Source organism: Falco punctatus (genome assembly GCF_963210335.1).
Source record: "Falco punctatus genome assembly, chromosome: 3".
Classification (NCBI taxonomy): Eukaryota; Metazoa; Chordata; class Aves; order Falconiformes; family Falconidae; genus Falco; species Falco punctatus.
Genome location: NC_137582.1, coordinates 94,875,423 through 94,947,511, shown reverse-complemented (window position 1 = coordinate 94,947,511; position 72,089 = coordinate 94,875,423). Strand labels below are relative to the sequence as shown.

Below are 72,089 nucleotides of genomic sequence, written 5' to 3'. Positions count from 1 at the left end.
TTCAAATTTTGTATTACTTTCACTCTTCTTTCCCTTTGTCCAAAAAATAAAATAAAACCATATCATGAGGCACAGAAATATTGACACTATATTGACTGATTGCTAGGTTTTCATATATATCGTGATCAAGTGACCCTGTTACCAGCTGTTACTACTGCTATTAGCACATGCACATCTGGGTGTGATATATCACAGCATTCTCAGAGACAGTGATGTATCAGTCAGTCTGGGTAAGGTACAATCCGCTATAAGTGAGAACTTCCACCCAGGTACACCTGCATCGCAGGGAAGGCACCTAGCCCTTACAAATTCAGAAGGTCTGATGTTCAGGAAAAAAATTCCAAAATCTAATTTCTGAGTGTTTTAAGCAATTAAGAAAGGTTCATTTACATTTCTAAAAGTACACCCAAGGTGTTGCCAAAAATCTAATTTCTGAGTATCTGAAGCCATTATTAAGAAGGGTCCACTTACATTTCTAAAAGTACGCCCAAGATGTTGTGTTGCCTGTCACTGCTGAGTACCTGACTGGGAAACACCACGGCTCACCGGCCATGTTTTAAACCTCACTCATTACAGGACTCAGAAACAGATCTCAACATATGTCTGTTTTCTGTAAACTAATTCTTTCTCTATATTTTTATTATTTTTTTCTTGGCAGATATTTTCTCTACCAGTTATAATTATTTTTTGTGAATGTACGTGGCCAAAACGTTATCTGGATATTCACAGACATTGTATATTTCATTTATTTAGCAAATATTGTTATGCTATTGATTAATTTTTGTTGCTATTACATTAGAACTTCTGAAGTAATGGGATCCCATTATTGTGCTGGAACTTGGAAAACACAGAGCAGACTAATTCATGTCCTACTAGTTTCGACACAGTTGCACGCTAAACTTCCCAAAGTCAGCACCAGAACTGCAGCAACCAACCTAGCAGTTGCTTACTCGGTTTGAACACTTAAATGGATTTAAAGGTTACAAGTAATTTGTTCCAAAATTTTTTATCCAGATCCTTGTTTTGTACATACATTCACAAAACTTTCCATAGTGACTAGTGACACTCAGTGGCTCATTAAAATCACTTTCAGTGACCCTGATAATCAGGTTATAAAACCCAGGTGATTTATAAGTGTGTCTGGCACTGGAACACCAAAACCTAAAGCACTTAAAATCGGCACTGTAAGCAAGAGAACTACTACACTGCATGTTTCACTTGCTTTGTTAGCACGTTAGGTAGATACATAAATCGACAAGGTTCCCAGATAAAGTGTCATGCACGTTTTCTGGCAGAAACAGGGTAACAGTGATGAGTCTTAAGGATATTATTTGTTATGCAGTATCTTGCGCACGTCTTGGGCATCCCGCTTTCCTCAGCCCCACCGTACTGCTTTGTAACCTGAGATGTGTCATTTCACCCTCAGCTTCATGTCTTGATCTCTGTCAGCCTACCTGCCCAGGTAACAAGCTGGTTGGGCAAGATCTGTCACTTCCCATAGGTATCCAGGGAGAAGCCACCTGCTCAGTTGATATCCTTGACTCTGACATGGCAAACAGGTAATAAACTGGAAGGCATAATTGATCTTCCACTGAAATCACCAGTAAACCTCTCCCTTGCTCCAGAGGGTTTTGGATGAGGTCCATCCTCAGCTGCTCTTCTTAAGAATCTGACAGGAGACCTGTCAGAGAAAGAAAACCAGTATATGAGCCAAAACCAGAAGGGAAAGGTTCCTCCCCACACAACTCTCCTTCTCTGCACTTGAGCATCCATCTTCCACTATAAACTCTGCAGCCCATCTTTTCAGCCATTATTTTCAGGAAATACATAATTTAAAAGAAGGGGAATAAGCAAGGCAAAGAAAAAATTACCAAATATGTTTATTCTATGACAGACATATAAGTCTTAATCATCAGATACCATGTGCTGCCTGAACAGCCATTTTCCAGATCCTCAGAAGAGGACTTCATGAGCTGGACCATGCACCATACTGCATGAACGATTCAGCACCTCCTCAAGAGTTTTGCTTTCATTTCTGCTTGATGGTCAGATTTCATGTTTAAACGAAAGGAATGTTGATTTATATATCAAAGACACATTTCTATAACCTCAACACTATGCAGCCTTTGATCACACACCATTCACTTTAGCTTTTAAATATAAAAACTTTGCAAATATCAACTCTTCTCTTACTTCTGAGCTAACAGAGGCATTTTGAACTGTGGCTGAAGCACTTCCTCCCACTTTGATCCCAACGATTTTGCCCATAAATTCAAAGTCTGAAATAACAAAGTGCCACTGGGTGCTCGGGGTGTAAGTCTGAGGTTTAGAAGGTACCTGAGCTTAGTAGCTGAACGTCATAGGGCTGATGGCTGGCAGAGCACAGCGTCCAAAAGCCCACTGGACACTGATTTTGTTGCTATGCAGTAAAATTACTTGCTTTTGGTTTATTTGCTTATTGCCATGAAGCCTAAGGGAAGTTAGACATCTAACATTTATAATTAGTGCAACTTGTATAGTGGGAAGAAACCCAGCTCTCTCTTCATGACCACAGAAACCATGGTAAAACAGAAGATGGCACCTTTTGCGGTGGCCTCCCAGAGCACAAACGAGGGCCACCACTCAAGTCCACACTGCAAACACCGTCTCTTCTTTTCCCAGCTTTAGCAAGGAACACATCTACAAGTTGCTGCACTTGCTCAGCTGAGGAATGGAAGGACTGTGGTTGGCAGACTAGTAAAAAGCCGGTGGTATCTACCAGAAGAATCTTCGGGATTAAAGGATCAACAAATATCAAAAGGATCAAAGCAGGTTAGTTTAGGAATACGTATGAATAGCAATGATCCTTGCTGCTGTAGATGAATGCAAAAGAGGGTGGAATTTATGCTGAGATTTCAGACAGGCTCAGAAATTTGGCTTCTTATATACACGTGTCATTCACTTCAGCAAGTCCTATTTACATTAATTGTTTAAGGAACTACCCTTTTCCTTAGAGGAAATACTACATCATCAGACAGTAAGAACTTGATTTTAATTGTACTGTCTTTGCAAAAGTATACTCCCAATTAGAACTTAACATTTTTCCTAACAATACTTGCATAAATAGCAGTTTGACAAATCAAGTGTAAATAAAGAGCTGTTGGGCCTACCAAGATACTAAGTGCTATATGCCTGGGTTCATCTACACGCCTATAACCACAAATAAAACAGAGACAAGAGTACATTCCAATAAAAATTGATGCTATCAGCTCTGAATATCAATTCTATATACGTATTTTTAATTTACAGTCAGTGGTAAACCACAAGCTACCTCCAGCTACCATCCATAAAGTATAGTTTTCTATGCTAGGTATGCAACAAATTCATTTTGAAGCATGTCTGAACTTTTTTGTCATGAGCATCAGACTGAATGCCTGTAATAAAAATGACAGCTAAATAAGAATAAATGGTTTAACGTTAGCAAGAAATAGGGCTTTGCTGTTTCACCTTTGATGACAGAATCACAAGTTTAGCTCTCCCCTGAAGTTAAATGCAATGTTCTCCCACATCAAACCTTTAGCACCTCTTTTTTCCAGGATTGCAGCAGCCCAAATGTAATTTGAGTGAATTCACGAAACACACTTTGTAAACAGATATTTATTGCCTGCAAGATAAATAGTCAAAATGCATCAGATTTATTGATGTCCTGGGAATATGGTATTATGGCAGTTTAGAATGGAACTCTGAGCAAAATCACTGCAGAAACAGACTGTGGATCGGTCTGTGCATAGAGCAAAACAATACAAAAAATATAAGGGAGACATAACTAAGCATTTGGGGTAACATAACTGGACCAGATGCACTGCAGTTCTGGTAGCAAACGTATTCAAACAGAAACATGCACACCAAGTGCCTGGAATTTTATTTTTTTTTAAAAAAAAAAAGGTATTTTATACCCCTGAGGAAGAAAGAGAGAGAGACTTTTGCAAAGAGGAGGGGAATAATCTATTCTACTAATGCACTTTGGCAGGATAAGTAGTCAGACACGTTTCAGCGAGTGAGATTTAGAGAACAGTGAAAACTTTCTAAGAGTAGGAACAGTTAGCCTTAAAAGAGGTTGCCTAGAGAAAATGTGGATTCTCCAGTTGAAGGTTTTCATTAGGATATTAAACAAGTATCCGTTGAGAACAATACAGATAAAGTTGATTCTACTTCTTGATACTTCTCAGCCTTATTTTCCATTATTCTATGAAACGTCCATGAACTGCTTTTTAAAATCATCAGTAGAATTGTATTTTACATTTTAAAATCATATATGAAAACCTTAATGCTGCAGAGTGGAAACCATTTGGATTTCACTAATTTCCTTTTACATATTTTTCACTGCCTCTAAAACCAGGCAATTCAGCAGTCTAGAAGTGGTCATCCTAACAATTATACTACATAACTCTCTTATGCAGAAGACTTTAATCTGTCAGTTGTGGACCAGGTAATTTACGGTATCCTAATACCACAGGGCTGATACAGACAGATATTTTTAGTATTAAGAGGATCAGACAATGACTGCTTCTCAAGAAGTACCTTTTACGGTGCCTTCAGATAAGGTATTAGCTCACATATATCAATCCAGAACCATTGATAAATCTGACTATCTATATCTTCTAGTGATTTGATTAGTTACAAATGCTGAAATCTAGAATAGCTCCACTGTTAGGAGTTAAAACATGATCGCAGAAGAGATTCTAATCCAATAGTTTTAGTTGGAGTATTTGTTAGCACAAAGATCACAACTACACCATAACACTTTCCTTTCAAAAAGCACGGAGGAATAACAGAGAAAAGGCACATGGAAAAGAAGATTCTTGAAAGCTGAATGGGGGTGTACAAGAGAACATCACACCCAGCAATAGATCACTCCTTCAGCGCTAGTGGTATCACAGACCTCTTGCTGGGCATGGGCAGAAGCATACGTTGATGCACACACACTAAAAATATGTTTCTATATTTTTTAAACCTGCCAAACAGCCTCCTAGTTGTAATAGTCTGAGTTTACTGGGAGTTTGATCTTGTCACTGATGCAATATTTTTAGAAGCCCACGTGAGCTATATGGTGTGCATATAGATGTATCTCGCTGCATTGTACACACATGCAGAAAGCAGCCTGCAACAACACTAGAAACTCCTATCCAACCCCCTCTCCCCACCTGAAACATTCCTAACAGCAGGAATCCTGTCCTCTCCAGTCCATATAAAAGCTTGCCTCAGATTTGGTGTTGATTTTCTTGACTCTTCCAGTCTACCATGCTGCATTCAGCATTTAAGTATGCACTTACTTCTTGTCCATTTGTTTACTATTTTATCTTTTTGTCCATTTGCCTACTATTTTATCTTTTAAAATATGCTTTAAATACTGATCCATGTGAGGTAATGTCCTTAAGGATATTACGTACAGATGCTCATTTCTAACTGTCCTCATTATTCCCAGGTTGCAAAGGCCTCTTATTTTAACAAGCACCTTGATAAACATTTAGCCAGGTCCCACAGGAGTTTATTACAGAGCAGTTAAGTTGCCTGTGCTTCTGAAAATGCCTGAGGTTTGTCAATAAGTATTTAGAATATTCAGTAACCTATTTTATTTTTTTCCCCTGTGTTTCCTGGATCATGGTGTCTCCTTTTGTAAATTTTACAGGGATTAGGTACATTTTGTATCTGATGGAGCATCGGCTATAACATCAATGCTTAACAAAAAATCTTTACCATTTATATTCAACCCCCTTCATGCGGGTCAACAAACACCCCGTGGAAGATGGCACCTTACAGGTGTGACTGAGCCAGACTGAATTTGAACGGGGTTGGCATCATTATCATAATGGCTGTCCCTACCCTTTTCATCCTCAAGCTATACATTTTCTTATCGATTATTCATTGATCTGTAATTGTTATGTGACAGCAAGACTTGGAAAACTGATATGTTGCATTTTATAACTATGGTCTGGCCACAAATGAAATTTCGTGATGAAGAGTCAATTCAGTACAGACGAGTTTGGACTGTCACTTACTGCATACGGCAGGGAGACATGAGAGGAGTACACACTGTCCGACTTCAGACGGCACAGTTAGCCAGCCGGGCCAGCCGTCAGCAGAGAGAAATCATTCCCTTCACAGGGCCATGAAGCAGGATCCTGCCTAAGGTACTCCAATACAGGTCCTCCAGGATAATGTATCTTTTGCTACCAGTTAGAGAAGAACCCAGGGGTAAGTAACTAACAGTGCACTACCCTCGGTATGCTGCACAACAGGTCTGAATTTCAGTCAGATCTTTAAAACAGGTTAGAGATTAAAAGCTGTCAACAGCCATGGCTTCCTAGAAGACATTTCTCTCTCTTTCTTCTTCTGCTGACCCTGAAAATCATTTCCACTCTTGTAACACCTGACGTGCATGCAGACTCCTCAGGACAGCTCAAGCTCAACCAGTGTGTAAGCAGACTGTTTGTTTTGAATTAAAGAAAAACTTCCTTGAGTCATTCCTCATAAACCAAACAGATGAGATTAAAGGAAACAATGAATAATCTCCTTTGGCTTAAAAAGGGCAATGAACAAGTGCCAAATAGATTTTCACTGATACTGCAAACTGATTTGAAACAGGCTGGCCTGTCGTGGCAGACTGGTGTTCACTGTTGTGGAATTACATCAGGGATCATCCCCTATTGCCTAGAAACTGCCCTTCATAGGAAAAGTGTCTATGCTAGCACTGATTGCTTTAATGAGAAGCAATTCAGAGAGGTTTGTACGCACAGGGGTAGTTTACAGAACGGCTCCAAAGATTTCCCCAGGTAGGGACTTTTGACCTGCCCCATAAGGTGCTCACCCTGCTTAAGCAAGCTCCATAATCCTTCAGGATGCCTTAGCCAACAATCCTTCCTGTACACCTGGAAGGTGCTTTCCACCTGTAAGCAAAGGTGACGTACATCAGCCAGCTTTTTGCAGCCAGCTCAGCTCCCTGAACAGAGCACTTCCGAGATTCCGAGCAAGGGTACAGCTTTTGAGGAGTCAGGTGGCGTAAAGATCCTCCTACAGTATTCTGCAGTTTAGATCAACCCAACCCACGAGGAAGCAGGGGGATTTATAAAGAATTTTTTGACAGAGTTTTTATTTAACTTAAAACAAGCAAACAGAAGCAGGATTCAGCAAACCACCTGGGGTAAAACAAAAATCTTCCAACTATCCCATCCAGTTCGAAAGGGACAGCTCAATGTTTTTTTAAAAGACTCAAAATCCCCTTTATCTTTAAAGATATTGGTGAAAACAGAACTGAGCAAAAGTCAGAATATAGCCACATTGTGCTAACAGAAAAGAAAAGAAAGAAAAAAAAAAAGATACTTAAAGCCGCTGAAGTCCTGACCTGGCTCACTTGTCCCCTGTGCCAGTGCCTGGCCACTTACTCCAAGATGGGGAAAATCCACTTGTGTATAAAGAGTCCCTTGATAGACATTATTTTGAAGAAGGACCTTGTGATTGAAGGGAAGGAGAAACACAAATTTAATACATATATTTCTAGTTTCTCTCTTCACAGTGTCACTTTAAGACCCTTTCCTTTTGTTTCAGTGTCATACACCTTGATGTGGGACCAGAATGGGAACTGAAATGCCAACTGACTGGAAGAAAGGCTGTGCTTCTGCTGCTCCTGACCACACCAAATGCAGAAGTACAAAGGGCTCATTCTCTGAGCCTCCCAAACCCATTTCCACCCCAAAGGGCTATAGAAAAGCCTCAGATAAACATCCCGATCTCTGATTGTTTATTCAAACTGAACACTTCACAGGTTTTTGGAGACTAGCCCATCACTAGAGGGAATAAGAAAAACTTTCCATACCCGGAATTTGAGAGCTTTTGTCTCCTTCACGGCCATGATCAAATACCTTTTTTTCCCTTTCTTATTTTCAGATTTCATCCAGCAGACAGAAAAGCAGACAAGTACACTGTTTGATTCAGGTGACTTTTCCTTTTAGAATTTACACAGATGAACATAAACAAAACCAAACAATTTATAAGAGCAGCCCAAACAAATCACACAAAGAGGCTAACGCTCTAGGTCACATTCCATTCCTGCAACAATTTTACCCAAAACAGATGTATAACTAAACTTAGAAAAACATGTGAGCCCATATTTTAGCTGCTGGTTAAGAACCTCCTGTGCAATCTATTCCTGTCAAGGGCAGAAGTAAGATCCTCCAAACAACAACAACAAAAAAGCGAGTTTCAGAAGCATACATGCAAAAGTTATTAACTTCCTCTGATTCCTCGGACATGTGGATAGTGATGGCTATTGATTTTAAGGATATCCAGCATTTGAAAGTTGGTGGGTTTTTTTTTTTCTTCTACCACTCTTCCCCATCCCCAAGAGCCTTACATGGACCATGATGCTAAGATTCAAGCCTAGGACTATTTTATCACAATCCACTAGACTTTCTGGGCTGCTCTCGCTGACTCCCAGATCATAGATGTGATGCTGAATCTAGCCAAAGACACTTTAAAATTCTGATTCCTGCAATAGCTGCTCAATGAAAACTTGACTTTTCAAGAACTACAAGCTAGGAAGCTTTTATTTCTTTTTAATTTTTTTTATTTTTTTTAAAGGGGGGGGGAGGGGCGGGGGAGAGAGAGAAAGAAAGAATTTATTATGGACCTGTCTGGAAAGTACCACAGGATAAATTCTGGCCCACCCTCCCCTCATTACCAGCTCACTGACAGGTAAGCTTCAAGGACAGGCTTCACAAAAAACAATCTACAACATAGACATGGGAGAGAGAATTCTCCCTCAAGGAGCAAATTCCTTCCTCTGGGCAGGAGCTGATAAAAGTGTCAAGAGGCCCAAGAAACACAGTTGTGTGCTGCGAACAGTTTTGGTATATGATCCTGGGCTTGGCCAGAAGAAAGGTCTAGATGATCTCTGAAGGACTGTTCGTGGTTTTATACCTCCACAAACTCTTTCCCCATGGAAAGAGAGGACAGCAATTGACGGGGGCCAGAGGGAGTGCGAAGTCTCACATGGATGCCTGTGAGCAAAGGTGCAAGGTATGGTCTCTCAGAAATATATAAGGATAAAATCTTGTATCACAGCAAATTAAATAAACCTACGTTTTATCCCAAGATTAGACAATCTGGAGATAAGGACTAGCGTGGCTTTTAGGCAAATCAAGTTGAAAGGCAGCTGTCCCAGCTCAATATGTATTGAACTGGAGAATAAAGATCACTGAAGCACGAAAGGCATAGCATAAGAGTGGCTATGAATCTAATTACTTAAGTAATTGCATGAAAACATACCCCACCCTAGAAATAAGCAATGGCATTTTTAAAGTAAACTAACATATAAGGTGTCAATATATGATAATCAGAAATATGTAGCATTGCCCATGGATTTTGTAGGATCAATACATCTCTCTCTTCCAGTGGCATTCTAAATTGCTTCCTTTGTATGGGTCTCTATATCATCCCTTAACAACTTTCGCTCTGCTCCCCTACAACAAGCACGCTGAGCTGCCTGGCGGTGGTGATTCCCTGCGCCACAGCTCTGTCCTCCCAAGGTGGAGATCCCGCTGCAAATCCAAGTGCCCGCTGGCGTCTCATGGCACAGGTCTCGCTCTCTTCTGGGAGGGTGGGAAGGAAGATCTCGCATCCCTGTCTGTTACTGCTGACGATGTAATTTCTGTTACAGCCAAGCTTTTCTTAGTTAAAAGAAGAAAAAAAATTTATGTTTTTCCTGTTCCGATTTTGTTGAAGGCACGTTACACATACAGCATCTCTGCAGCCAGACAGCGTAACCACACAGTTGAGAAATAGCCCTTCTCCAGTGCCTGAGCTGTCATTTCAGGCTTCTTTCCTTTCCTTCCTCTTGATTTTATTTTATTTTAATTTATTTATGAGCGGAAGAGTGAGGAAGTAAGGGGAGAGTTTAGCTTGGATCGGTTTGAATCTGCAAGGGTCAGAGGTTTCCTATCTTCTCCTAACTGATTTATGCACGCTGAGTTTCGTCAGGGAAAAAACATTCCATGCTTTCTCCAAGCGGCACAAAAGCACAAGCCTGGTTCTCTTGAGTAACAAAGATTGTTTCTGAGCAGCTTTTCCCGAGGCATCGAGTGATGTAAAGGATGACTGGCAGATTGCGTGGCCCTGAATAAATGAATAGCACACATATGTTCTTTTTTTTTTTTTTTTTTCCTTCCCCTTTTTCTTTTTTTCCCCCTCTCCTCCGAGAGGGTTTCGCTCTTGTTTCGGAGACTGCACTTGCAGAACAACACCTGTGTTTTTTGCTGGATCTTCCAGGAGACCTGGCGGCCTGACAATCCCACGGCGAAGGGTTCGCTTAATAAACGCTTCCAAGGGGAAAAGCCATTTGTACGTGGCTCGTTGCGGCTCGGCGGGGGCGAGGGCTCGATCCGCACGCGCACACTGCCACCTACCGGCTGCGCCCGCCGCCCCGCGGCTGCGCCCGCCCGCCCCGCTCCGGGCAGCGGCAGGGGCTGCCCGCAGGAGCCCACCAGCCCGGACACGCTTTTTCCGCGACCTTACAGGCAATGCAAAAAGAACTAAAGCGTGTTGTTTGACCTCGTGTGGAAAAGAAAAAAAAAAAAGGGCGGGGGGGGGGGGGGGCGGACGACGACGACGACACACGACACGGGCCGACAAAGTTACCGTTGTTGTTTTAAAAGGAGTAAAAACTCCTAGGATCATCCAGAAAAAGAGACAAGTCCCTCTGCGCAGCTGGCCAGGGGGGATTCTGCTGGATGGTGTTCTTCATGGAGACTACAGCAAAAACTTGCTGACCGTATCTCGCTGAGATAGCATCCTGCCCTGCCTGGTATCTAGCCCTAATAAGTTCTGACAGTTCACATTGGGTTTAGCAAATAGATGGTTGCCAAAGAGTCTTTTCCAGTTATTGTCAAACATGGTTGCAGACCGTATTTATTTTTTAAAGACAATTATTGATCTGCTGTTGCACAGTGGCCATCCATTTCGTTTATCCTCTATGCCCCTAAGAACATCGTCACAAGTTCCCAGTTTAATGGAATTAGATCGTTTGGGCAATTGCCAGTTCCACGTGAGTTATTTTAACTCTGCTGCCACATTGCCCTTCCCTCACCATGAGTTACAGATACTTCTGCCAAACCTGCTTGATCCCAGCACTCTTCCATCAGCGGTGTGTTCTCAGACATCAGAACTTCAGAGGTACCCTAGCTCCTAGTCTCAGAACAATAATACATGAATCAAACCACTAGGCATAAAAAAAAAAAAAGAAAATAAGAATCAGAGTATCTTTCACGGTGTCATTGCCACTGCCACATTCAAGACCTTCGCCAGCTGAAGAACCGTAATTTAAACAGAGCATTTGAATTAGCACTGAAGAAATAGCCATGACTTCTGAACAGAATTTGGTTTTAAATATGCTAACTGACCTTGCTTTCTGCAAGCATTTCTGTGAGGAAAGTTTCCTTCATGTAAGTGTTTACAGAAAACTGGGGCCCACCGCTTTATTTGGCTGATCATGAAACGGAAATATATTCCACAGTGTAAATTCTTTTTGTAGGGAAAAAGCAGCTTTAACATTCTACCTTCCTTTTGGGGTGAATACCATGGAATACTACTATATTTCTAGTAAAAAACAAACAAACAAAAACCACACCAACAAAAACCAACAACACCACAAAAAAACAACAACAAAAAACAGCACAACAAACCAAACCCCCTAAAAAAGCATGTATCAAATTATTCTAACAGGTCCAGTAGAACTTCAAGGCTCACAGTATATATAACTCGTTTAATTTAAGCTCTCAAATGCAAAAATAGCACTAATACCATGTAATTCATTTGGCCTAATTACCTTAGCATTTCGGAGAATGACAACAGGGAAGAATTGGACAATGGTTCACAGGCTAAAAAGGTGTCCTATCTAGGCTTCAGGAGGCACATAGAAAGGAAAAAAAAAAAAAAAACAAAAAACAACCAAAACCAAAAAAAACAAACCAAAACAAAAACCAGAAAGAAAAAAAGACAATTGCAGGGAAACCATTCTTCAACCAGCTTTAACTATGATCTCCGTGGCTGTTCCTATGACAGAAAGCAATGCCAGTGGTTCTTCAACTAATTTGTATTAAGTTAAAAAAGCTCCCTTGGTAAAACTGGTATCAGTCTATCCTTGTAGTCGCAGGGACACCAGAACTACCTGTGCACAGAGATTGCCCTTTCCTTATCAAATCCGGATGTCTTTACACTGTCTTCTGAACTCAGAACTTCCAGAACTGGACTAAGGATATTAAGCTAGAGGAATTTCAGCTCCAACCCAGTCTGGAACCCCTTCTGTTATTCTATTAAACTCACTGCAGCCTAGTTTTAACACGTTTCTGAGTGAGGTCAGTACTTGTCCTGGTTGCTGAGTGGTGATGTATTTACCTAGGGTGGTCCTCTGCATCCTCCCAAGCAGCATGGCTATTAAGGTAGCATTTACTGCCCTCACAGCCACTGCACAACCTCTAGAGCCAAGCAGCAGACCAGATTGTCTCCTTACTCTGATCATGGGAACTTACATTCCTTCAAAGTCACTAGAAAAATGCTAAAACGCAACTCAAAGTTATCGCCACCATAAATGTCCAAACCTAAATTCTCACTTCAAAAATTACCACCATGAGTTCCACTGGTTAAGTCCATAGGGGGTAATCAATAATAAGCTCTTAACATGCTGCTCCTCAATTTCAGTGGCTATCACCTGTGATTTTGAACCACTGAAAGGAAAAGAAATAACCAGGGTAGAGAAGGTAAGCAATTTCTCATATATATAAGAGCAATGTTCTGGGAGTTTCACCATCTCAAAAATGAGTGGGTGTGCTAACAGAACGTAATTAATACAGAGGTCTTACATAGAGCATTACATAAGAAAGTTCCTAATAAACAGTAGGCAAATATTTTGCTCTAGTCCTGTGCACACTCTGAATGTCAAATCAATTTTGGTTACACAGTATTACAAATTATTCCTTTCTTGAGCTGGCTTAACAACAACAACAATAAAACTACATGGATTTTTTTTTTTCCATATGAGATTTTAACAAACTGTTTCTAGCATTGCCATTTTTTTTGTTGTTTTCTACAAAACTGTATTTGAAACTAAAAGTTTCATCTGCATGCTGTATGTTTTAGGGGAAGAAAAGGTTAGCAACATTTTAAATTTACCAGAGCTATACTGCCCATTCCAAGACTGTAATGTTTTGGAAAATGGACTATTTAGCAACTAATCTACATTAATTCTTAATTAAATTTTAAGTGAAAATGATCACTGAACATTTTAATGAAAAAAGAATATGGGTCGTTTTTGAAACCTGGAGAACAAGAATAACTTTATTCAGGAAAAGAACAGGGAACAAATGAATTTATAAACTAAAATTATGAATTACATTTTCTTCTTCTGACAGCTTCAGTAGAGGGAAAAGTATACATCAGAAAATGCAAGTACTATTTTGCCAACATTTAACTGGATACCCCTATATACTGTTAATTTTCCTGATCATCTGAAATGACCCTGTATTTCAGTTTGCTAAACAACATCTTTGTACTTAAGGTTCCATAAAACGTTTGGGCAATATACATTACTACACCTTCACTTAGAATTTCACCAACTTCTTTGCACTGCAGAAATCAGCAAGCAAACATTTTCAAGTTGCAGAATAGTAAAGTGTTATATGGGCAGTGCTGATTCTGGCATTGGAAACAGGGATCCTCAGAAGTAACCCTTAATTCCTGTAGACAACAGGCTCAAAATGAGTGGTATAAAGGGAATATTGCACATCAGCTACTTTTCAAGGCCCAAACTTGCTGTAACTTTACCCAGACAACATCGTTGCAATACATGCTTCATCAGCGGATGATGCGGTCTGCCTGGGGCTAAGCTCCTGCTCTGGCTGCTCGGCACCACTGCAGGCGAAGGGCTGCTTCTTCTTCCTGGCTTCTTCTTCAGCTCACCTCCCCTGGGTGCCAGAGCTGCAGAGGTGAAGGAAACAAGAATATGGGGCTCTCCAGTGTCGCCACTAAGTGTTCCAAGAAAAGGCTCCTGACTACTAAAAGAAAGGTGTTCACGTAATTTGCACCCCTACTTGTGTCAGAACTCGATTTGGCTCAGGTGCTTGCTTTGGTCACTATTAGGTCAAGCTGGACCCCGCATCTGAAATCTTTGCTTCTCCTATAAAAAGGGCATTGTAAAAATTAGCAGTGATTATTTTAATCTCAGAATTATGAACAACTCTGCTTGTTTAACTGATCCTTAACAAAATTAAATATAGAAAATAATCCAAACCACAACTTGCATCAAAAGGGATCAGCCAGGAAACAGGCAGACAGCACACATGGCCTCACTAAACCTGGTGTTTCTTTGCTGAGATACAGTACTGTAACCATTCCTACAACGTACTCCTGAAAGCTTGCTAGAAGAAAGGTCTGCATGAAAGTATACACCAGTTCTAAAATTTAGAGGGGTATGATTTATCCACAGTGTTGTTTTCAGTAGTATGTAAAAAAAAAATCCAGTCCACAGCTTGTAGAAATACAGTTAGGAAAAAAAAAAAGGAGTGAGTTTCACTCAATCTTAGAAGAACAATATTTCTGAAGATGCAATTAGGCACCAAATTGACAGTATGCAGACACTAACAGCATTCACAGATAAATGAAAGCATGGCACCCCTTGGAAATGGCCAAGATTTTGGCTTACAAACAAAATGCAAAGTCAGGCCTCTAAATAGTTGCAACCAATCTGATTTACTCATTTACACTAGTGAAAGATCTGAAATCAATAAAGTTATCTGTGCTTCCAAATATTACAATGTTATCTGGAACACCCCAAGACCAGGTACTTTTTTTACACATTTCTTAGAGATTCAGCCCTGAAGTCATGAATGCACCAGACTCAATTATTTTAAAAGATAGTTAAAATATTGATAACCCCTTGGTTGCAGATAGACCAAAACCATGAACTCTGAAGACTGCCCTGAAAGCTAGAGGGAAATGAAAATAATTGATTTTAATCACAAATTTATAATTGTTACTGTTACTTATAGACTGTGGCTGCTGGTACAACTGGGCTACCGCACACCTAAGGAAGAAGGCATCCTCTCCCTCCTTCATGAAATATTGATGCCCTGTGGCTGTGTCTAAACTGGAGATCCTCTCCCTTTGCTCCCCATGGCCTGGTTCCCAGGTATGCATCCTTGGCATACTCTAACTGGACCTCGAAGCGTGAGATATCCTTGCACGGATTTCCTTTAGCAGATAAGCCAAGTGATAGCTGAAGACAGATTGTTGCATGCAAATCTGCTGGTCTGCATAATGTATCAAGATTAAAGCCACACCACCACCTATCTCTGCTGCAAATTTAGACTTTTTCTGTAACTGAGTAAAACTAAGAGGGCCTGGATGCCTATGAACTTGCACTTGTTGTTGGATTCCTCTAATGCCTAATGAAACCCAAAAGAACTCTGTAGCGTGTTCATGACACCTCTCTCTTCCACAGATTCCCAAAAGTAATGCATGAGCTCAGCTTGCCGCCACCTCATCAGCACAGCTACCAGTAACAGCTCTCTCTTCTTCCATACTTTTCTGAAGCTTGTGGACACTTCATTCCTTCAGAACTGCTATTCCACTGACAAATCTGGCTGAAGTTTTCCAAGAGTTTGGACTTCATGAGGATGTCCAGAAAAACAGATAAACATGGTCAGAGACAGACATCATGACCGCATTAGCATCCCCCCTAGGAAATCAAGCTAAAAGAGGTAACGCATTTGCAGAACTGTGTCCTGAATTTGTTTCTGTCAAGTGGATGTCTCTTAGTTTTCACATAAAACACCAACTGAATTAAATCTACTTTGATAAAATACGACTGAACTTGAAATGTGCGTCTGAGTACTGCAGTGCTTCTGCGCTCAGAGTTTTTAAGACACTGACAAGAATGTACTGTATTTTTTTTCCCATCCATTTCAATTACACTTTTATAATGGCAGAATAATGGCAAGCTTAGTCTATTTTATCATGATTAAAACTTGATTAACATATTAAATAACCATTGTACACTAATTAACTCTGTTAAATGCAATGTCCAATACAATGTTCTACTTCTGTAGACTTCTAATGAAAAAATCTACTATCATGAGTATGGTAACATCGTATACAGTGCTTTTAGGATTTAACACAGAGTTTCACTATGGACTGAATACCTAAAGGTATGACTTTGATAGGCTATTTGGGAAGACTATTTCAAAAGAAATTTGCAGATAAGTTACAATATAAACAGAAAAAAACCAACATGATTTAGGAGAGAAATTCCAAACACGCCCTATGCAATCTGAACACTGTGAGGATACCAAAATTATATCTATATTGTTTAGTAAGAGCAGTGTGAAGATGAATTTGAGATAACATTCCAGTTCAATTATGTAAAGTGGCATTACAGCATTTTACAGGATGCACAGATGCAAAGCTATTAATAACGATTTGTCACTTTCACAACTATGGACAACTCTAGGCAAAGCTTTTGATCAGTGGGTAAAACCCCTGTTGCATCTACATCTTGCAGTGACTTTTTATTCCACTGGAAACACTTCAAACATCTAGTTTCCTCTGTCATGTGCACTCACAGGAACTCAGACATCTGTAGCCTGATTTTTCTGTGCTGCAAGCATCCACCCAAAATACAAAATGGGAGCAGCAGTCACTGTAAGCCAACCCATTTATGCCAGGTTTTCAGCCAACTCTTAAATACAGCTGGGTGGTTTGTGCACAAAAACATGTGGACAGAACTGAAATTATTTAAAAAATGGATTTTTAGAATCTGCCTATCCATTTCATGTGATGTTTCAAATATGCAGTGGCTGATGACACACAGTGCTTAAAACCAGACTCACTTAGCTGAGGCACCTCCACCTTCTCAAAGGTCACTGAAGGGACTCATGGACCTCCACATGCCAATTTAGAGACTACATATAAAAATAAAATGGGAGAAGCTCTTGCTATGATAGAAATGAGTAACAGCTGTGTATGTTGCATTCACCAAAGGACGCACCTGTACTTCAAGAAGAGGTATGAACGTACAGGCTGGGATTTGCCAGTTTCTTCCCCAATAGCATATTTTTTTCCTACTTCTCTTCATTCAAATCCTATAACCAAAAACATTACAAGAAGGCAAGTAAGCTTCAGCTTGGTGTTATATAGCACCTTTCCAGATCACTGCATCCACACAAGAGAGACCTGATGAAGAGCAGAAGCAGTGTCAGGAAGCTGCAAGCTCCTGGCCCTGAGGCATGAAGGGCCAGGAGTGGAGGGTGATAACATAGCTAGCGGGGCTTCACCAGACAGGTCACTTATCCCATTGTCCTCAAGCAAGGCAAGCAGGGCAGGCCCAGGGTTGGTGGCCAGACTCAACAAAGAGATCATCAGGCATGTTTGAGGTGAAAAGGCAGGTCCTAGGTCAACCCATGAAGTCAATCCACCAGTCAGGATAGGGTCCATTGGAAACAGCCAGGGCTAGACACAACCCAGTGGTCACTGGGAAGGTCCATGGTGACAAAGCAGACCCCAAGGTCAAGCCAAGAAGTCAGTCCGTGGGTCACTGTCCAGATCAAAGGGGCCCTTGGCCAGGCACAGGCATAGCTGTAGGTGAGCTGGGGACAGGCACACCTACAACATAGCTCAGGCAGGAACTGAAGATGCAGGACTCAGTTTAAATAGACCTCCAGAGCCCATGGGTAGGTAGAGGGTATAGCTTGAAACCCCAGATGAGGTTGGTCAGGGCCATTAAGTCCTACTAGTGCACTAAGGGCCTTGACAGAGTACAAATGGGTCCTAAGCTGTTTTTTTGCAAAAGGACAGAATGTCACACTTCTGAAGAAACAAATGAATGAAGGCTGCTCCCAGGCTTAAAAAACAGCGAGCATCACATCTCAAGTACTCTTATTCTTTTTGCCTCACCACAATGGCAGTATTTCACATATTGGTAGAACAGCATCTCTGCCTCCCCCTGGATACCATGGCACCAGATTTTGATGATCATACACCTGCCAGTCACCTTCCCTGGCTGCCCAGAGTCCCATGTGCAAGAGACACAGAAGTGCCACACAGCAGAGACTTGCCCTCAAGAACACTCCTGCATCCCAAGATTCCCAAACAGTTCCAGCACAGCTCCCCCTCTGTCATATCACCTGGGTACGTCCCAAGGGGAGAGTCTCCCTCTTGTCACACCATCAGGCATGTCTGTGGTCACTGTATGCCCAGACAAGACACCTGCACCCTTTTCCTCCCTCCATGTGGCCCAAGACAGGCTGTTTCATACGTTTGGACTCCAGGATGCTGAGAGGCCTGCCTGCGTGGGATGCAATTATGCTGAATATTTTCATACAGCTCGACAGGAATGTAAACGTCAGCAACAAGCATCTTTGTCAGCTTTCCTAAGAATGAACAATATACTCATTCACAAACAGAAGGGATTGTTTCTGAACACGATCTCTGCCTTCAGGCTTTAGGACAATGCCTTTTTAGTGGTCACCATACAAACTCTGGATGAAATGATGTTACTAATTGGCAGAATTTTTTAATTAGAGCACCAAATGGCAACCTTAATGCACAGGATATACAGTCATTGGTTTTTACTTTGAATTTCTTTTATTGTATAAAGTAAAAGAATCAGCAAGAAGAGGAACTGGTTACTACAAAAGCATGATAACTACTTCAATCCCTAGGTATAAACATACAGTATTTAATCAATTAATCCAGCTTACATACATCAAGGAGAAGATACAGTATGTATGATGAAGTCAGCATAATCCTTTTTTATAGTTTTATAAATGTGAATGATCTAATGTTGTAGCTTGCTCAAGTTACTCCAGATTTACAGCAATATGTAAGCAGAGAGCAGAATCGGAACCTAAATGAAAGAGCTAGTCCTCATTAATGAAAAAAGGCAATAGTTTCTGTTGAACTTAAGAGACTTTGATATTTATTGTAGAATAAAAATGGGTCATGGTTTTCCACAGCCAGAGCCTGAATCAGAAAAGCAAACCTATTCAGCAAGGGCCCTTAAAAATTAATCATATATTCATGCCCATATAACTTTAGCACATGTTTACAACTAACAATTAGCTCAAATGCATTTGGGAAGAATTTAGGAATAAGTTAAAAATGGTCACAAGCACTTTCCAGCTTTTAATATTTTTTAAATGAAAAGCTTTATCATAAAGGGCATTTCTAGGAATAATTAACTTTCCTGCTACTAGGAAAGCACTTTCAGACCCTCTGATGAACGATTTCAGGTGTTGCTATTCCTTGCCATCCTTTGCATTTCCAGTACACAATTCTTTGTTATGGTTTCATCAGAATGTTTGTACATAAATATATATGCAAGTTAGATGAATAAATTTATTGTTGTCTGCAGCTGTAAAAGGTAAACTTCCAGAAAATTCAGTTCAATTCAGAAATCTGAATGCATATCCTCAGTGTCTGGGCTCCAAAACTGGAATAGACACCTACAAACATCAGTCTCTTTTCAAGGCTTCAGAATTTCCTCTAAAACAGGACTAAACAGTCTTTCCCCCCTCCCCTTCTTTTTTGTAATACTTCAACTCACAATCTGGAGAATAGGAATACAAAGGAAGATGTACTGAACTGAATTTAGAAAGGAGCAGAATTTGTTAATGAGAATTTTGAGACCACAAACCCCCCAAGTTTGATAACAGCTTACGTTTCATGTAAAAGTGTTCACCAGGTAGCTCCCCTATCCATAGGCTTAAATTGCAGGTCTATGGAAATAAGTTATTTGATCCCTTGGAAACAATTGAACTGAATCAATTTCTCGTTATCTTTGGTCATGTTCCTTAAGTTAAAAGAAACAAAATAATTTATTATTCCATAACTGGGGTTTCAGTTGAAGAAAGGATCATGCATTTATGATTTTGAACATTGCTTATACTTTATACCCTCAGCTGAAGACTTCCCCTGATGTTGTGTGTGTAGTTGTGTGTCATTGATTTCAGAATAAGCTTCTAAGTCAAGGTGTGATCAGTTATATAGACAGGCTCACTGCACTTCCTTATATCTGAAATATCCCTGGAGGCTTTTACCATTTCTCAATGCCATAGATGTTAATCTTTATGGAGCTGAAATCCAAAATTACTGAACATAAGAGTATCTCACTTACTTCAAGTACAGTACACAATAATCGCAAGAAGAATCCTATAATCCAAAATACAAGATGCATAGAGAGACTAGTCCACAATCTACTGAGGTCAAGGCCCATCATAAGGTTGTTTTATTCCAAGATCACAGGTACGTTCATTTGCTGTGACTTTCCTCTCAAAATTCCTTCATGGAAATTAAAAAAAAATAATAATCTATCCCACAATAACAGCAAAAATAATTTTAAATCTCAAACATATTCCATCTTAATGTGTTGTATTGATATTTCTTTAAATGACTTTAGAAGTCATAATAGCACAAAATCAATAAAAGAAAACTATACATAATGAAGCCAAATCAAAGCCTTAACATCTCTGAATGCAATCCAAAAAGAAATCTCAATTCTTCAAATAAAAACCAAAAGGAAGAATTAGGAACTGCTTAGGCTGGAAGAACAAATGTTGATAGGTATTCTAATGTGAAACTTGTAAATTCATACCTCCCAAACACCCATGAAAAACATCCCTGTAGTCCAAACTGACTCAAGTTCTGTGACTCAAAGCATTTCTGCAGCAATGAGGTTAAATTATTAACCTGAACTGAGTAGCAAAACACAGCCACCTGTGCAGATCGACCCTAATCACACTGGTTTTGTACTGGAACTGGATCATACCTTGCTCACACCCCCACAGACAATAACTGAAAATAAAAAGGTTTAAAGACCCCCTGATGTTAAATTTAAGAAGGTTAAAGCTTGCCAAACTCTCCAGAACTTGAGAGAGAGGGAGGATAAGATACAAATGCTCTATAATCTTCAATAGATGGTAATGGATTCGTATTTAAAGTTAGGCTGACACTGCTGCTAAACAACAGAATTCGGATTCAAGAGATTTGGGGTTCATTGCTGCCTGTGTCATAGACATGAAATGTGATTTTATATGAGCCACCAAAATCTTAATTCAGTTAGATACTAACGTACACATTCACAAGAGAGGAATTAGATGCTTATGTTAGGCAGATGCTGAAAGCACTCTGCTCAGTCAGGGCAAACCTTACTCTGTCTTCAATCCTACAGTATAAAATGGGAATAAAGGCATCCTGCATACACCTTTTTGTCTTCGGATTGCCCACATTTCCTCATTCCCTTGTCGCCCACTCTCTTTGTATACCACCTAGCACAAAAAGGCTAGATTATTATAAGACCTGGAAACCTTTTAAAGCAACATAACAGTAAGTACTCAGCACATACTGCACACACTCTATACCAGAACCATTTCCTAGTGTTTGCAACAACCTTTGGTAAAAGACATGTCAGTGTACTCTCAGGGAATTTGGACAGTTTTCTAATTAATTTCTGAACATTTGTAGCACAAACCAAACGTCAGCAAATTATGCTTAGAGTATTTGGAACACTTCCAACCTCATTTTCTTCTCTGCTCCCTCTTCTTTTACTAGAAGAGGCAGATATGGTTAAAATCTCACAACAAAAACATTTCTTTAAAGAACACTTGCAGCAATCGCCTTTTTTATACACTTTATTCTTTCGGACTTAGGGTTTGACCTCAGTTGATCTTGTTTCAGGTCCAGAAGTGACCCAATAAATGCATGAAGCAGATACTCTGGACTTCCTTCCGAAGTATAGTTGAATACAAGGCACTTTCATGCTGAAGTCTCTCAGGAGCACTTACCAGATACAGAGAGAGGAACACAAAGAAATGATTCATATACTTGTTTACTATTTACAGCATTACCCTTAAAATAAGTGCTTCAGCACATAAGAAAAATCCATGGTACCTATAGAATTTTACGTTGAAAGCAAACCATTCAAGTAAATAATGCAGGAAAATTTCAGAATATCTACTCCTCACGCTGAGTCACAATCCTCCCTAGGTCTATTAAGCTTAATTCAGGACTTTGGCCAAAGGTCTGGGTAAGAGTCTCATTCAAAGTCCACATTGTGCAGTTCACAAGTTGGATGCAAGACATCTCCTTGCACAACATGGCAGGGGGTAAGGCCATTGTTGTCCTGGTGTGGGTCCCAGACATGACAGTTTTTTTCAAATGACTGAAACTATTTGCAGATTTGAGAGCTAAGGGGCAGTGCCAGGCCCCTTCTGAAAAACAACCTCATTTAATCGTCAGGTAATATCATTAAAAAAACACCATCGAGATAAATCCTTCTCCCAGAACTGACTGGTGGCTTCCTTCGTATATCTCTGGGGTGGTCTGCACTGACATTCACAGTATCAAGTGTTGCAAAACAAAGCAGAAACTGAGGTTGTCAAATCAAACAACCAGATCCATCTACCACACCACCACTAATATAAATTCCACTTCTGTGTTAAACATTGTCTTTACTGTGGTCTCATGCTGTCTTCATAATACACCTCCTCCACAGCAAGCAACCTCCCTCACTAGCTCAGTTACCAGTCTCAGCATATAGACCCCGTAAAAGTCATTACGGTAATGTAATTTCTAGTACTTGCATTTTCACTATAGCAAAATCTCACAGGGATCAGACCCACTTATGGTCTTAACTAAAACTAGCCATCTGACTTAATTAACATTTAGAATTCATCAAACCTTGCAGGGCTCATACTGGGCTCTGGGGCAGCTTGGCGGTGCTCACACTGGGCTCCTGCTGGGTCTATGTATCCGGTAGCAGTGTTATTCCACCAGATGACACACTTGGTATGAAAGCAAAGGAAGAATGAAACTAAAAAAAAAAAAATCAGTTTCACAATATCTCCACATCACACAACAAAACACAAGGCACAGGGCGTACAAGGAAGACAGGAGGCAGAAACCCGGGGAGCAGCAGGAGCCAACAGAAATGTACGTTGTCCTTGTAAGTTTGCTCCACACATGCTAACCAAACAGTAATTGTTTGTTAAATACCTTTCTGCATAATACAAGTATACAAGTAAGTTCTTAACGTATTTTTCTTTCTCTATAGGTATACACTTTAATATTAATAATAATCTTAATATCAGCATAAAGCTTTATTTCTCTGAAAGTATTGCAGACCATGGGGAAGTTTCCCATAATTAGGAGTGGTGTCGAGAGGGAAATAGAGAGACTCAGATTTGGACTGTCCAAACTATCTAGATGTTTCAGGACCTAAGTTCTATGCTCAGGAATGGAGCATAGAATGCTCTGATGGGCAGGGCAGATGGCTGCTGCTTATGGTTTTGGCTGCTTTGCCTGGGTCTGCAGACCTATGCAACTATAACCTCTTCCCCCTCCCCCCACCCCAATCTTTTTATAGCATATACTCTTCACACAAGCCTGCTTTACATTTCTTCCTTCTTTGTACCTGAGTAGCACTCAAGTAGTATTCAAGTAACCAGCACAGATACAGCATCCTTGAGATGAACTTAATGTGTGATGGCTTGATCAATTAGACTTTATGAAGTGTTTTGGTTTTCTGCACTATATAAAAATGCAGTTGAATGTATAAACCCTGTTCATTAAACACTTACATGAGATTAAAGACATCCAAGATGTTTAAACACAGCAACATTGAAAAAAATAAAGCTGTACAAATATATTTTTCCAACGTGCAAAGTGCAATGTAAAGGCAACTTCAAACATTTGGCACGAATTTCCCTCACAATTTGAATTCTTACCTTCCTAAAGCTTCAAGAATTACCTTGCACTTTGAGGTTCTCCATTCTTGAGAGTTCATTTAATTTCTTTCTATTCTTGTTTGTTTGTTTGTTTTATAAAGAGAAGGACCATAAGTCTTACATTTTGTCATATTTGAAGACTAGTATTGTCAAGACACAAAGTCTGTACCTTCTCTTTACTGTATACCAGTTGCTGCAGGCACTGAGAAGGGGAGATGCAAGTGCACAAGAAAGGCCAAAAATACTGAATTCTGGCACAGGTCTTTCCTCAGAGAATATTAATTTCCTATGGGACAAGCAACGTATTTGGTGGCAGTAGAAATCTGACAACTCTATCTATCAATCCAACCAAGTTTATCATGAGGTTTAAGCATTTCTTAACTGTCAAACTAAAACATGAACCTAGAAATAATAAAGTACATTCTGAAATATCTGCCAGAAAGCACACGGGGGGGAAAAAAAGAAAAAAAAAAAAAAAGGATACAAAAGATGACTTCCAAACCATAAATAATATTTTTGCAGTCATGCTTGCATCCTTATTCCTGAAACCAATTTAGAAAACAATTGGACAGGGCACCCTGGGAATAAAGAATCATTTGCCATTAGACTTTAATGTGTGATTACTTAGTAATGTAATTGAAAGCATGACTATAGCACATTGCCAGCTTTCTATTGCCAGGAGATTACATCGTAAATGATACTGAGTATTTCAAATCATTTTTTTATTCCGTATTTGTTGTGACAAGAAGTTTTGCTTAATACTTGAATTCGTTTTTCTTTCTCAAATACCGCAGGATCAAGGGTTTGTGGGAAGGAGGGGTGGAGGACTTAGCTCGCAGTATGTCATATTTTCTCATGTTAATCATGAAATAACTAATTGCCATGATTGAGTTGGGAGATTTGTGATGGAGACCGGTGATGTCTGAATGTGGGCATATATAACTGACACAACAATGGACTTAGGGCTCTATTTATGGCTTTGATACTGTGAGTCAGAGTAAAATCTGAGAGCTAAATGTGCAGCCTATGTCTGCTGGAGCAACTCCCTAGAGATGTGTTGAGCTTCACCGATTTTAATTTCCTGAAGACCTGCCCAAAACCACAGGTACTCCACAAAGCCTCATGGCATTTAAAGGCTAGATCCTCAACCAAGGTAGCTAGCCAAGGCTGGGTGGGCTTTTGGAGGAGTCGTGTCTATTTAAACCTACTGAGAATCTAGATTACCACAAAAAGAAGGCTGCACTGACAGCCCAGCTGTAGGAACTCAGGGCTCCCCTTTGCATGGAAAGCATTATCTCAGCAGAGTGTTTCCCTCGCTTGTCTTCACAGTCTTTCCTTCCAAGCACCCTGTGACTTCAACCACTGACACACCAAAAAATCAGAAGGCTTTACTGGTGAGGGGACCTTGTCCCCCACAGACACCTGATATGAACAAGACACCCTGTCTATGCAGCTCCTTCCTTCTCTCAGTCCATCTGGTTTGCATAAATTACCATCAACAAAAACCAATGACGGGTTCAAGGGTTTTGGCCCACCGGAATTTTTGCCCACGTAGACTGGGGGACAAATCATGCCCTGCTGATCCTTCTTCAAAGAACCTGTGTCACCCCATCCACTGGAGCCACACTCACAAGAAACTTGCCCGTCCCAGCTGTCCCCCTCAACATACACCACACACAACCACTATTAGGCAAATTCAGCAGAACTATGCTGCTGCAGAGCTATCATCAAATGCTACATCATGCATATTTGACTGTTTGATGCCTTCAGATCCTCTAAAATATGCATTTCAAATTTTAAGCCTGAGGTTCCTGGGATTTAAAAAACATTCTGACCAGAGAATTCAAGAGGAAACTGTGAGGAATTGAAATTCACAGCGATTTCCTCTCCCTTGCAGCACATTCTCGCACGTTTTTCATCAACAAGCCGGGAACAGAGTCTGAGTAAGGATTCTGGCATTTGGCTCACAGACTTTGTTTTGTCTTTATCCTATTTTACTGAATGTCAGATGACCACAGAGGCAATACAGAAATCCAAGAACAGCGGATGTTTCAAAATGGGATTTATTGTTCACAGGCAACTGTCTCTTCTGTCACACCACTAGTACCAAAGCCAGGAAGGAAAGAATAAAATAGTGACTGCAAGGTGGCAAGGAGTCTTCTCTTCAGAGGCTGGTTCTGAGTTAACTTTGCCTGCAGTAGAAAACGTGACTGCATCTTGAGAGGCCGCCTTTCAACTACAACACACAATTCATTTTTCAAGAGAAACTTTTTATTACAAGACTTCTTATAAAACTTATTTGCTTCCCAGCTGCTTTTACATAGTTTCTTAAACTGTTTTCACAGTGTTGAATGATCGGAACAAACCAGATTACATCCTTCTAATTTGTCCTGGTGACCTACTGTATACGTTAATAAAGGGATATTTTTTCTGCCTGTAGCTCTGTTTTCACTGCAGAAAGCTATGCCAGTTGCATTAAAATACTTTTAACCTATTCAGTTCATGATAGTGGAAGTACCAGAGCCTTCTGGGCTTTGTAATATAATAGCACCCCTTTATCACATTGAATGGTTTATTGGAACCAGCTTGTACAGATGATTTAGTTTACCATACTGAGGCCACTACTGCAGGGCTCCAGTCTCTGTTTGGGGACTCTTCTGTAATTTTCAGTGTTCCTGGTTTGGCCTGGGAGTGGGTTTATTTTTCAGGGTGTTTGCTGGCTGTGGATTTTTTGGTTTTGTTTTTTATGTTTTCTCTGGGTTTGGTGTTGTTTGTGGTTTGTTGGGTTTCTTTTTTTTTTTTTTTCTTTTGCTTCCTTTTAACTACAATATTATTTCAATATAACTTCAGTTATTATTTGCGCTCTTTGCCCTCTTGATATATTCTTCAGATGACAGCTGGTCCAGATAACATGCACTTTGTGAACAGATGATGTCCACTCACTTTCATCTGGAATTTGTTTTGTCCAACACAGTCAGAAACATTTGCCAACTGTATTGCATGCAGAAATACTAATGTGAGAAATACTACTAGGGCAAGTATCCTCATCATTCTAGAGAAAAGGACAGCCACGTCAGAGTTCTGAGATCAGACATGGGCTGTATCAGCTAATGAATGTGACGACTTTATGTAGCAGCTAGCATGAGTTAGGCATAGTTAGCATGGCTTGGCATAAATCTGTCAATTTTAAGCTACTTTTTGGTAACAGAAGTAGATTAAATATAACCACCCACCTGTCCCAAACAACCAAACTGTTTTGGTGTGCTCAAGAAAACAGAAAGCCAAACTGTGCAAAGAGCCCATTGATCATCAAGAAGTGCAAAAGTGGCTGGAACAAGCAAGCTGTGAGTGCCACCAATGGCAACAGTTAGCTCGGGAAACAAGTGCACAGTTTATGCAGACTACTCAGCAGTGAGGTATTCTCTACTCAGTCCTCTATGGACACCTAGGAGTACAGCTGTAACCAGAGTTCCCAAGTACTCCCCAGAATGCCTCTGGGGGCGGGGGGAGGGTGTGTGTGTGTGTGTGGCCAGGGAACAACCTACAGCCTTGACCAGGACTATCTCACCAGCCTCTGGGAAGGGAGGAGAACCCAGGAGTTCCATAGTCCTGCACTGCAGGAAGGCTACACACAGCATGGCTGGAACCATTACACCCAGCTGCCCAACCTGGGAGGTCCTGTACAGAGCCTCCCCACCAATACATCCACCTTTTCTCCTGGATTACACAGCATCTCTCCCCCCAAAAAGCCAAAAAATCCAGCGACATTTTGTAAATTGTAAAATTACATCCATCTGTGATCATCGTGTGTTGGTATCCAAATCCACATAGCCTCTACACTGTCATCTGGTCTTGAACCATGACACTTTGGCAAAGACAGCACTCCTTCCAGAGCATTAATGGAATCTCTGCACATGATAACCTGCTGCTGATCTCATAATATGATTCTGTGTCTGATTATATCAACAATCACATACAGGAAAAGACTCTCTCCCACAGCTTAGAGGAGTATTAAAAAAACTATCTCAAATTGCTACAGTTTTTTATGATTACACTTACATACAAAAGCATTTTAATTGCATTACAAATCAAAGTTTACTCTGAATATATAAAAGAACATCCAAGCAGTTTCTGTGTTACTTTGAAATTTTTTCTTAAGTGGAAGACTTTCATAAACTTTAGTGTAAGATTTGCCCCGGTGCCGAAGAGATACTGGCTCCAGATTCCCTCTCACCCCAACAAAGTGAAGCTGCCTCCTTTACCTTGAGCTGCCCAGCAGATGGGATTTGGCTCATGGTTTTGTTCACCTTTGAAGATTTCCTAAAGGCACTTTCTAGTGCACTCCATCTCTTGAATAATTTTGATGAGGGACAGGCACAAGATAGGGAATTTTGCATCCTTTGTCTAAAGAAATCCCCTGAAAAGAGTGAAAACACCAAGACAATTTTGAGTCTGCTATTTTTTCCCCTCCAGAAGAAAATCGAACGGTAGGAAAGTCTCAGGCCACGCCTAAAAGACCTGCTAATCATCCCTCTAGCACTGGTTTTCAAAAGAATGGGAGGAGCAAGGAGATAAAGAAAAGGAGCAGAGACTAACTGGTTGTGACTTTCCAGAAGCGTGCTGAGGGGCAGAAGCAGTCTCCTTCAATGAAAGCACAATGAGATTCAAAAAGCAACAGTTACAAAAAGCAACAAGGAAAATTCCAATTGGCCATGAGAAAAAAAATCCTCACAATAAGCACGGCTAAGCACTGGAACAGCTGCCCAGAGAGGCAGACAACTTTCCACCTTTGAGGATTTACAGATCCTTGTGTAAGTATCTGAACATCCTTATCCAACCTCAAACAGGGCAAGCTGAGCAACGTTGAGCAGGGAGCAAGGCTGGTCGACCTCCAGAGATACCTTCTAATCTAAATTTTTCTGTGCTTCTTCCATTCCATGTCTACACACTCTCAGAGGAAGGGTGATAGTAGGGGTACATAGTTACAGGCTCTACAGCCACTGGTATAATGGTCACTGGGTACTGTCACCAGTACAGGGTAAAAGTTCTACTGTCACTGAGACAATTGAAGAAAAACAGCCAAACAGACCAAATGACAGACCTTCAAGAAAGTAAATTCATTCTACTGTCTGGTGTACAGCAATTATGTCTTGATGCAGAACCTGGACAGAATATGCTCTGTAAATAGCTTAAAAAACACAATCAAAGCAGCTACAGAGATGGAAATTTAGTAAATCTAGAAGATGGAAAAAGGATCTGTGTGGCATGCATATTAAACCATTTCAACAACTGTCCATTGTCAAGATCAATGAAGCCTGCCACGTCTACTGTACAAGAACCAGTTGTGAACATTAGATACCCAGAGCAAAGCTAATCCAGTTTGAACTCATGCCATTTTCTTCCACTACTTGACTTCTCTGGATCAGAGGATGCGAATTGGCCTGGACTCCGCCGAATCTGGGTAGTCTGTCTAATATGGACAAATTTCTTCTGGTGACATGCTGGTAATTGAGACCACCAAACACATTATTCTATTGAACTCCCATCACATGTGAATCCAGGTTCACAGAATTAGAAGGCAAAGAGATAATTCCAGTTGACCACAGAGCCTCCAGTATGTAAATTAGATTTGGCTAGTTTTGTGCAACAGAGCTATCAAGTGAACTGGTGAAACATACCATAAGAAACCAGATACAACAGTCTGAAGTGAACTACAGTTAGTTTGTCAAACATTATAAATACGGTTATGTTGACTTAAAAAAAAATTATCCCTGCCAGTTAGTCCAATTTGGGGAATTACTTAGGAATGCTAGCTCATGGCTCAGAAAGGTTTGTCATAGTTACAACACATGGAATGTATTAAGTGGATATTCCAAAATTCTTGTGGGATCCATTTTTTATTACAGGTCATGACAGATCTTTTTATTTTCTCTCTTACAGCTTTTTGTCTTTTACTACCCATATCACTGTACACCAAACGCAGGCTGGGTCCTGGAGAACTCTAACCCCTCATTCTAACCCACAACCCACCAAACACCACAACCTTCCCCAGTTCAACATCTATAAACCACCAAAATCACAGCTATATTACTTCGTGCCGACTTCTTTCTTCACAACTGAGTGAATCAGTAAGTAGCCATCTTAAGAACACTCTCTTGCTGCAAAGAAATCATCACCAATTAAGCACTTGCTGATTTGAATTATCTGTGCAGTTACAGAGAGGCAAAGTAATCTGCTACAGTACTGGCACAGATGTCACAGGCCAATATGGCTTATCTATATCCACCTAGCCCCACTGAACTCTACAGAAATTACTCTCACTGAAGAAAGATTCCTATAATTTTATGATACAGTCAAGATCCCAGAATATTTTGGATTATCAAAGAGCCTTCTGGCACATTTCAAATAAGAACAGCAACATTAGATTCATCAGCATCACTGAATTTGATAGTGGGAAATTACATCTAGAAGCTGGAACTGTATCAAAAAGAAATTCCCGTACAGCATCACTGTATGCTCTTAAACCACTACTAGTTTTTGCCCCAGAGACAGGATATATTTCAATGATGTGCAAAGTAATCTCCCTGTATACTTTGTGGTTAGGTTTACAATTCTCTTTGTCATCCTTCAAGATAAAATGGTACCAGCCAAAGGAAAGAGTTTATATTACAGTAGGGTGGTTTGTGGTTTGTTTGGTTGGGTTTTTTTCCATTTTTTTCTCCACCAGAATCACACCTTCCTACTCTAAAAAGCCTTCTATGAATGTGCTGGTTTGGATAAAACACTACTTGTTCTGATATCCATCAGCACAGTTCTGTCAGTAGCAAATAGTCTTGGATTTTACCCCAGTGCCACAGAAACTTTTCTGAGTGAGGTCAGACTAGATAATGGCAGCTTCCTCTCTACAGGTTCACTCCCAAAAAGAAGAGGATTCATCCTGGTAATTGTTCAACAATGGAAAATGTCCTAAAACTGTAGCAGCAACACACTGATGGGCACAGTAGATATAAATCAGCTTTTTTTAAAAAAAAAGTTTTTAGTTTGTTACACATACTGTAATAAAGTACCCTAATGAGTTCACTGGAGGCATATATCCTCTTGAGGAATATATGCTGAACAAACACCACCAAACATTCCTTTATATGCTAAAAGACAGGGAAAACATGACTCCTTCATTCACCACTCCAACTCAATGCTGTATCAACTGGCTGATATTGACAAGTCTACTCTGATAAACTTTGGCTGTACTTGCTCCTGATACCTCCTCTACACAAAAAGCCAAAGCACAAATTTAAAACAAAGTAAATACATAGGTCTCGCGCCACAGCAGTCTAACACACTTACCCTGAGCACAACAAATATCACCTTCTATGATTTGGTTTATGTTGCTCAGGAGCAGGTCTAAGGCTGGCCAAAATCCTATCACCTCCCTCTTTTTCCACTGGAATATTATCCATACAAGGCACAAATTACATTCAGAGACGAGCATTTCTACAACTGGTAAAATATTTCTGCAGAGCCAACACCACCACATATTGTTGAACATGCGATTAATGCTGTTAAATCTTACAGTAATCTAACAAGTAATACAGATATGTTGAGTTCCTTCATCACACCAGTGTTAAGTGTTTAGTTAATCCATACAAACTCTAAGTGTAAATTACTTCTAAAACACCTTGGAAAACTCGTAACTTTTAGCCAGTAATTCTCTTCAAATTACAGCTGCTTATGGAACTATATAGAGCCATACTATAGGGAGGTTTTTCCTCAGGGAACTTGGTAGTCCTCAATAATTAGGATCAAGACTCCGTATTTGATTTGGAAGGTCCACAAAACCAGTACTGAGTAGCTAATTCTTGGGGACAATCTCCTGTTGAGGAAGACAGATACCACTTTTTGGTGACAGTAGCTTTCCACAGTTATACTGATGGCAATCATCCTCGCTGAAGTCATCAAATCACAAATCCTAGTGCTACACTGCATAATACTGTGAGCAGTCATGATACAGCAGAAGTGATATAGTGCATTATCTATGCAACACTTTTATCTAAGCAACAATATAATACCTATCTAAGCAACATTTTTCCAGCTGCTACTGACACTGGCTTTGTTAAAATCATTCTCTCCTATGGACATTACTGCAACTGTGGCAATCATAAAAGAGTTAACGCCTAAAAATACCACAAAGTCATCACTAGACAATGCAAAAGCAATTCACAAAATGTTAAATACTTTTACCCATCAAGAACCTGTACCCTTTTGCCAAGGGCCTTATTGGAAAAATACTTTGTGGTATCTTTGCCCTTTTTAGCCTGGCTGTACTGTAATGTACTGTAATACCTCAGCTGATAAGCATCAAAAAATGCCATTTTAACCACAGCCACTGAATATGAAGAGCTACAGTTTAAAAGATAGCAGCTTTTTCCTATTTTTTCTTACTGTATGTATACACGTATCAACATTGTTACATCTCACTTTCAGAAGCAAAGACAATCAGGAATCCCCCTGGAAATCTGCATTTACCTGTATCCTCACAATTTAAGTCTTTGATACAGATTTTTGTGACAAAAACAGTGGTATTCATCATCTACAGCAGAGAATGAATAAACATGGAAGACTAAAAAGTTATGTTTTAAATTCTGAGAAACTTCTGAAGACTCTTTCTTGTAGAAAGCCAGCATCAAATTGAGCAACTCTTTTCAGATACTTCTGTGCAATTAAAGGATGATGTTTCTAAATGGAAGAACAGAATCAGTCGATCATAGACAAGTCTCTGAGGGCTTTTGAAAAGGTTCTGAGCTGCTGGTAGGACAGGTTCAAATATGTAGGTTTTTAAAATACAATAAAATCACATAAACCTGATTTTACCTGCTGACAAGCTAAGCAGATAGCATAGTTTATTAAGACTATCAATCCAAAACTGTTAAAGTGGGTGCGGTCACAAGTAGAGCAGGTAAAAATGATTTAGGAGAAACCAGAATTTTAGCTACAATCTGATCAAAAGTTCTCCATTATAAACCTTTTTTTTTTTTTTTTTTTTTAAAAAAAAACAAACTTCTTTGCAAAAAGGCAAATTGTCAAAACACAAGCTTGTTTGAAGGGAAGGGAAGTTTTCAGGGTATTTCCTTCACAGATTACACACACACACACACACACTTCTTTTCCTTTTTTTGAAAATAAAAGAGTTCTGTGAATTTTCCATTCATAGTGAGGGACCACTGGACTGACTTGGGAACTTGGGAAAAGGGCACTGCTTCAGGAGTGGAAATAAAGGACAGCCTTTCCTGTCCATCCTAACTCAGGACCATTGGGCGTCCTCTTCTTACCTTCCCTCCTGTCAAAAGAGCAGCGAGGGCAACAACAGGCTTGACACCAGCTTCAGTGTGCCAACCCAGTGGCAGGAGAGAAAACTGGGTAAGCAATGAAATAAGTATTATTAGAAAAAGAGTACCAGCTGCCTCAAGGGGGAAAGAAAGGAAAATTAGGCTACTGGCTGTTGTTGTTATGATCCTTTCCTACAGACACTCCAGAAAAGTCCTTAAGGGTGTGGCATAAAACCTCATTAGGCAAGGAAATGAATGCCATAATCCTCCGAACACCCCTTCCTGAGGACAAACATTTAACAAAACAAACACACACACATTTCCCCCATGTCTGCTTCTTACCTTGTGTAACAAACCAATAGCTAATGAGAAATTAAAGATCTATGCCTTTGGTTATTGTTGCTAATTAAACCACAAAGTAGAATACTTCCATCTTTATCCATGACTTGAACAGTTCAGCCTAAATAGGAATTATCTAAGGATTGCAGGGTTTGTCCCACTATGTTACCTATAATTACTCTTAACCTACATAAATAAGATAACAGTATCCCCAAAGTAAATGAGATGTCAGCCTTCAGCTTGTTTCAATAGCCTGTTCAACCCATTGAAGGCACTGAAAATCTCCACTGACTTCAACGGACTTTGGATCAAACTTGGCTTAAAGGGGATTTTGGCAGCTGGCCAAAGAGAAAAAGACTTAAGAGCAGCAGAGGGGTTCCTGGGAATTGTCAGATGACAGGGGTGTGCTTTAAATTTCTCTGTTTTCCTATAGCAAGAGACTTTCTTTACAGTATAAACGTGTCAAGTCCAGCATTCAATCAAAAAAAAAAATAATAAAGGAAGATGCAGTCAATTACAGGAATCCCTTTGTTTTAGCATAATTATTGTGCTTGTTTAAGTGTTTGAGTATTTATCTTAAGGGGAGAGAAAAGCTTTATGGCTAGCTAAATACACTCTTAATGCGGGTTAATGTATCTTCTCTTTAACGGTTTTAAGGTTTAACTTTAATGTATGGCATTATTACTTTGTGGAAGAGAAACTAAATGTAATGTAGTGGAATCTAATGGCACATGATATATCTAATCAAAGCTTAGGGGAGAGAATAATGCTTCATGGATAAAAGCTGCCACTCAAATTACAGCATTTTGTATTCCTTTAAATGAATAGACGTTAAGAAGATAATCACCATTTCATGTCTGATATCTTTGTACTGTACTAACACTCACACACATATGCAGGTCACAGCTTCAGGGTTTGGGTTCCCCCCCCTTTCCCTTCCCCCATAATATTCCAAGCTATGGGGAGAAAAGTGGAAAAAAAAACCCACCCTGTAATTTGTAAGGCTTGAAATAGGAAAATCTATTTCATTTATTTTTATCATTCAATCTACACAGCTATTTTTCAATAGAGCACCTTCTAATTGCTGTACGTTGCTTCCCTCTTGCTGACAACGTGGCAATCCAGCAAATGCTAACAGTTTCCGTGATTTCACTGGAATGAGCTGTAGGAGCACTGGACTGGACAGCATCTTCTACACTACCAAGGCCAATGCCAGCTCCAGCTGCTAAGCCAGAAAACTGAAGGCCAGGCATGGGCATTACATTAATGCAATCATAAATGTTTAACGTTCAATCATTAAAGTAGTTAGAGGGCTTTGATTTTGGATGGGGTTTTTTGGTTGTTTTTTTTTTCCCCACTCACATCCTTCCCATCAGAGAGATGTTCCAGAACCTCATTTCTCAAACAGAACAGAAATTTCCTTCTAATTTCCATCCAAATGAATTTATGGCTGGTTTATACTCATTTATTCTTATGCCAGTGTTGCTCTTTTTCCTTAACAGTTTTTATTTCCTGACATAGAAAGGCATCAATGATATCTTCACCCCATGAGATTTATGCATTAAAGGGTGACTGTGCAGTAAAGTCTAGAGTTAAGCAATAGAAGACACATCTACTGCTGAGCTGTCCGTCTTTCCTTGGGACAGTGGGATGTCAGCCTCAATTAACCAGCTTGGTTATATACAAAATACAAATCAGTCCTTGTCTAAAGATTATTTTTTACATTTATTATATTTCGTCAAAATTTACTAGCTTCACTTCACCTAAGCTTCTTTTTATTTGGGAGCTTTTGGGTATTTTAGATGAACCTTCTATAGAAGTTCTATAGAACAGATTCTATAGAACAGATGACCTTCTATAAGAGAATATTAGCCTGCAGAGATTTTTTTTTAATAATTTTTAATTGTTTCTCAGAATTTATTTTTATCCATAAGTGCATCTTCTACAACTTTAATCCCTTTCAATGAGTGTCCACACAATCATAGAACAATCAAAGGTGAAACCAAAATATGGACCATGAACATCTACGAGAGAAGAAAACAATGGAGAAAGTTTTCATAAGAAAACTTGCTTTTTTCCTTTCAAGAGATCAAATGTCCCACATTTTGTTCCATCAGTCAGTTCTGCTGTGACTGATGAGTTTCTGCTTCAACAATTACCCAGCCTGGCTAATCAGGGGAATGAGGACCATTTCCATGCTTCTGACTTTCAGAGGTAATTTCTAGCTGCCAGGAAGTATGAAATAAAGATGAAAAAATAAGAAAGTAACACAGATCCAGCAAACACACCAAAAAGCTAGCAGAAGAAAAATGACCAGTTGTACCCCTCTTCAGCTGAGACAGGGTTAAATGCAAAAGAAACTGTAATCAAATTCAGAGGAATTCTCATCTGCTAAAAATAGTTTAATCATAGAGAGATCTAAGGCCTGCATGTTCAGAAAAGCAGGAGACAAAATATTCTAAATCAAAGACTGATTCCTCGGAGCACACATTTTAAAGCATTACCTTTAAGCAGACTAAAAAGTAAGTTTCTTATTCCATCCCATTAAGAGATCTTCCTACTGGGCTGCCATCCAATTGCAATTGATACCCCTTAAAGTTCAATACCTTGACCTTCCTGACACAAAACTCTCTTCTTAGTAATTCTGTCTCAAGAAACAGACAGATGAAAGAGACCAGGGGGAGGGAATCGTGCACTAAGCATCGCTTTGTGGAATCTGGGGAAGGAGTGTAAAGTTTCCATCTCTTTCCTCGAGTCTGCATTGTAGCTGGAATGAACAAAAAGGAAGACCCACCGCTCTCTTAAGCACTCAGTACTTGGGTGCTGAGTGCCAATATTGTCTGGAAAGGCAATAAAGTACTCAATCTACTAAGGTATACTTCCCTCCCCCCCCAGAAAAAAAACCAAACAAACAAAGAACAAAACCCACAACAACAACAACAAGCCAAACCAAAACATCCTATTATGACTTCATTCTACAGTTCAGAGTTGTGCATGCATTTGTGGCTTTAAAAAGATTGTATGACATCTCTCTGAATACCTCTGCAGATTATTCAACCTTTTGAAAAACCTCCAGTAATACTTCAAAAGGACATGGAAGTACATATTACATTTGCAGAAAACAGAGTGACAAACCGTAAAACTAATAGACTGACATACTGGCAATGCCCCACAAACTGGGTCATTAGAAAATTTTCCTCCCCACTGTTCCAGATACTTACAAAAATATGCAAGTCAGGGATGCTTACAACCATCTCAAGGACATCCATCTCAATGCTCATTCACAACTGGATGTCTGTACGCACAACAGAAAACAGTCTCTTATTGATTTTATCCCTTTCATGAGCACAGTCCCAATAACTAGCTTGTATCAAGCTATTATTAATTATTATACTAAGCATAAACAAATTTCAACTAAGAAATAAAATTCCATTAAGTAGAATGAACCTTTTAACTGCTGTACATATATCTGACCACAAACAGCTTTTCCTTCTTATTCTAGTCCCTCAGCTCTACCTCTCATAGAAGCTGGATGAGAGGTAAAGTCACAGTTACATTTAGACATTAGTATTTCCCACATGTGTATTTCAAAATGTTTCAGTGCTTAACTTACAAATTAATAAATTCACCTATGAAGGACACAAATACATTATCAGTTTTACTAACAGGCAAAGTAGCATAGGAGACCGATTTATTCAATCTTTTATCAAGCCAAACTTTTGGGGAATTCAAAGGTATTTTGGTACAATAAAGGTGTATACACAACTTGTTACAAAATAATAAGCATATCCAAAACCACTTACAAAGTCAGTGATGGCAAATGCCAGCAAACATGCCGAAGTGTGGGTTTTACCTTACTACCCTGACCAAGCTGAACTATACAGTTGTGAGTCCTTAAATCACCTGGCAGGCCATTTGTATTGCAGAAGGCGTGAATTACAATTCTTTGACTCCTTAAGGTTTCTTCCTTGCTGCAGAGCTACTCTAATGAATTATATCTAGGACACTGCTACAAGATGGATATTCTACAGCTTTTGCAGTGGGAAGTGAATCCAATAGCAATTCTTAAATGACTGTAAGAAACACCTTTTGGGTTTTAAACTGTGAGGAAGAAAACATGTAACATGTCTCTAGAAAATTTTTATTTATCCAGAACTCCCTATTATGAAACACAAAATTATTCTAATAAAAGGGAATAGATTGTCAATATTGAAAGTGAAAACTACAGTGACATCTTAGTACCAACACAGCATGTTAATATAAACAAAACGTTTGTTTATATTAACAATATACTTATGAAATATTATTTTCTTCATATATGGCTGTCACCCTTGCAAATATTAAAATAATTTGCACAAACAACTTTCAAATAATATACTCCTTAAAATGGGTATGGTAAAAGTTTCTAATATTTGTTATTTGATACACGTGCCATTTATTTCTCTTTTCTGATCACATAAAGTATATAAAACCCCACAACACTTCTAACAAAATCTATGACCTCTTTTACTCACACAATGCCTGAATATTGAAATCTAACAATTAACAGATTCTCATTTGGACCTTTTCCCTGACGATATGTGTAAACCACTGCTTTACTGTTCTGCTGCCTCAAATAGTAACAAATCGGTAATTCTTTGGTTCCTCCTCCCATGTTGTTTCTATAACTTGCCACACAAAAGAATGGTCAGCTGATAAAACACTGTCCACCAGGGGATAAGGGTGTGGGGGGAGTCATCATAACTAGTTGCCCCACGGAAACAAGATTTACACTCTCATCATGCAACTGCTGTACTGCTGTAAGTGTAATAAGTATGGCTACTTCTTCATGTTAAAATACCATCAAAATCATGCATAGCAAGAAAGTTTTCTGTATAGGGCAGTCTGGTAAACCAAGCCTGCTTTACCTCTACCACAAATTGAACATTATCCATCTGTAGATTCATCTATTTCACAGAGACAGGGTGAGCTGGAGCTATGGTGGAATCAGTTTCCATTGTAGAACTAGCAAGAGGGAGAGAGCAAAATGAACAGCGACTACGAAAAAACCCTCATACCTAAATCAGAGCTGCCAAAGAGATCTGCAGCTTCCAGGAGCTAATAAGCACTGTGAGTTTCTTTTCAAAACAACTTCCTTCAAACATCATAAATTTAATGCAAGATAGGCTTAGGAAACCCAGTTAAAGAGGGATTTGGACTCTCAACAAAAGGAGAGCCAGACAAGGAGCATCTTTCATTCAGGCTCAGTAAGGGTTGTTGATGCTCGCACTAAGAACCCAAGTCGCTTTGCAGTGACAGCCCTACAAGCAGTGAACAGTTTCCCAGTAAAACTGAGATGTTTCTTCTCCTAGAAACACCTACTCCCTGCTAGCCCAAAGACAACAGCAATTCGCATGAAATGTGAATGTGATTTCCCTTGGGATTACACATTAGACAGGGACTAGATTCTTGACAGCTTTCTAGGATCTCATGACTTCAAATCTGCTTAGATAGTTTCAGATCTCCTTAGATGATGAATTATAGAATAAAAATAATATTTCCCATTTATTTTGTCACCTAGTTCAGAACAGAACCCATCGCTACCTCATATATTCAAAACCATCAAATGAAATCTTGGGGGGGCAGGGGGTGGGGTGGGGGTGGAGATGGAACACGACCAAACCCACAACCACCATGAACCACCATAAAACAGCATAGTTTTTAGGACCTTAGGTCACAGAGAGCCAATTAGCAGAATCATTCACAAGTATTAGAGGTGACAGCTTGGCTGTGCTGAAGTCAACAAGGTTTCTGCTACTGATCTTCAGCTACTGGGGTTCCACCTCATCTTTTGTGATCTTGTGGAACTACTGACTGGTGTCAGTGTCACAGTGCTGGTCTGTTTAAGATGACATTTCTGCATGCAGAAGAAACCCATAATTCCAGCTCATTCATAGCATCCATAATTTGGTTAATGGAACCGAAGCAAGAGTTTAGCTAGGTTATCATCTGAAGCAGGTTTAACACAGAGCCTAGAATCAGCAGGATTCTTGGGAAAACAAATAGCCTTGAAGGGATAATCACTATTTGGAAGTCAAGTTATGTAAAACATATTTCCCCCTGTGTTATTGCTTCAAGTTGTTTGATTGCACCTAGTATGTGTAAAGAGTGGAAATTATAGAATCTTCACCCTGAGTGGTTTAGGCTCTGTTGTTGTAATAGCTACTTAAGTTTTAAAGGGTTTTCTTGCCTTTTTCTTTTGGTCTTTCTTCATGCAGGTAAAAGCTGATAGGAGTAAAGTAATGAGACAGGATAAAGAAATTTGCAGCCGAGGAAACTCTGCCAATTTTCTAAAGCAGATGCCAATGCTTTTGGCACCTTCTTGTAGTTGACTAAAAACTGAGTCCAAATTTATCATCAAAGAGCTAGCCAGGCATGCAGATTGCACACATATCTCCCTCAAAGGAAAAGCTTACAAAGTTAGACAACTTCACAGTATCACTTTCTCTTAAAACACAGATCAAATAACCCCCCTTCCTTCCTCCCAGCACAGACAACGCTGAATCTATTACAGTATATACACAATTGTTTTTCTTTTTACTCTTCTATTATAATCCATGTATATTGTACACATAACAGACAATAAGATACACTAGAAGTAAATATATCCACACGTACCAGTGTGTAGCTACTATTTACCCCCAATATCCCCAATACAGAAACTGAACTAGACAAGGGGGGCATCAATAGAGCAACAAAATACCCCTGCTTTACTACAAACAACTTCTTTCACAGTTTCATCCCGTCAGTAAGAATCCCAAAGCCTGGTTCCATGTCTGTCTTCAAGCAAAGCACTTCCTCACATGTATTCTTCAAGCAATTACTAGAATTGTACAATTAACTACAATACCACTACCCCTGGCTAGCCACAGCCTTCAAGGTACTGTGCATCCTTGGACCAAACCCAATTTCCCACATGTCTAAGTTTTGTTTATTAGTAATGTATTCCTGCCACTGCCTGAGCAGAGGTTGGTGAACAGGAGGCATGGATTTTTGGGTAAAAGGCCAACAGTCATTGTATTTTGCACTTCTATCTCATTCTCCTGTTTTCCTTCATTCTCAGCATCATCCAACAGCATGGAGAAAGCAGAAAATCTTCACCTTCCAATCTGGACACCACAATCCTGCTGCATCCCTAAAGTAGGCTTTCAAGGATTTCTAATGGAAAGAGCTGAAATATTGAAGATATTTCTTAGAAACAGCACTGTCTTGTAACTACAGATTTTTTTGTGTGTGTAGAACATAGGAAATTAATATTGTTGTTAGAGCTGGAATTTTTTAATTTCCTGACTTGATAGTGTGAATTGGCCTCAGTCATGCTAGGATTTCATCCTGAAGCTTTGTATTGCATAATCATAATAGCTATCATAGTCATAATATTATAACATGCATAATCACAGTATGATGAAATATGCTAGAAGTAAAATAGAATGTTAGCATTGGATTAGCATGCCCTTTTAACAGGTGACAGTATATACAGTGAGGCAGATCCTCAGCTGGGGCACTGTTGTAACTCTTCACCTACAGATAAAAAGCCAGCTATACTTACATATGTTGAGGGAGGGAGGCGGAAGGAGGGAGAGTTTGGGGGATTTTGTTTTAGTTTTACTTTACTATGACCATACCTACTTGAGAGTAAGGGGGAAAACACATTTTGACAGCCTGATGTGTGTGCAAGTTATATATACATACATATATATATATATATATATATATATATATATGGAACACTGAGGGAGTACATGTTTGTATACAGATCATACACGTAGCAACTTTCCAAAGTTCTGCTTGTTGTCTTACAAGGGAGTATATTTTATAGACAAATAAAATATTATTCATTTTTCATTATACTTATCATTTTAGGAAAACAGTTTGTTGCCAAATTATTACTTAATTTTCACATTAATTTCACAAGGTGGAGATTACACTTTAAACAGATAAAAGAATCTAACTAGAATAGGCAGACAAATACATTTTGTCAGTTTTGCTCGAATGTTATTAACTCGGGAGTTGAAGGTCATGCTTCACATCCTTTTAAAAGAAAAAAGGTTTCCCTTAAATTTGTATTTCTACAGTCTCTTTCACTTCTCTAAGATCATTTTTAATTTCCCCTAATTTTCAGATACATATACACACATACACCCCAAAAGTGACTTAACCCAAGACAGCTACTTTAATAAGTTATACATTCTCAATATAATTCTTAATGCATCACACATGCAATAGTCTCCTAGGACTATGTTCTGCCCTCCACTATGCAGACAGCTTATTATTCAAAATATGCAATGAATCATTAATGATACACACCCGCAGAGGGGAGATCAGAATTAAGCCCTTAGTCGGTGTGTAATATTTGCTCTCAAACTTCATCTATCAGGAGCAATGGTACTTCACTTACCATTGCCAAAAAACAAATTGGAAAAAAAATTAAAAATTTAGAAGGTCTATATGATTTATTTCTGTGGCCTCTACACCGTGTACTTGGGGCAGGTATTATACTGAGCGCTCTCCTATTTCTGCTAGATTCAACCCAAGGGTTACACATGGTGCCCAGTGTCCATCTTTGGGGAAGGGCCCATAGTTTGAACCCTGCTCTCTCTCAAACTGCTTACAATCAGAAAAGAATATTAAAAAAGAAATTAAAAAATTAAGACAAAGCAATGCCTTTCTAGAAGGCAATACTAGAACTAAGGATGACTCCAAGTCAGTAGTGACTCAGGTAAATGATCCAATTAACTTCTGCTGTCATCCCTAATGCTCAGGTAGTCCCGTTTTTGTTGATTTGTATTATCAAGATGTCATAATCCCTTACTAGCCTGCTTATGTCTGATCCATGCAGCTTGGCTCTTTATCTATTTCTATTTCATTACCAAATCTGAAGAGACCAGAAGGTGTCCCCTAGAAAGGGGAACCTCAAAACACATCCAGTTCCTAATTACCTGGAGAGTCATGACAAGCCACAGCTCTTATTTGGCATTCTTGGAATTACTTTTCTGTCATGTAAGTGTATTTATTGTTATGGAAAGTAGAAAAAAGCTTTTAGCAATTTCAATAAAAACCTGCCTCTAGAACTAGGATATTTTCTTAGACTATACCTACAATATTTTGCAACAAGTGTCCTGTAAACTAAAATAGTTGGAAAAAATGAACTGGAAAAAAAAATGAACATTTAACACAAGAATATGAAAAATGGTCTACACTCTTCCTTAATGATTCTCCCCACACAGATATTTTTGTTAATTATTAAGCATGTATTACGGTACCCAAAGGCCTTTCTCAGTGTATCCATGCTCTCTTCAGGGCCAGATGTCAAACGACTAATACAACAGCACTGTAGAATTAGACTTATCCACCTCTGCATGTTGTATTTGGATTTGCTGCATTAAAAGCCTGAAAGTTTGGAGACAGTGCTCCTGTAATGCCTCAAAAAACTGCTGAGGAGAGGAAGCAAAACAATGAGAGTGCTCTGTCACTGTATCATGCACCCACAAACGTCAAGCCCTGAAATCCAGGATTTAAGAGGGTCTTTATCACGTATGCCTAGAAGTCTACCAGACAGATCAGAATTACTGGACATAATTGGTCCACACTGGATCTGCACATTTGGTCAGCTAAGTATGCAACTGGGAGTTCTCTGTGTATCCTGCAGGTACTTTGCCCGTGGTCTTTCAAAGGCCTAAGACAGCTCTGAAAGACAGCAAAAACTTTAGGCCCACACACTCTGCACCTGAAGCTCACTCCAAACTTTGATAACCTTCAAATCTGGATCCCAGCTATTAAATACATTTATATGAGAATATATATATACACACACACACACAGAAAGGATGAGTGATCCTGATATTCACACCCCTCTTTCAAGGTGAAGGCAAGCAGTTTCCAATATCCACACCTTTCCTAATACACCTATTCTTTTTTAAAAGCTAAAGGAATGTAAGTAGCAAGGAGCTTGCTACAACACTCCACAAAGCAGTACTCAAATATGCAAAGGGGTTAAGAATACATTCTGTAATAAAAAAAAAAAAAAAAACAACAACCTAGGTCTATCACTGCCCTAAGTGAGGGTGAGGGAAGGAGGGACAAAAAATTTTAAACAGATATACATAGTCGACATAGCCAGAAGAATTCTTTAAAATTATTTTAAAAATAATTTATTTTAAGATTAAAAAAAAGGACAGTACACTGTATTAGTATATCTGTGACCAGGGATAAGTTCTTACTAGCGTAGATGAAGTATCTAAAGAATAGCATGGACTCCAGTGCTGGGTAAATCTCATGTCTCAGCCCAGTGCCAACACCTTGAACAAGCACCTCGCTTTTTCAGCTCTAACAGATGATGGAATTAAGATGAGAGGGAGAAGCCTGTGGGATCCACCACTTCACAGAAACAACTCTTCTGTTAACAAAGAACTTGATGGACTGCTGGACAAATCCTAATCCATGTCATCTTTACGTAGATACTACACTGCTGGCAGATTAACAGATTTTATGCAGGGAGATATTTTGGACCTAAACACCTAACTGAGCCCTCCTGGTGAGCCCCTCCTGAGCTTACTCATCTGCTACCAAACATGAGACAGCTGACAGGTTTTTAAATGATGAACTCCTATGGGTCACATTACTTAATTATACAGTACATCCAGGGATACGCACATGGGTCTTTTATGGTAAATGATATGACTGTCTTAAAAACTCATTAATATGTCATTAACCAAGCAGACATTTACTAATTAAACAATTAGCCCCTCTCTTCTATTCCTTTGTTCCACTCAGAGATGCTCATTTACTACGATCCCCACTCAGATTCTCTCCCCCCCACCCTTTAATTTCTTTTTCAGGAAAAACATGTATCTATAAAACATTTCCTTTCCTTTTGGCTCAGTTTAGTAAAATGGGAAACCAAAACAAAGTCTAGATTCCCAGCTGGTGAAAATCAACTTTATCTCATGGAATTCAAAGGAGTTATGGTGATTTACCCCACCTGAGGATTTTGCTCCAGGCTTCCCAAATACAAGTAATGTATTGATTTCAAATGGATGTCTACTGTCAATACACGGGCTTTGCCTGTCCAAACCAATAGTGATTTTTACAAAACTTCCTGAAATGCATTCATCAACCACTCCGAGCTGCATAATTATTAAATGCAAACAAAAAATCCAACACCAATAAAGCAAGTATAAATATGCAAAGATCAAGGCCTGGAAGCAGATCATTCTGAATCACCATATGAAGTTAAACACCAAAGGAGCATGCTGTATTCCTACCTTTGAAATTCAAAGGATTTTTAATAATTTTACTTGAGCTGTTTTCTGCTGATAAATGTAGCTTGATCATGTTTGATGTGTTTTAACTGTGTTAAACTGATACAAAGAAGGATTATCAAATATGTCAAACTGGAATATAGTAAATTTCTTTTTGGGGAGAAGTACCCCACTTTTCCTTTATGATCAAAAAGTAAAAAAAAACCTTATCACTACTCAAATGGTCATAATTTTTACTGTATATACAGTAGTTCTACTAACATAAATATCTCACATATACAGGCTGAAAGTGTGAAAGCAAAAGGGATGTTTCTGTTACTTCTTACAAGTGTTCTAATTCTTACAGTTTTATTTACACCTACTTGCCAGGAAACAGTCTTTCAGAAGCACTGGATCGTTTGCAGAAGATCACAGAAAAGGTTCAACCAGGCACCAGCAAAGGGAGAAAGACAAGTCTTTTAAATGTCCCCTCCTCGTACTGATTGATACACAATGGAAAATTATGCCTCACCTCTGATGCTTCCTGCACTATATCTTCACTCAGAATCACATGGAACAACAAATGCAAATCAGCTCCTAGAGAACTAAGGGATCACTAGCCTATATAAAATACAATTTTACATACCAGGAGTGGATAAAAATATTTCCCTTGGCTATGCACCTTCCATCTCTGGTGGACAATCTGTGGCAGCTGGAGGCTGGTATAGTCCACTAGCGTAAGTGATCAGGGATGATGAAGCAGCTTCAGAGTAGCTAAGAGTAGCTTACACCTCAGCATTCACCAGGACCCAACAGGCCACCAGAAAAATACCAACAGCTTTACTGCAATGGCCCAGAAAGTATTAGGTAATATGTATGAATACATACAGGCCAAATGAATACAGTACTTAAGACTAAACAAAACTTGCGAAAATTCTTGCTCAGGAGAACGGCTCCGTGCACAGCCACAAGACGGAACCTTTCCACATTGTCTGTGGACAAGCACAGCATGGGTAATGACAACAAAAGCTTCTCTGCCTCTCCTTGAAAGGGAAGGAAAACGGTGAAGGATCTGGAAAAGCCATGTCTTGTCCTTCCTGGTTGGAGTTCCTGACTCCTGCCCAGTCACACATTTGGAGCCAGCAGCCCTTTGGCAAGCAGAGGTGACTCTATTCTTGCTGACTTAATTCTGTTGCCTATAAGGCTTCAATTGTGACACAAGCAACAGAAACCTCCATCACACATTCCGTGTCACTGACTGGAGGTTCACTCAGGCCATCAGGAACACTGAACCACCAGCAGAGCTGTAGCATGTTGTCATTCACAACTACATACAGCCCCCACGTTTAACTACAAAGCAGTTACACAGTAAATACCACACAGAGTCTGTAGTATGCTAGAGATCTCTCCTACACTATAAGGCAATAATTATGTGGCAACAGCTCTTCTGCAGCAACCAGAGTATAAAGAAGCTACAGCCCAAATGAAGATTGACCTATAGAGATACAGCTGCTAACTTTCAGAGTATGGCTTTTTTCCCCCCCAAGTTTTCTTCCTAAAGTGCCACTTATTTAGAGAATAAGGGCAGTGTGAAAATGGAGAAACACACTATGAATGTGATGCAAACCATGAGAATAATTTTCAAAATTTTCAAGACGCCTTTAGATAGAAGAAATATCTGTCTTCCAGTGACTAATATAACCAGCCAAAGGTCTGCATGTAAACAGCACCAGTCACAATTGCTAGTAGAAAGCCACCCCAATTCCACAATCAGGTAGTAACTAAGTACCATGACAAAAACCCACAGTTCAGATCTTCGTTTTCATCACTGCCACACAGACAAGAACACACAGGCAAGCAAGCTGCGGCTCCACTCTTTAATACCTGTTGTATAGAAGGACAAATTTCCAGAACTGGAAACATTGAAGAGCAAAATGGTATTTGCGTGAGAAAGACTTTCAAAAAGGAAAGATCAATCCCCCCTCCACTGACTGAAGAGAAAATTAATTACTGCAGTTGGCAGAGGATAAATGATTCCAATTTACAGAGTTGTGTAATTATAGCAGCTGCAGAGTCGAAGACTGGATGTTAACTTTGAACCTCCACCCCAACATGACATTTCTACTTGCGTTTAGTTCTGCCACTTGTGAGCATGTTGAAAGTTCTCTCACTGTGTCTTCATAATTATATGTTGGTTCAAAAATAATCATTGGCTTCATTGCATAGATGAAACCTTATCATCTGGTTAGCAAAAGGTATGTTGTATCATCTTTGAAGTGCTGAAATCCCCACAGTGGAAAATTTATTAGGGGAAAGTGATGTTATGGCAACACAATTAATTCTGCCACAACATGTAGAATTAACTACACTGTTCAGAATTAAGGATTCAAAGAAGAGTTCAAAGGAAGAAAAATACTGTATGTCAAATCATAAAGTATAACCTTTGCATAAGATCTAATAACACCATATTGTAAAGAGCCACCTCAGTGAGACATCTAGGTGGGAAAAAAAAAGGAAAATAAATGGTTAAGGAGATGAGGAAACATCTTCGATGTTTTTCTTTTTTTTTTTTTTTTCTCATGGAGGTTGTCAGTTATGCTTGTACAGAGAATTCTGTTCTCTTTTTGAAGCCAAGAGGAAAGTTTTTAATCTCATCTTTAACTTTAATCCTTTAAAATATGTAAGAGATTTAGACGTGAACAGTGTAAATTTGGCAGAAGATCCTAGCTATGGAAGTAAGGTAATTTCTTTCAACTACTGATTGCCAAGGGAGTTCAAAGCCTGCCACCTAAACTATCTATCAATTCCAGCTACAAGCTGCAATCTACTGATTTTTTACATTTCTTTCTATTGATCAAAAATATTTAGAAAAGTCACCAGCTACGAATGAGTGAAACAATGTGATTATTACATACAGGGATGAGGGCTGTGTAGTGCTGTTGCTTTTTCCAGAACAAATGAAGAATGAAAGACATTTTCTCAAGCAATATGCACAATAGCATCTGTGGTGACTCTGTAGTTGTTTTATGCACCAACAAGAAAGGAGCTAGTCCACAAGAACAATTTCAGAAAGTCTTAGAAAATTGGCAACTAAGTCAAACGCTCAGCTTTTAGTACAAGGAGACTATTTTGACTTTAACGAACAGTTTTATGCCATCTGAAGGTCACATAAACCTCATCTACCAAGGCAACGGACTTACATCCCATTAGTGAAATGGAGATACAGAAGCCACCGCATGACTTTTTGCCCTAAAGTACCAGTACATACATACATACACTGAAAATAATGAATTGCCATTCAGCACCATTAGGCTATTGTGGTTGAACTATGGTAAATCCCACCGTATCCCCAAAGACTATGTTCCTATTCCACTGAGCCCTTCCTAATGGAAGTAAAAAACAGTTTTTCTTTTTTTCCCACAGAAGGTTACAGCAAAGATTGGAAACTAAAGAAGAAATTTATGTGGAAAACTGGCACAAAGTAACAACATACCTTAACTAAGGTTACACAGAAATGTTTGGGAAAGCTTAACATTGAGCCAAACATCTGAAACCTGCTTCTTCTGGTCATGGTCAGCCTCTGGTTTTAATTACCTGAGTAAAAATCTACTGGCTGAACTCAGCTAGCAGATTGACACCTCACTATTTAAACCACCCTTATTTATTAGGCAAATTTGCATTGTTTTCAATGCCATTGCATTAACTAATGTAGAAGACAGCTGAGGACTGTTTTAAAAAGGACTGACTCAAAATGACTAGAGATCTCAGGTTTTGGCCCTATGCAACTGCAGTGCAAAAGATGAAGCAATTATATAATCAGATAGGCTTGGCCTTGTCTACTCTGATTAATTCAACATGTTCCAAACCCATGTCATATGAACAAAAAAATCTAATCCAGAACGAAATGACTATGTCATAAGGATGAAAAACTAATCCAAGAGGGCCCACATCTGTTCTCAGTCACATCAGACACAGGACAAAGTGAAATGCCATTGAACTTGAAGCATTTTATATCAGTGCTAATAAGATTAGGATTTATCTTCCTCTCCCTCTCTTAAATAATGTACAGCATAAGCATAATTAAAAATCAATATGGAAGAAAATAAACAGCACTGCAGTACTTAATGCAGATGTAATAACCTTTAAAATACCATAAATTAGTTGTTTCTATTGGAGCTAATGCGCATAAGGTCCCATTGTACAGATGAAACACTTCATTATTTTACTTACACCAGTTACTGCAAAACTTTTTAAAAACATCACAGGCATTATCACAAACACTGATCCTGGGTGTAAGATATGCTTGATGAAACATCCTGAAAATCTTAAGCAAGCATCTGGTATATTTATACAAGCTATACTCTTACATTATAGGTTAAACTTATGTAACTACATCCAACTTAGAATACAGGAATCTGTATTAATGAAAAGCTCCTACAGAATCATCATAAAAATGCTGCCAGAAAAAGGTATTCAGAACCTTCCAGAGATATGCAGGAGCTAGTTTTATCAGAGTTCTGCCAGGACCTAGTCCAAATCCCTGTAAAGTCAATTCAGTCAACTCTGGAACACCCCTCTTAAAAATAGTTTTATCCTTCAGCAAACATTAAAATAGGGAACATTTAAACAAAATATTTTTTACTTTGCCTATAATTTTCTATTAGCCCTGTTATTATTGAGGGTTTTTTTCCAAGCTTTCATCTCCACCACTGGCAGCCTTCTGTAGTTGGATTTTGCTCACCTTCATAATACTATGATTTGTTGCCATGGAAATTATTGCTATGTCACAAATAGAAATTTATGCCTTTGTGGAAAGAAACAATATTCTAACCTAGGAAACCACAAATATCTAAAACTGGAAATGGACAAAAAAATAAAAGCAGCTTGCTGTGAAAACTTAGCTAAAGCTGAATTGGGAATCAGAAAGAGGCTTTAACACATTTGCAGTTTTAAGCTGTTGAAAAGTCCTTGTGTTTATGAAGAACATGTTAGATGCATAAAAGTTTTCTGGTTATGAGCTTACTACCTCTCACTGTACCTAGGCAGAAAAGAAAAATAGATTTATACTAATTGAGCACAACTAAGAATTTAAATATAAAAAGAAAGTGGTATACTCTTCAGTCAGCCAGGTTCATTTGAATACAATAAGAGTATGGAGACAGTCGTAGCACCCATATTAGAAGTTTGTCTTCTCATGGTTCCTACGTACCTGAAAGAGACTCCAGACAATTCTCACAGTGCCTAAACTACAGTCCTGTTCTGACCTTCTAGAAGGGTAACTGGGCTTTTAAATTATTTTACTTTTTCTGTCTCCTATTTTTGCATGTGCTCTCTATGAATGCTGCTGGAATCTGTTGTGGCCGTATCCACAATGACAAACAAAGTAATCTTTAATGCTTATTGCTCTACCCTTTTTTTTAAAAAAAATAATATTCTATAGTAACATGAAGATCATCTAAGTAATCTCTTAAACCTCACTTGATGTGACAATTTCACTTGTATTATTCTGTATGCATTTCTTCTCTCTGATTTTTTCCATTTCTGCCTAGGAGAGATTCCTTAAAAGTGTAATTATTTATTATTTTTCTGCACATACCATTCTGAATCTTTACACTATGGTAGAAATGAAATCTAGACAGAAAATTGAGAACCGTATGGCTTCAGATAGACAGAAGAATCTATACTTCTTTTTTTTTTTCAATAACATGCTACTCATACTGGTTTCCTGCAGAGATGCTTTTCAGTTGAAATAAACTAAGTCTCATAAACAAGAACATGCACCAGAGAATAAAGACTGCTAAGAGGATCTGAACCTGCAAGTTCAAGAAATGCTAGAGCTGAGAACTTCCAGACAAGGATTACCATTCATTTTTCTCCTTGAAGTCATCACTCTGCAGAAAGAACATGGAGGTGTGAATTTCCTAGTTTTCCTGCAGATCCTTGAAGCACAAAAGATCGGGGTACTTAAATTTTTTGTCCTTCATCAGGAATGAGAACTGGATAGGGTTGACATATAGTAAGGACTTATCCATCTTTGTGAAACTAGAAAATGTCATTCCTCTCGTCCTCCCACATTCTCTTGAAATATGATCTCGAGATGTAATTGGTAATAGATTTCACAGAGGGAAATTTATTCCTTCTTTGTTTTCTTTACTTTCCTTTTACCTTCCTTGGTTTTCAGCATAAAACAAGGGGGGGGGGGGGGGGGGGAAGCAGCTAGAAAATTAGAAAGATGTAGAATATGAAGACTAAAATTATTCTATTATGAACCTCAAAATAGCAAACAATCTCATAAAGCAAGCTTTCTGGTTTGTTTCACTGCTTTTGGTTTTATTATTGTCATTTTCTCAGTTAGACTAATTCAGCTGACCAAGATTTCATTCACACAAATGTTTTCAGAAAGCTTAAGAATAGCAAAGGCTTGCCCAAATAAATATTCATGAAGGCATTCCCACCAGATATGGTCTCACAGCTGAAGAGATTTTTTTATTACTATTATTCATACACTGGAGGAGATGAACAACTATATTTCCAGAAAGTCTGCAAAGATAAAAAAAGTCTTTTGTATAACCCAAGAAGAATCCTCTACCCAAGAAATAGAAAAAAGACTGTAACTTTGACAACCCAGCTCCTGAGACAAGTCACGAAAACCAGATGACAAATTCCATTTGTCAAGTAATCAATATGGTTAAGGTTTGATGACACCAACAATTGTCTAAATAAATTAAAGAGTCCACTTAACCATCAATCTTAAAATAAGCTAACGTTGCCTTCCAGAATCATCTAGCCTCTCTGGCACAGGGTGGAAGGGTAAGATGCTGAAAGACTGCCAGCAAAGCAGGAATGCCAGCTGGGAAGAAAAACAAAAAGTCTTTTTGACTTAGCTAGGAATGATGGTTAATATTCTTGGTGAGAAGAGCTTCGGTAGAGTGGATGAGGGTGATATTTTCTAAAAACAACAGAAAACACTGGAAAATGGATACAGTTGAAATAGCATCTGTGAACCACAGAGTGGAAGGATAAGAAAATAAGGTAGCAAATATTACCAGGTACAGGATACATAAACACATGTATGATCTGCAATATAAATGTGTTTATATGGTAATAATTTGATTTATTTTGCAAAGAAAAGAAGTCAAGGTACTTAAAGCATGAGGACATTGTTCTGCAATGCTAACAAAGCATTCTATGCACACTAACACACCAAGGCTTTACCTGTCCTTCACAGAGTCAGCAACAGCTGTAATGTGTACCGCTTCTTTCACCCTTATCTTAAACACACATACTGCACATGTATATGTCATATATGTCATAAAATACTGCAGCACACTAGAACCTACAGCCTGGAAGTGAATACGAACCTTAACAAAATTTCACAATTATGTACATATAATACAACTGATGAGATTTTTTTTGGCAACAATGGATACTTTTAGCGATCTGGTTTGGTTCATAGCACCCTTTCACATTTCTTTGCTAACCTTATATAGTTACCTGAAGCTTTATGTTTTATGCTTGTTTTCTTTGGCCAAATAGTTTAAGCGACAAAACTCTTCATAGGAACACATGTAAAAGCACAAAACAGTTACTGTGTTTCTTATGTTCCACCATTGTTTCTTCTAAAAAGTCCACTGATTATTTCCACCCACCCACCCACCCTTAAATGAAAGTGGAACTGGTCAATCCAACAGTTTTTACACATGGTCCACAGACAAGTTCTACAGTGATTAAGAAAAGAGCTTAGCATCAATAATAAGAAATTCATTACAAAGGGGTTTGGACAGTCACTCATTCACTTGGAAATGTTTATAGAGATCTGAAAATCAAAGAACTTTGAAAACAACTGTGCGACAATATAAATATTCCTTAAAACAGATGGAAGTCTCCTCTTTGAGGAGGATGTAATGATACACAGCTGACTATGACATCAGAGACTGATGCAAATGATGCCTTCATTACTGACCTGATTAGTCTTAAATCATGTAACAATCATGCAAATATTCACTTCAGTAGTCTCTTTAACTTTCACAGAATTACAGCAAGAAACAGACATGCAATTATACAGAACAAAGCTCCTTGCATCTATCATTTTTCAACAAGGAGGATTTACTCAAGAGGCTGCAATTTGCTACAGAAACATCTTAGTTTTACCACAGGTATTTTCAGTCATGAAAGCAAAACAAAGCACTGTATTTCAAGTTAGTGCTATTGTGAACTAAAACATTTTGGTTTGCTGAACTGAACCATAGCATTCTGTTCTGGCTTTGTTAGCCACCAGCCTGCACCTGCCACAGTCCAACATCCAAGCTGCTGTCCCTGTTCTCTTCAACTACATTTCCCATCAAACAGTGGCCTACGCTTTGATGACAAAATATGACCCACCACGGGAAACCTAATAGCACTCACGGGCAAAAGCAAATACAAAACACGGCAGCTGTACGCCAGCGCTCCTGCAGCACTTTAGCATTTTGCGCAGATGCAGCGCAGCACCAAAGCAAGACCCACAGACCTTTTCACTTCCAAGTAATTTTGCTACTGTCATAACATTTCAGAACAAAACCAGACCTCTAGGTAATGTCCTCCAAGGACTGATGTTCCACTTTTTACCTCTGTTTTGATATATTTCAGCCAAAAAGAGTGCTTTGTATCAATTCGTGCAAAGGAAAAAAACAACTTTCCATTCATTTGCAAATAGTATTTGTGCTTTATAAAGTCTTAAGATTCTGCCAAGACAAAACGTCGATGGCCTGCCGTCTGTTCAATTTCCGGCAGCTTGAGTAATGTTTGATCCACATTGGGACTTAGTTTATACTTTTTTCATTGCAACATTTTGATGTTTAGGACATAATTTTATGGGGTTCACATTTTTACAGCTCAGGACAATTTTCTTTCACCACCAAAAAAGGTGCAATTGATACTCAATTTTCTTTACTCTTTTTTAGCCTTCAGAAGCGTGCTAGGCATTTCACAGGAGGTATGAAGGACATCAGTGAACTTGTGAAGGTGAACTGCAGTTTGTAGGCTATTACGTATTTTACGAGGGCAATTAAAGAGAGATACAAATTTCAGATTAGATGTAATTTTATATCTTAATTTGATTACAAATATAATGATGTGCTCCTCCTCAAGATATTAAAATATCAACATAATAAAGCACTATTTTTCATCCAGTTTGATTTGCCCGATCACAGGAAGCTAAATGCAGTCAGCTCTGTATCTCAGAATGTTTCAAGGGCCAGAAGAAGTATAGTAAATTCATGTTAAGGTACTTCAAGATGAAACTGAAGAGAACATCCACACTCAGTAAGGAACTGGAGACTACTTAAGATACACTAAGAATGAGGGTGTGTCAGAATTCTTATTCTATTACTTTTCAAAGCACAGACATCCCAGGCAATCTGGCTCTGCCAGGATGGGTACTCTGCAGAGGACAGGATCCTTTCACTCCTCTCTCTGTGAAGCAAGCAGAACACGTGAGTGCTGATGTTCACCTTTTGATTAGCACAGGCTTCGCTGGGAAATGAAAAAGTCTTTTTCAAAAGCACTCCCCTTAGCTTGAGGGATTTCAAAACCACGTCTCCAGAGAGTATTTTCAACATCAAAATACATCCTGTTCTCAAATAAGGACTTCTCTGTCTTCGCTTTTGAGGCTATGAAACTGGACTGGTAGAAATCCAGATTCATTGGCTCAGAGACAGTAACTGCCCAGTAACTGCATCTAAGTGGGGGTGACCGGGCCGGAATTCCAGGTGTTCTCTCAAGGACTGTTTAATGCAAAATGCCAGTGCATCCAGCATGCTCATAACACACCTGATGGTATCTCTCTTCCAGGGACCTATGTTAAGAAAGAACCAGTTTCTGCATCCCAAATGGACTTAGTTTAAGGGGTATGCACTGACCTCATCAAAACGGCCCTAGTACTCAGCGCGTGTGGAAGATGACGGCTAGTGCACTTGGGACACCAGAACAACTGTGGGAAGGTACCTTGCAAGTTTAAACATGCGTGGTCCTAGCCAACAGCTGAACAAGAACATTCTGGAAGTCTGTGATTTCAGATGGCAGTGTCTAATTCATGCTTCTAAAATGAATTACCGAATCTAGCCTGATGTGTGCTTGTACTCACTCCTGGGGCATACTCAGGTACCAGGGTGGGCAACAGCGCATCCCAGAACTCAATCACTCAAAATACAGATGTTATATCCCATAAGGATTTGGGATTACACTGCTCCCACCAAACTCTGTAGTAAAATTCTCCACTGCTTCTGACATGAGCAGAAGCAGGTACATTAGTGTTGCCCTTGAGCTGTAATTTGTCGGAAGAGGACATCAGTCCAGAAATATACACATATGAGAAATCTGCCTAAACATCTCCAGCCTTGACGTTATTACTTTCTACCACCAAACTCATCCTTGAAGTAATTATTTTTATGCCCTTCTACAGCTTTTCACCAATTCTTTATCCATTTCTGCACAAAAAACAGCCTTAAACTTTAATGGGTTTCATGACTTTTATTTCCTCCCTATTCACTGAATTTCATCTCCAAAGTTGCCACATGTTTTATACTTTTAACACAAAGATGGAGTTGTGATTGTGCCTGGAAGATTGGAAAATATCTATCCTTAGGCTATACTATATGCATATGAGGACCTAATACTATTTAAATAACAGTTAAAACCACAACCTTCAAATACAAAGCCAGCTATTAAAATATTGCTGGAGGCAATGTGGCAAGGTTTATACTAGCTTTATGCAAGATACAGGAACAAGAGAGAAGGTTGTGTCATTTGAATGACTACACTACATTCCTCTCTATTTTCTAATTATCACAGATTTAATCAACTTGTTCTGTTTGTATATTTTGCAATAACCTTTCCTCTTCCTCTTTTTTTCAGGGAGGAGGAGGAGGAGAGGAATTTATATAACATAGTAACTTTAAAAAATATGAGCTGCATGGAAGACAGAACAGCAACTAAGATACTGTGATTAATTTCATAGTCTTCCAGTAGGAAGTATTTAGTTTATCGGCACATAGTAAATGAATATTAAAATATGCATACCCCAAGGCTACAAGTGAAAGTAGATAACAGCTGTTGGTCTAAAATGTGGTTCCATAATGCAGAGATTGGAATAAGCTTGTAATTATGAATTAAAGCTCGAACAGTAGAAAAAAAATTACAAACACATTATGAAGATACTCTTTAGCCTATACCATTTAAAACCAGTTCTCTTCATTAAAAAAAAAAAGAGAGGGGAAGGTATTGCTCCTATTGGGTTGAGAAAAAAAAACGTTTGAGTAAAATCAGCAACAACCAGCTGCTGCTTTTAGCTCACATTTTTAAAAATAAAGGTATCTCAATTTTACATCAACAGAAATTTCATAGCAGCCAGTAAAAAAAAAAATTACCACTAATGAGAGATTTAGCTTTGCATAGCAAGTATACTATCTTTACACATGGTATCATACAGCTGGAAAAACAGGGGGGAAAAAAACAATAATCAAGAGCCAAATAGTCTGTTTCATTGCATTAAGTATACTGCTGGCCAGTCTGTTATTTCTTTTACTCAGTGTGCTGTCATTGTGCATGAAAGATGTACGTCAATCTGAAGGACAGTGCTATGTCTGGCATTGAAAAAAATCCCTTCCCACACCGGTTTTTCCTCATGTACACAGTGTAGCTACTAGTTTTAGCTTATGCCTCAAAATTTTCAAATCTCTAACAATACAAGTCATTAACAGCGCATTTAAAGGAATGTTTCATGGAAGAAAAGAAAGAGGAGAGCATTTTATATAAAAAGTCTAAGCTAAACCAGTCTAAAAAGATTCTTTTTTTCTCCCACCAGGCAAAAGTTCTCCAAACACATATCAAGAAAAACCCAATGCCACCTGCCCCTCCTCCCCCACCAAAAAAATATATCTTGACAGATGTTAGTTGGATTTCCCTAGCAGCAACAGGCCACCACTCTCACAACCAGAAGACATAAAGCAGAATTTAAAAGATTATCCAGGATATGGAAGGGAAAGAGGGGAGCATTCACACCATCTAATTCCAGTGCACAAATTATAAAACTAATTTCCTTGCATACTAATGGAGAAAGATAATCCCCCTCAGAAGATAATTCAGACCAGCCTCGTTGCTCTGAATCACCAGAGGCCTTTTCTTTCTCTGTTGCCTAAACATGACACAGGCACGTTATCCCACAACGTGAGGTCCTTATTGTTACTAACCACAGCGCTACATGCTTCCATGGTACAGGAATCCTTTTCACTGTCTTGCACCAGCTCTGCCTTTGGAGAACCACTTTGGAGAACTGTGGAGCTGGAGTAAGATGATAGAACCTCTTCAATTGCATCTGTATCTTTTTTGATCTGCAATCACAAAATTACGGAGCTAGTGTGTCCAAGCAGCTGTGGCAGCTGAATGTAATTTAGCCTACTTCTCAGCTCTTTTACTTGATGGTCATAATCACATCTATGACTGTAGTATAGTCATACCTTGAATATAAGATGGGCACAGACAGAATAGGGCTTGTAAGAAACCAATATGATCCCAAAAATGCCAGTTAAAAAAGAAAGAAAATTGGTATTTAGTCCCGCTTTTGCAAGTTAAACAGATTTTTTGAAACTTGACTACTGATACAATATAAATTTTAGTTGTAAAATCACAAGTAATTAAAACACTAAATTTCAAGGGTTACATAATATTCATCCTAATGTGAAAACAAACAAACTTTGACTTGATCTAACATGTAGGTCCTCTCACCAGAAATGCTTCTCACTTTAGTATGTCTAAGCTTTCTGTTCAGCTCAGGGGATGCTCTTCCTTTTTACAGTCTACATAGATAACTTCTAATGGCTTCTTCTTATTTTCATTTTTTTCTCACTCTCATCTCCTCCCCCAGGTGTATATTCCAAGATTAAAACAGCATGGCTTCATGGTAGCACGTGGTTCTTCCCTAAATGTGACTTTCAAGAGACTCAGACATCCATTGACTAATACACTTGAATATGAAAGAAAATGGAACAGTCTTTAGGAAACGCATGAGCTTTAAGACTGTTAAAATGTTTAAGTTGTTCTGCTTTACACACTTTGATTTCGAAAGTCACTACAGAGCCTGGATGAGTAACCACATTGCAGCTTTGTTTCATGTCATCACAAAGCCAAAGCTTGTTTATGATATCAGGAAACATCACTTAGAATCACCAGTTTTTAATCTTTGTCCTGTTGCATTTGTCATCTTATGATTTCCAATAAGTACCTCATTTGTAGAGGACTCTTAGATTCAGCATCTCCTTTAGAGAAGAATTTTAGTGAGAATTAATTTTTTAACCATTATTATGACACAGCTAGTGTAAACGAATGAATTTTATATGAAGCAGACACTGTGCACCCACTTGATATATATTGATAAACAAAATCAATTAGCCGCTTGTTCTTCAGGACTAGAAGGTTTACTCTATTGGATTGTTCTTTCCAAATGATTAAGTTTTCTACAAAGAAAGAAAATACAGTGACAGGAATTAAATTACAGAAATTTAGTAAATCTTTGCAAGTATTTTACAAAATACCATTCTTTACTTAATAAAGGGCAAGCAACATATTTTATGATTTCCCATTCATTCGACAAAGCTATAGTGTTTGTAATTGTGTATATAAAGCCATCAGTCTTGTAGAGCCGTCTTTAGCTGAGCAAGCCCCAAAGCATCCCGTCCATTCTGCTCAGATCTGATCAGCATCTTTATAGTTTATCAGCCTTGGGGTTCAATTTTGTTTTGGATGCTTTTATAAATGAGCACAATCACTGGTGAATCTGTTCTTCCAGATTGCAAAGAGAAAAATCGAGAGAAGAACTTTAGTAGATTACTGTGTCACTGAGGATAAAGTACAAGCACAAATGCACCTAAAGTAGTCTCAGAGATTATTTCATTGGGTGTACATTTTCAGTATTATTTCAGTAAAATTAGATGATTGTCTTAGTTATTATTGTTTTTGAAGCTATATTCTGTCCCCAGGCAAGGTGCATGATCAATGCACTATCTAGCAAAATCAATTTGTTGCAAAGTACTATTTATTTAAAAAAAAAGAAAGAGGGGGAGAGAAGAGGAGACTAATGCATAGCAAATGTGAAAATGATTATAAGATTTTCTTCTAGTAAAGCTGAATTTTATCATTGAAGCATGGAAGTTAAGAAATAAAACTGATTTCACTAAGCCTGTACAAAACTACTTCTATATACATATTTAAACTTCGAGCTAGCCAGTGAAAAGCCAGCATCAAATTTTGTGGCTCCTTTTATTTTTACTCTAAGAGATGAGTTTCCAATAATAAATTAATGGGACATATGATCTGCCTCTGCCGTACTAATCAACAACACAAGCGGTCCCATTTTTACATAAATAGGACACAGGAAATAATACTGTAGTATAATATAAAAGATTATTTCATTTATTTTCTATAGCTATAAAAGAAATCTGTACTTGCTATGCTTTGTTATTCAAGATACCATCAATATCACTGAATATCTGATGGGTTAAGGGGAATGTGATTTTCTCAAATAGCAGGAAGGCTGCAGTCTCATGACAGATAGGGTCAATTTAGTTTTTCAAAGCTCTTGATGCTCTTGTGTTCTCTCTGTCATGGCCACCATATTAGAAGCGCGGTGGAAATCCATTACCTGCAATCTCAGTCGAAATATTTGCCACTCTGAATAGTTACAGGCAACACAAACTTCCAGTCAGTTGGAAACTCAGTATTCATATGTTTAATAAGAAAAAAAAACTTCAGAAAAAATGCCTAATTGGAACTGGTCACAGTTCCTGTCGCCTCTTCATTCAGGACCATCACCAGGGAGATTACAAAATGTTCTGGAAATACCTGAAATTACGATGCTGGACGCTGAAAAGAAAGGCAGTCTGTTAATCACATTATGAATCTGAACTCTGAGACCAGCTTCAAGCACCATCTATCAGTAAGTAGAGTATGCATGTTACAGAGACATCTACCACTGGTACACCTACATATGAACATATCCATTTCATTTTATGAGTTGGCCAACAAGATATGATAGTGGATCCAGGTGTCTTTCCATCCGTTAGAAACAGTGCCCTCAGTACTGGATTTTAAGGTGGATAGTTTCTCTTCTAGCACATCGGTAGAACAAGGGTTATTTAGAATCTCTAACGGCACCATTTGCTGTCCATTTAATCAACCTAACCCTGCAACTGGAAAAAAAAGAGAGGAAGACCCACGTTCTTGTACAACAGTATGCTCAGTTAATCTATCTGGCATTTGCTATTAACAATGCATGTTTTCAAGCAGCAGGGCTACACAATTATTTGTTTTCTGGTTTTACGTTATCAGACGATAGGTAGCATTGCTGAAGTAGATCCTCTTGAGGTCACGACAGCGTGAGATTTGAATCAGCCATTTTCAAAAGGTAAGACAGCACATATTACTCAGTGGTACTTCATGAAGAAATGGTACGGTCGGAACAGCTGTGGGGGAGAGAGACTTGTCAAGTGAGTTAAAGCAGCCTCACAGGAATTAAAGCAACACTGACTTCAACCCCATGGGTGACACCAGTTAAAGCACTGAACAGTACAGACAGCTAGCTACCAATGTCCATGTCATACCTACACAACCCCCTTGATTCTCCCTCTAGACCCATCCAAAACTGACCAGAAACAGATGCAGCCTTTGCTGAGTGAGTGGGTAGATACCACAGTAAAGACAACTCAAGAAGCATGCACAGCTCCCATGTAAATATATTTTCCTGTCCTTTCTCCACCATCCTGTATTCCTGCTAACTGTTATTATGTTTTAATCTGCTCTCTTGGAAGTATTTTAATTGTTAAAGAAAAGGGAAAAATTACAGCATAATCACAGCCACCATAAATTAGAACTTGATTTCCATTGAAATTTCAAATTCAACCCTTCCTTTCCCCCACCCACATATTTGAGTTTCAGTCCTTCAGCCTGAAAATTACTTCACTTGTACACACAGGCACAGGCACAAAAGATACAAAAGAACACTTGCATACATATCCAGACATTTGCACAAACATACACATGCTCACAGATGGAAGCATCCTAAAATTTCTCTTCTACTTAAGAAATTCCATTTCCTTAAATTATTGATGAGAAAATCTGTAAGGTGATACTGAGGTGCAAACAACCAGACAACCTCAAAAGCAACCTGCTCCTCCTCTAACATTCCAAATTCCTTTATCAAATTAATTAGGCATGTGCTTACCTATCACTGGAAGGATTTTTTTAAAAAAATGTAACAGAATATGTTACATATTAAAAAAATGTAAAAGACAGTAAAAACTCACTCAGAATAATAAGAAAGATGCCACAAAGATGAATAGGTGCCAAGCCACCTAGAAAAGATGTGCAATTCTGCAAACAAATCAACTGGCAAATTACAGTGACTAAAAAGAAATTTCCACACCATGGACAGATTATTTCCAAATAGCCACTTGAAGTTTCTTGCATTTGCCTCTGGTAACTGTCACTGTTGAAAGGGAGATACCAGGCCAGACACATCATTGGTGAGACGCAGCATGGAGATGCCTTATGTTCCTGACACTGAGGCTGCGCTGCAGACAAACCCACTCCACGCACCTGAGATCCTGCTTCAGAACAGAACATCCGTGACAGGCTCGGGGACCCTCAAAAACTGGAAACCACAAGCTTCCAGGGAGGAGTCGCGTCTGCATAGGGCACACTACTGTACATCAAGGAAGAGAGAATTAATAGTTCACAATCTGCTGCAGATGAGAGTATCATCCTGGCCTGACAGTTTTGGGTCAAGGACACTGAAATCAAAACATAAATTAACACACAGTGAATGATAAGGGGAAAAAAGTGATACACAGGAATTATTAGATGAAGAGATTATGACAAAGGAGTCACATGCTATTAGAAACCCACAGTACGATCCTCAAAAAGCGAATACACTTTTTGTTTGTTAGGGAAAACACAGTGGTAAAGCTTACGAGATTTCAGTACAAATATTTTCTCTCATTTCAATCTACATGTCACCTTTTCAGTTAGGTTCCACTGTGAGTTTTCTGTTTAAGTAGACTTCTAATATTGAAGCTGAAGACAATCAAAACAGACAGCATTTTTATGAGTTTTATGTGCATTCGATGATGAGTTGTAATATTCATGTATTTCTTATGCCTACTATCAAAGTGTAATCCAACTTTAGCACATTTCCAGGATTAAAAAAAAAAATAATAATGATGAGAAGGCTCAGTTTTGCTAAGTCTCAGATTTATCTCATGTATTACAACACACAATATTTTTATTAGGGCTTCAGCAGCTGTAATGTATCGATTGCATTAGAAAGATTCCAAATAAAGAACAAAACATGCAACCACACATATACATACAATTTCTGTTGAGGAAATTGTGGAGAATATGCTTGGAAGGTTACGCTATCATCTCAAAAAAAAAAAATCAAGATGTAAATATTTTCAGGATTTTACTGGCAAGTTGTTGATGTTTTCATCAATATTGAAGGTAATTTGGGAAAAAAAATATTAAGCAGTAGATTCAACAGTAAAACAACCATAATGAGATTGTTTAGTTACATTTAAACACACAAAGGATCCAGAAAACTGGAGAGCACACTTTGTTGAATCAGTGTATATAAAACCTTCTTATGTGGTTCAGACCATCTACAGTTGGTTATGACTTGGCAACTGAAATTTGTTTAAAATTTCACATTCAACCCTCAATTCCATGTATCATGGGTGATACAGATTGCCAGATTTTTGTGCATGTATGTAAATACATAATGGGCTCACATAGCACAATAGGATGAGGAAAATTAAATAGAGCAAAAAGTTCTTTGTTGCATCTTCCTGCTCCTAGAGCTGCATCTCAGATGACAACATATACTATCCCACAATGAGTACTTAAGGCGTTTCTGGTTTGTACAAGACCCAAATCCATCCTCTAAAATTCCCAATTCTTCAGACACGCTGCTAGAAAAGAGAAAACTCTGTACCCACTTTATAGTGGACAAGGACTGCCTTTACCACATGATTCCTTCAAGGCCAGACAAAGCACCCTCATTATGCTACTCATGGGTTTGACATTGCTAAAAAAACCACATCATACTGAAGAAATTCACCCATTTCATACTTTTTCATAGACTTGTAACAAATCTTGCGTAGTTAAACACACCCATCCCAATTTCACCTCCATGTAAAGCACTGGGAACAGACATTGAGTTACTAAACAGTCAATAGTCAAACAGCGGAGAAAGAAAGAAAATATAATCATGGTATTAGGAGAAAATCTCATCTGCAATCTTGAGCAATTAATAAAAATATTGTTCTAATTCAGTAGTTAAAATATTGAAAGATTGTTAACTATGCTAGAAATTAAAACATCTAATTGTATGTTTTGCAAATAACACAGTAAATGCAGCACCACCTTCTCAATAAATGGAGAAAGTTCACTAGTTTTTCCTCAGTTCAGATTTTCATGAGTTTATTAAAAAAATAACTGGTACTCCTAGTTATATAGCAACAACATCTTTTAGCAGCTTATTACGCCTTCAGGTCATAAGGCACTCAAGGCTGAAAAGCTTTAAAACCCTAAATTTTTTTAGGATTCCTTGTGTAAGAACACATGTGTTTTGTTAAATTCTAAGAGGGCACGATGAGACAACAAAGCCAACACTGGAGAATGAATGAAGACTCAATGTATATTTGGAAAGGCACCTAGAAGGTGACATCCATTTCTGAAGCTTGACAGTTTAGACTCTGGCAGTGAAAGACACCTCATGTTCCTTTGTCTCTTCTCAACGGAAGAGCAGGCTGCAAATACTTCTTCATATCTGGAAAACAAATTAAAATAAAGATACAGGGAGAATTTCTAGATGAGAAATATGGCATAATTATTAAGGTACCATCACAACTTTCTTATTCCATACTACTGCTTTTTTCTGAAAGAGTCTGTTTGGTGATACAAAGGACATTTGACTGTGCTTTGATATGATCACTTTAATTTCATCCTTTCTCTTTTGACTACCGCCCCTAACATGATAAAAACTCTATAGAGTTGAAAATGCGAGATAACTGTAAAATGCAGATACACCTGCAAAACACAAATCAAGTTAACAAGCGTTAAAAAAATATATCCAGCAGTAATATAGAGCAAATCAGGCAGACCAAATGAAATTACCCTGACAAATGGCCAGTAGCTGGGACAACATAGGTATCTCTAGCCACAGAGATAATGAAACAAGAGCTTCTACGTTACACTTCCAAGACAGCACCCTACAGCTAATTGCAAGGATACTTCTTAAGGACTGAATCCCACCTTGTAGATAGACATCACCTGCAACTCCACTATTTACTCAATGCTCTTTTCCTGGTGAAGAAAACAGACAGATAGTGAGTTTGCCAAAGCTTTTTTTTAATCTTACATTCAATCAACATGCTTTCCCCATAAACAATGAATAAAAAACACAGATGAAAGAGATTTTAGAAAATGCAAAATAATATGGCAATTATTACTATTTGAGATACCCTTTTGAATGCTAAACATATGACCACAGATATACATATAAAGTTTTAATTAGCCCCCAGTAATAGCAATGACCTTTGTTAGACATGTTTCCAGAAGCACTGATGTCTGCCTTCAAGAAGTGTCATTCCTTTGTCTATATGCATATGCTCTTAAATCAACTGTCCTAGACATGCATAGTCAAATTCTAAAGTACTTTCCTAGTATGCATAGTTAAAATTCTCATTAACTGCTACCAGCTTCAATTCTTGTCAGTAAAAAGAAAGAAAGAAAAACAAAAAGAAAAAAAGAAAAAAGCCTTTACTTTGAAGAGCAAAATCAGGGACAAAGAAATCCTTCAAACTGTTGTGGATATTTCAAAATTATATCTCTTTACATTATAACACGCTTTAACTTACTGTAGAAAAATGGAAATAAATACTGTAATACTAAATGCTGCCATAAAATAAGTTCTCCTTTCTCAGTTTAAGAACAGTAGCCAAGAATTGTGAATGCTCATCCCCATGTTCCATTCCTCTATCCTGATATGGCTGAAGTACATGTTAAGCTTCACTACCAGGAGTGGTGCTATTTTAAGTCAATGTGACTACTCATTCGACAACCAAACATCAAACCAAGTGGCCTTTTTCCTCAAGATGTCCAGCAGCCCCCATTACTATCAACTACCAGATACTTTAAGCACAATGTTTCCAACGCAGAGGTAACTGTTCAAACATTAAATGCTCTCTAGCGAGGAACCTTTTAATGTTTTGGGTTGGTTTTTTTACAGCAAAATTCATTTCAATAGAATGAAGACTGTGGCAGACAGATGAGTGGACATTTGCCTTAAACGTTTCTTGGTACAAAAAGGTGTGAGCTTTGCTGACTCGTCTGTGCAGCAGGTGTTATAACCACAAGGAAGTATGACACACTGGTTTCCAGCCCTGCAGAGGCAGGACTGAGATGGTACTTTTTCCACCCTTGCATCCTATGGTTTTGGTGCCTGTCAATAACTAACTGCACATGTGCAACGGTACTAGGTCGTCATCCTTAGGGAGGGTCTCATCTGATGCGACCCCGAAATAGTCCCCCTGCAACCACCTGGAACACACCGAATCTGTGTAGAACCAGACTGCACTTGCCCTCGCCTAGCATCACACCCAGCATGCATATGCATGAATTTTCTTGGAACAGGGTGGAGATATTGGAACTTGGACTTTATAAAAAGGGTACCACCAGCAGCTCAGGTGAGACCGCCACCACCAAGATACCCAGAGTGAAGAGGACCAACGGGACCCCACAGGTGGTGATATCTCTTTTCCTTTCTCTCTTTTTTTTATCTCTCCCTCTCTCTCTCTTTCCTCTCCTTCTTCCTAGAAACGTGTGGCACGGGACTTGCTTATCCAGTTCAGTAATTGCCATTGAGTTATTGTATCTACCCACATACCTTGTATTGTATATAAATAAATCATAAAATCAGTTGGCTGGTGTCATTTCACCTTAATTCAGTCCAAGGGGATCACAAACTTGGTCATTAGTCCCAAGGGGAGGGAGGTTGTTCTGAATGGCTCCTTTTGGGTCACGACAAAGACTGGCAGCAAAAGCCAGTACTAAATGCATCTTAATTTTGGCAGGAATCCTGCAATTCTATTCTTAATTTTCTTTGCTTCCTTTGGCCACTATAACTTCCTATTTTTCAAAGAACCAATTTTTGTTTTGGCACTGTCCTTGTTTGCAATGGTGTTCTGCTGCTATCATAAATCCAGACATTGGATTTAGGGAAGCCACATGCACACACTGATACAAGGATTTGATTGTTGCTGTTGCAACAAACTAAGACCTAACACTTACTGAATATCTCAGGCCTGTATGTAAACAAATTTGTTACTACCACACTTTCTTCTACAGTTGCAGACACTACTAGCTATTAGCTTATTCCAATAAGGGACGAGCAATGCTTTAAGAACTGCCCTCCCAAGTGACACAAAAGGCCTATATAAGCACAGCACTCTGACTGTAACCACTAATAGAATGAGTCAAAGAGACAGGTTATATGTGGTGATGACTTCTGACACAGAAGGTTCCATCTGGACTAGCAGTTGGTAGCTTTCAATGGACCAATCTTCCATAAACATAGTTAATTCCTACTCGGAACAATCTATTATTTCTGGCCTCCGATGTCTAACGGCAGCAGTTTAAGTCATGTGCAGGCAAAGACAGAGAGAATTCTGTCTATTCCAAACTTACTTCATACCACCCAGCCACTTTCGTGTGCCCAGAAGAACAGGAAAGAGAAGACTGAAGCATCACCACCATTACCTGGTATAGCTGAGACAGCAGAAGTTTTTAATATATAGCTATGGATACACATGTACCTACATTCAAAGTAGCTGGTCTCCTTTTTGGTGTAACTGCACTAGAACAGCACTCTGATCTAAAATTATCCCTTTCTACCTTCCCTGTCTAAAATTCCATGGGAGAAGGGAAGGAAAAAAGCACCAAACCAAAAAACAAAACCAAAAAAAACCCCAAACCAAATTAAACCCCACCAAAAAAAACAAAAGGGGGAGAAAAGCCAGAGGTGGGGGCAGGGAGAGGAATCAAACAAGGGAGAATATAATATTTGCCTAAGCAAGGATATATCAGGGCAAAAAAAATAAGTACAGAGGAAATTCTACACTTTAATTACCACATACTATTAAGCTAAAGAAAAGCTTTAAAGAAATGCAGAAACATTTTGGAAGTCAGTCAAAAATCTCTAACATTTACAAGAGCCAACTGAATCTTGCTAGGATATTTTTCTCCCCTTCCAAGACACTTTACCCCTCAGAACCCACACAGGCTAATTTACCCGCAACATCATTGCCATGCTTCCTCTGTTACATGCAGAAAGGAAACAACCCGATGTACCAGCACATAGAAGTCAGGAAGTAAAACTTCTGCAGTGTTCCATTTAAATTGGAAACAGTCACGCTATCCAAATAGGAAGAAATTTGCTACAGATTAGCTATTTTCCTCCTGCATTAATAGTCAGAAAAATAATTGCATTTTGCAGTCATTCACACTATTGCTTCCCCCCCCCCCCCCCCCCCCCCCCAGCTTGGAGACTTTTCTCAAAAGAATTACACTTCAGCTACAGCATATCAAGTCAACCCTAACAAGCACTGGGAGAAGACAGCAGCAGAGCGCCCCTCATTCCTGTATCAAAGTGGCTTGTGCTTAGGCTATTACAAAAACCTATAGGGAGTTCAGAGAGAAAGCCCAAAAAACCTGTTTCAACCTCACCCAGAGCTGTGACAATGGAAGACAAGGGTTGTGGACATTCACTGGTTGTAGACAAAAGCTGAATAACCGCTGCCAGAAGTATCTTCTCTGATATTCAGAAAGCTATTTCTAAAAGACATTACCTTGTCTTCAAAACGATACCAGGCGACAGGAATTCTCGAAGAGCATGCTCCGTGTTTACTCTGAATAGATACTGAGGCATGTCCTGAAGAGAATTAATTTCCATTTGCAATCTGCTCATGCTGTTTTTATTAAACCCTACCAAAAAAAGCACCACAAAAGTTCCCAAAAAATCATTTTAGCTACGTGATGAGCAGTGTTTCCTAGAAGTTAGTCATGTAACAGAAACTAGGTCACAGCAAGTTCATCTGAGCCCACACCTAGCCCAGCACAGGTCACTTGTGGCTATTTGTGAAAAAACTGCAAGAAACTTCAAACTCTGACTTAACATTTTTTCCAGTATACCATTACACCTTATAGTAATCTGTGGTCCTACCAAGTTTCCTGATCCAGAAGTTAAATCGCATCCATGCTACAAAGCAGGTCCTATCCATGCTACAATTGTACCAGGCACAGAAGGCTTCTTAGACCCCTGAGAGTGTGTAGCAAGTTCTGATAGATCTTAACTGGGTTAGTATCTCCTGCTCGTACGGTACAGATGCGTTGCTGAGGTCAATACAAGCACCTCAGCAGAATGTAGAGCAGGTTCAGTCGTTTACTCACATGATACCAACCGTAAGATTAGGACCACAGATTCCTCACTTGTTTAACCTAAGATTTTTATTCCCACCATTAACAGATGATGTTACGGATGCAGCTCTTAACTGTGTCATAGTTTGGTCGAAGAGATCCCTGATTTAGTTAGTTATGCAAGGGTCCTACTGTATGTGACAGTGCAGAGTCTGAGGTTCCCCCCACATACCCCCCCAATCTGCTCTCAAAACTTGGCAGTCTGTGTACACATGTACTAAAAGCTACAGTAAGCTGCTCACTGTCAGCGAAGGGACAGCACAGTCAGTAGCCATATAGGTGGTCATTATGACAGTAAAACATAACTTCTTTAAAGAAGAAAATGCATCCAGACACCATTTTCCAACTTAGAGATAATTTTAGAAATACAAAAAAGAACATTCACAGCATACATATTTGGTTTAGTACTGCTCTTGTATAACTAAGGAACAATTTCGGTTCATAAAGAATGATTAAAGCACCAATTATTTTGACTAAACATGTGTTTGAAACCCTCAGGCTGCCATGGACTTTAAAGCCATCAATTCATTACTTAGCCGTCAGTGTGGAAAAAATGTCACAAGCATAAAGGTTTAACAAACATTTCGCAATATTAAAGCGAATGGTCACATTTGAAATTTCAAACTGTTACATGATTTTATTTATTAGATAGCACAGATTACCTTTTGTACACATATTGCTTGCAATGTATTCTAGAACAATTTTGTGTTGAACAGAATCTAATTGTATTTTAAGCTTAAATTTAAATAAAGAAAGAGAAAAAAGACCCCCTCAAGAGCTTCTGGGAAATCATTTACAAAAATCTTAGAGGCTCAGGTGAAACAAGTTGTGCTGTGGGATTTGAAAGATCTGTGGAAGTGTAAGCTATAAAATCACTTCATCTTGGATGCTCAGAAAGGTGGTTTGGGAAAGAAACTCCACTTTTTCAATGCCTCAGTGATATATGGCACTGACACTAATGGCTATAAAACTTTATTAGGGAGTGCTGTGAAACTCAAATATATGAGTTTCTTATGTGGAAAGATTTGAGTATTCACATTACAGTGGAAAAGAGGACATGTCCACGTTCATCTCCAGAAAGTGGATTGATACTGGCAATCTATTCGGGTATATACAAATATCTTAGCTCTTCAGGACTGTGACAGAGACAAGCAAATGGCACAGCACTCGGTCCTAAAGCTCTGGCAAGATTTTTTTATGATTTGATACAAAACTTAACTTCCACTGAATCTCAGTTGTGTGGCTTTTAAAATAAAACAATGTCACAAGCCAAGGTTTGGATACTGCAAACTTCAGCAACGAAAACAAGAATAACAAATCATTTACATGTCAAGTTAATTTTTGAATTAAGCTTCATATTGAGTATGTAAATCTAAGCACTGGCTGCAAATTAGCAGACCCAGCACTTCAGCAGAACTGATCTTAACAAGGGGCTGAATAGTCCCCTCCGTGAAGCAAAGCAGGGCACTGAGTAACAAATCCCATTCAGACCCCTGCCTGTCAGTGTCTGGAGAGCACTGACAGCCCACCCCAAGGGCTTTGGCTGCCTGTGCTCCAGGCCTGGTCTGATATGTCGTGGCCTTGGGTCAGAAGAAGCCTCACTGGGGTTTCCCACCCTGAGGCTTGAGAGGTGCATTCAAGCTCAGGGCTTTGCGCTCGCTTCTCACTTGAACGACGTGGCAGGTACATGCCTAGCCTTGCACCTTGCTGTCCCGACCTGCTGGCTTGATTTCCTAGCTTGGCCTCAGCCCTGGCTCATCACTAGGACAATGTCTGACAATCACTGCACTGTTAGATCATCCCAGTTACCATCAGCGATCCTCCTCCGCACTACTTGCTCAAGCCGTGTGGGACCACATCACTGGACAGTGAGGGCACTGCTGTGCTGGCCATCACCCGCAGCACCCAGTGGCCTGCCCTGGCTGACCTGACACCTGCCTCCAGGGCAGAGATAACTGCACAAACCTCTCCTGGGGAAAGGCATACACCTCGCACCGAATGAGGAAGATGTCCACTCCCTTCTCCAGAAAAGACTATCCAGAAAGACCAGAACGAAAACAAAAGTGGAAGATTTTCTGCAGCTTAAAGGAAAGTGAGAGCCATAGCCTGTGTTAGAAGATGCAGCACTGAAAGTAAAAGAAGGCTAAATCCTGAAGGGCTCACAGGAACCCTGTGTTTGAAAGGATGGCAGAGTAGATTCCAGAAAAGACAATGCAGTTTTATAAATTCCTGATTGGAATTCAGCCCTGGGAAGAATCAACAAGGAGAACTGGAATCACGCTGAGCCACATTTAGGGACTGTGCTCTGCAAGAAGCTAACTGGCAAAAGAGAGGAGAACGAAATGGATAAATCTTAGGTGGCTTTACGTACTGAATGTTCTAGGTGAAATTCCCAGTCATTTAGTTATCACATCCCACAGGAGCCAGGAATCTAGATTACAGATGTATGTAATATACCCGATATACACAAATCTGCTGTATTAATTTTCCAATCCAACCAATATATTCGTTAAGGGACCGTTTTACTCTTATTTTTCTTTCACCTCCCAAACAACAGGAGATCCTATGCAGTTTATCACCACTAGCATTTGCAGTATCTTGAACCACAGGTTTGTCATTCTAGAATCTGAGTTCACTGTTCATGTCAACACAGACTTCTCTGAGTGGCAGGGACCATTCAGTTTCAGTAACCTGCGCAGGATCATCATGTAAATTAAGAATACCAGCATTAAAAACTGCCCTCACCAAAACAGCAAGAAAAGAGCACTTTTTTTCCATGTGAAAGTTAAAAGGCTCCAGAAGGCTTGGAAGAAATTGCCCTCCAATTACCTGCAACTGGCAAGAATGCACTGTGAAAGGCACAGGGAACAGCAAATACTCCCTGATCAACAGGCCAGCACGGCAGAAATGTACGGCTTAATGTTATTCATTCAAAGTATCAAAGAAAGATCCTGCTCAGCTATCTGCAACATACAGATGATGGATACTCTTTCCTATTTTTGTTGACCAGGCATCATTCTGCCTTTAACTGAGCTGCACATAACGTGGTCATTTTAAGGTGTGGAAATACTTTCCACAAGAGAGTTACCTAAGCCTGCCTTGTCCATCCAATCTCATCAAAATTCTTGCTACTAATAAATGCTGCATTCCTCAGTCTGGAATCATCTCAGTGGCAAAAGGAACTGCATGTTATTGCTGAAGCCCCCCAGCCAGTGTACAATCACTTTTTAACTTAAGGTTAAAAAATTAGTTTTCAGTGAAATTAGATACCGTGTGCATCTTAGGAAATCAGAGACAAGGAAAAACCATTTTTTAATGTCATCTCCAAAGCAAAGAAAATGCTGTGAGCAATATTGTGTTAAAAATTTAAGTCCTGGAAAAACAAAAGCCTTAAAAATGCAAGACGTTACCAATATCAATTGGAGAAACAATTTAAAAATAAATATTGGTTGTTGCTTTTCTATTTAGACAGATACAAGAAGACTGCAAATATCTGGTAATTATACTACATACCACAGAGTTGTGCTTACAGAAAATAATTAAGTATATAATCATGGGCATATGGATTTGCAATTGTTCTTTAATATGGTGAATATAATGAATAACTGTGAGACATTATCTGTTTATATATTTAGATTTGTCTGAGTGTATTTTTTGCTATCACACAGTATAAGCATATGAATGAAACCTGGGTCTCACTGCAGTCAGTGGTAAAACACCTGCCTTCAATGAAGCCAGACTTGAATATTAATATTCATATTATTAGTAGTACTTATAATGAT

At 38.9% G+C, this 72,089-nt stretch overlaps 1 long non-coding RNA gene across 1 annotated transcript; it reads right to left on the bottom strand.

Annotated features, from left to right (window-relative positions):
• Positions 1-47,299: 47,299 nt before the first annotated feature.
• Positions 47,300-64,134, bottom strand: LOC308061173. Its single transcript, XR_013927110.1, has 2 exons — positions 61,372-64,134; positions 47,300-60,239 (listed from the first exon to the last, which is right to left on the bottom strand). It is a non-coding gene; the product is annotated as an uncharacterized lncRNA (long non-coding RNA).
• Between the last annotated feature and the right edge of the window lie 7,955 nt (positions 64,135-72,089).